Source organism: Myxocyprinus asiaticus, chromosome 40, assembly GCF_019703515.2.
Source record: "Myxocyprinus asiaticus isolate MX2 ecotype Aquarium Trade chromosome 40, UBuf_Myxa_2, whole genome shotgun sequence".
Classification (NCBI taxonomy): domain Eukaryota; kingdom Metazoa; phylum Chordata; class Actinopteri; order Cypriniformes; family Catostomidae; genus Myxocyprinus; species Myxocyprinus asiaticus.
This window is the reverse complement of record NC_059383.1, coordinates 13,664,422-13,728,981: the sequence shown is the minus strand read 5'-3', so window position 1 is coordinate 13,728,981 and position 64,560 is coordinate 13,664,422. Positions and strand designations below refer to the sequence as shown.

Sequence of the window (64,560 nt, the reverse complement as noted above, 5' to 3'; positions counted from 1 at the left end):
TTGGAATGGCCATGAAAACATTCTGAGAATTCAAAAGCCTCTGCCAATTGGTTTCTGTGGACAAACTAAATATTCCTGACCTTAGATCCGAGCAATCTATTTCCACATAATTTCTGGGAACTTAGTAATGACCTTTAAAATCCAGAAGAGATGATTTAATTTCGTTCAGAGGAATGTACTTTTGATCTCTCCACTACACACTTGCATTCTTGGTGTTAAAAATCTATTTCGTCCAACTTAATGGGATTTTGGTTTATAAAATATGCATTCCTCCACACTGTATTACAGCCTGTACGGCTTGAAACAACTTGCTTCACAACTCACTTTTTGCGCCCCTCTGTGGACCTGACACACTCATACATGCCCATGCGAACAACAACACTTACCGCTTTGGCCACTGGGGGCAGTGTTTTACATTTCAGAAAGCACAGACCAATTTTAGCTAAAGAAACGTCAACCTAATGTTTTCGATTTCACTGTGAGATCAGTCTGAACATTCTGCTAAACTTCTCTTGTGTTCCACAGAAGAAAGTCATATGGGATTGTAATACTGACAATCTGAATTGTCGGATGGGTTGTATTTTGCATTAAATCTCATTACATTGTTATTATTAAATGGATTGTATTTGCCATTCAATCACATTAATGACCGGAGTGTGAATCACTTTCTTTCTTTCAGGAATGCAGACTTCAGGAAAAAAATTGCTTTGTGCTTGGTGTGAATAGTTTTAGTGCAAAATTCGCTTCACTTTGTCATTTCGCTCCTGCTATGAATAGGGCTCATGGTCTTTTGCCTTACTGATGGGCTGCCAAGCCAAAGGGCACACCTTACTGTCCCTTCACACACAAAGACTACATTGAGTCTGAAGTGCTAGTCTCAGAGTCTTGACCTGTAGCCCTGAGATAAACCTTCAAAACAACAGCTGTGCTGGAGGAGGGGTGAGACCTGGGCCTGTGGCCAACGGTCACGCATGGAGGCCTGCTGTTCTTCAGTTGAGATGGCCAGATCTCTCCACTCTCCAGAGGGTACAGGCAGCGAGACTGTGCCCTCTGAGACTACCAGCACAGTCTCGAGCAAGCTCTATGTGATCTTGGATCAGGGAGGGAGACAAAATGGCTTTTGGTTGTGCATTTTTTTTAAAAAAAATGTTTTATCTCTGTGTGAATATTCGTTATCTATTTGAAAGTTTTACTCAAAGAGACGCAATACAGAATGTCTTTTAGTATAATAAATTGATAACTAGAATTTTCATATTTTCTTAAAAAAAAAAAACGGGAGTGGTTCTTGCCTGTGCAAAACTCGCCCACCACAATGTTGAGCCCATCTTCAAGTCTCAATGATATTCTGATCCGTAGATATAGATTGGGACCTCTTTCAGTATAATTCTATGGAATTTTTTCCAGACCATTTTATTGTCTAACAGGTAAAAATCATAAGTCTAATAGCTTACAAGCAGTATGATTTGAGGCATCATTCATGTCTGTAGCCCTAAAGCTGCAAGATAAGTTATATGCTTAAGTTATGTTTAAAAAAATAAAAAATCCTATATAGTTATAGACAGTTTCAGAAATTTGCTTTAATATTAAGGCGCAATATTTGATCTTCAGAGGCATGTTTTTAATGAGGAAATATTTTTTCCCAACCATTTAACACATAAGTCTCATCTGTTTATGTCAAATAATTAAATGTAATCGATTTATCAATAGAAATTCTTATCATTGAGAATTTATTATCTCTTACCCTAATAATTAAATCAGCATGAATGAATATTCTATGCTATATTATGAATAACTAGAATATTATTAACTATAGAATTATAGACTTAACTATAGAATATTAAGAACTATATCAGATGTTACAAATTAAAAACAGAAGAATTCATTACGAGGGCATTTTTTGCCCCCGCATTTTGAGTTTAGGGAGCATTTTTGGCACCACTTTTTCTCTAGCCCCTTAAATTTCTGACCCTGGTTACAGTAATAGTGAGTCTTTTCTTAGCAAGCCCATAAAAAAAATGAAAAATGTACTAGTTATTAACATTATTAACCCCAAATCAAATAAAAAGGATATTTTGCACTAAGAAAATTAAGCCTACATTTAAAACCATTAAGATGTTTTGCATTGTGACATTATTTCAGGTCACTTAAGCACATTTTACCCCCCAGTTCTCATTATCGCAGTGCTCATGGATGTTTTACTTTTACTATTTCCGTTGTTTTCAATGATGATTCTCATTACGGTAACACAGTTGGGTTTTTTTTTTTTTTTTTTGTGGACTGCAGTAAAAAAGATGCAGTTGTACAATGAAGTAATAATTTTTCTTTTCACGTTGCAGTAATGAGAATAACAAAAGGACCATCTTTTTTGTGTTGTGATAATGAGAATTGGTGTCTAAAATGTGCATAACTGTCATAAAAATTTTGCCACAGTGTAAATGCCCTATTTGTAATGCCCTAAAAATAGGCTTCATTTTGTGTATGCAAAATATAAATTCTTATTTGTTTCTTTTGATTTTGGATTAAAATAGGACCAGGACATTTCTTGACAGGTTTCGTGGGAATCACCCAATCACATTTTGCTGCTTTCAGAACATTCAAAATTCTGAGGTAAATGTTTTAATGCTGTCTATCTCTACGACCACACTCACTAATTCATACGCACACAGCTCCATTAGAAACTTAAAGATGTTTTCAGCTGTCATTGCTGGCAATATAAGTGGTTCTTTGTTCCGTGAGTGCTGTGAAAGGGCCAGTTTGAGTCACTGCTGGCCTCCCCACAGCTTCCCTCCACCCCGCAAATCTGTGACGTGAGGTCACCACTATGCCCTCTACCTGAATTGAGAGCTTTTGTCAAGCTGGACCCCATGAACACGGAGGGAGACCTGCAACTGGATCTCAGAGTTCCTCTGCCTCCACTTCCACCGCACTGTTTTCTCTGTCAACAAAGCACTTGAGAGAGTGAAGGGGCAAAGTACTTCTGGTGATATGGGAGTGCAAGGACAATTTAATCCTCCATGGTCTCTCGCCCTCAGACCTTTATGACTGGTGTGCTCCTTCGAGAAGCTAAATGAATGTTCAGACACACAGCTGCGAGAGGGCTTGAATGAAGCTCAGTTCGTAACTTTAAAAATCTACCCTTTGAGTATTATCTTTTATCTGAGCAAATACAGCGATCCAAACATAATTAAAACATATTTTTGTTTGTTTTCTGCAAAACAAATGTGACAAAAGAGCATGGTAAGTGGTTTTACTTGTTGTTTTCTCATCGACTTTGGCCAAGACTTTTCATGGCTCCTTTGATGTTGCAAAATATCAATGCATTTCTTTTCTTTAATTAAAGTAACAAATCATGAATAAGTGCTTGTTCCCCTCCACATTTCACAATACAGTTTTCCCCATTTAAAGATCAATCTTTAAACTGAACTTTAAAGATTTTCTTGTATGTTTCGAAAAGACCTCAAACATGATCAAATTATCCAAACTTTTTTTTTACGCTTTTAGACCTTGGGTCATTTTACCTTTACAGTCCAGAAACTGTTGCAATGTTTTTGGTCTCTGATGAGATCTATTTTATGTTTTTGATTGAAATGCCTTTTATATCGTTGATTTATTTACCATTTATTGTGGTCGATTGTCTAGTGTGGAATGCATAGTGTAAGTCCCATGCAACAAAACAGCTTTGAATCCACTGGAACATTGTGTTTTTAACGACAGAGGGAGACTTTACGGAGAATTTACGACTCTGGGGAAAGGCGCAACACAAGTGTACCAGTGAATCAAGAGGGACACTTTTAGTGCCAACATAAAAACAAACTCCTAACACCAACGCTGAGAACAGAGCAAAACACTGATTTATCTCTGACTGTAACATCCCTATAAGGACACACATAAGCCCACATTTTGAGGGTTGGACTTAACCTTGGTGAACCTCTTGGTGTTGGTTTGCATTAAGCTGCTTAGAACACTTTGTAGCTCTTAAAATTGTGCATACAGAAAAATACTGCAGAATATATGAGCCATTATAGATTAGTTTGATCCCTGGTTGTTATTAATTTTCTTTTTATTTAAAATTCTTTAATAATATATATATTTTTTTATTAGTATTATTTTTTTGTGCCTCACCCATTGGAAACAAAAAACACAAAGGAGATCTCTTTATTTCTCATTTGTGTCTCAGCACGGTTATTCCATTTCAAATCAACCAAATTTCAGAAAGTTCCTTGGCTGAAATTTTTAATTTTGTTCATACTTTTTCTGAAGAAAGATAAACATAAATGATGATAGCGGATCTGCAGATCAATATTTACTGAGTAATCCATTATTTTGTAGAGGGTTTTCAAAATGGCAATATTCGGCTATGATTTGGAACAAAACAACAGGTCGAAAAAATAACCTTAGAAAGGTGGCAGCATCATTTGATTATTTTTATACAGAGATAGGAAGGTCTATTACTAAAATCAGTTGACTTAAGCACCCGTTTTTGCATTAAATGCCAAAGGTGTGAGTCCACAAATGGGAAAGAAAGACTTTTCTTTTTCCAAATTTGGGGTGTCCAGAAGTATTAAAGTTACCTTAATATCCTTTTAGATTCTGATTCATAACAAACTTTCCTTTTCATATCTTCATTTTTCAGGCCCTATATGTTTAAGTCCCAGAGATACAGGGCCAGGGCCGGTCAACCCATTAGGCAACATAGGCGACCGCCTACGGCGCCATCGCCTTGGGGGCACCGATCTACCAAGCCAATTTCAGCATGTTTCCAATCTATGCTGAACAAAATGCGCCCTGTGCGTTCCGATAACGTGTTGTTGCACCTTCCACGGAACATATAGACTGTGTTCTGAATGCCTTACTACCATACTATTCTTACTGCTTCTGTTAAATCTGTGTTTGGCAAAAACTGTGAGAGAATTATGTGTAACTGGTGTTGTCTGCGTTGTGTTTTTGGTGGAATAATTAGACTCTGTGGAAGGGTCAACTCATACCAGTCTTTTAAACTGTGTGAGTTCGCCCTTTGTATTTCTCTCCCATACAGACACAATGCCAAAAGGGGAAGAGGAGAGAAGAAACATTCAAGCAATAAAATGATTTAACAAAGATTTAACAACGTGAATGACAAACAAGCAACAACATACCTGATGAAAGAAAAATAAAACCAGTCTTTGAAACTATGTGAGTTCACCCTTTGTATTTCTGTAAAATAAAATTGATGTGTAATGTGATCAGCATGTGTTTCATGTTCACTGAAGAGACAGAAAACAAAATATAACTTTAAACAAGTCAAAACATGAAAATAATCAAAAATATAGGGAAAATAACATGACATAAACATGAATTAAAAGAAAAATATATGTAAAACTGATTTTTAAAGTAAAGATGAAATTATATTAATTAGAGTTTAGTATAAACATACCACTCCCATACAAACACAATGCCAAAAGGGAAGAGGAGGAGCCAAGACAGGAAATTATTGAGATTGACACAATGCAGTCAGAAAATTAAGGGGAAGATGCACACATATACAGACAGGCACATCAGGAATACATTTGAACATTTTGTATAATTCTACATATGAAATGTGTGTATGATAAATATAATTTCCATACCTGTTACATATGGATAGTATGCCATTTTGAACATGGCCATAGACTTATAAGAGCAGGGCTCATGAATCGGAGCGATGACTGATGCGTAAAATAATCACTCTTTTGAGTCGGTTCTGCTCAATGAATTTGTCTAACGTGCGGGCTGAATCGTTTGAAGCTCTTTGTTACGCAGTAAAACAGTATCGGGATGCTTTAGAAGACAGAGGAAAAAAAAGCTGAATGAAGTGGATATTTACTTACAGTTTATTGAAACAAAATCTGCAGCTGCATTCAGTCATCATGTGCGAGTGCATGTGCAGTCTGTGAACGATTGTCTACTGCAGGTAAAGACATTTTCTATATAAATGTGTATCAAAATACTTAAATTACATGAAAGCACTTAAAAGTACTAAAAATTACCAAGCCAATACCATGTTTATTGGACAAGTTCCTTGGAGTAGCCTACCATATAAATACCATGATATATTATACAAATACCAAGGTTTTACCATATTGTACCATCAATGTACCATGATACTGCCACAGCATGCTTTTGAGAGAGGTAACTTTGATAAACTTCATCTTGTGCTGTGTAATGTGAATATTGCACAGCACAGGTGTCAATATGTTTTAGTCCAGTTTCATTAATACTACACAATAAATATAGGCTCCTAAAGAAAATGCTCAAATGATGCTCCTAAAATCACTAGAAATGAATGCTTTAGTGCTGTTTTTGCAAATAAATAAATAAATAAATAAATAAATAATAATAATAATTCCTTAAATGTATATAGCGCTTTTCTAGGCACTCAAAGTGCTTTACATAGTATAGGGGGACTCTCCTCAACCACCACCAGTGTGCAGCATCCACCTGGATGATGCGACGGCAGCCATAGTGCGCCAGTACGCTCACCACACACTAGCTATTGGTGGAGAGGAGAGAGTGGAGTGATACAGCCAATTAATGGATGGAGATTATTAGGAGGCCATGATTGAGAAGGGCCTATGGGGGAAATTTGGCAAGGACAAATACAAATCTCCTGGGGGAGCATGCCCCCAGACCCCCATAACATCATGGTACAATAGATTGTGTACTTGATGGGCCACAGACTCCCCAGTAATCATGAAACATACTGTAAAATGTGCATAGATCTTTAGGGCAGTGCGCCTTTGCTTTTTTTCCTCTCTCTCTCTCTATCTTTTTTTTTATTTTTTTTATTTTTATTTTTTTTTTTTACACATCTTAAACTAGGTTTACGTGCACTTTACATAAAGTTTATTTCTATATATGGTGATACCCATTTATGATGTCTACTTAAGAAGCCATAACATGCACTTGTGTGTGTGTGCCTAATGCCTATTGTATTTATTCAGCCTGACATGACAATGTTAGGTCTGCCAATGGCGTGAGTTTGGTGGCGGGAATATTTGTGTGAACAGCGAAAGATGGGAAAAGTGTTCAGGAAACCTATTTGAAAATAGTTTGGTGATACTAGTGGCACAGAAATTACACACTTTACCCTTAAATGAAACATAAAACAGAGCATACATGAGCAAAGCGCAATCTCTTTACTCTTGAGCAGGGTTTTGATTTGTATCTACAAATACCTCTTATATGTGATCCCACAAGTTCGCTCGTTTGCAAAGAATGACAAAGAAACTTGGCGAAGCAGAGCAGGAGAAAGACAGAATGCCCCAGGGACCGGCTGCTGGTAATGGCTTTTGACGCTCACTTCTTCCGCAATTTGCCGATTAATGGGTGACAGATGCGCATAATGCTTCTGTGCGTTTAGCTAGCCAGGAGAGGATAGAGCGGGAGTGCTCATGGGATGAGATAATGCCTATGAGAGGAAAAGAGTTTCTCCCATTGCTGCTGCCCTAGTGTGATTCCCAACAGATGTTCCACACAGCCCTCAGCACAGTGTCACACGCCAGTAAGGTTAGCACCTTGAGAAATCTCTGCCCCAATGCATCATCAGAATGTGAGGGATGTGTAGCTCAACTTGAAATCACCTGTTTGAGCTTTCCATTCAAGATAGTAGGTTCTTAAAGGGACAGTACACCAAAAAATGAAAAATTTTCATTATTTAATTCCAAACCTATATGCTTTTATTTCAAAGAATCTTCACAACTTTTCCATACAAAGAAACGTCATAGTGACAACGGGCTGTAAATAGGAGACTATTTTTTGGGGGTCTCCAAATAGGCCAAAAAGCACCATAAAAGAAGTCCAGATGACTTGTGCGTAATATTACAAGTCTTCTGAAGTCATATAATAACGTTGTGTGAGGAACCAAAATTTAAGTCATAATTCTGATAATTATTCAGAATGGATGATCTTCACCTCCGCTGCAGCTCTCAAGCCAAATAAACGTCTTTCAATTTGGTTGCAACACTCATTTGAGAACCAGTGAGGTTTTACAGTATGTTATTAACATCCAGGCTTCATCATAGGCTAAACAACCTAATAATTTTAATTTCGGTCTGTTCTTCACACAAAGCTATTGTATGGGGCCTGGGTAGCTCAGTGGTAAAATACGCTGGCTACCACCCCTGGAGTTCGCTAGTTTGCTAGTTCGAATCCCAGGGCGTGCTGAGTGACTCCAGCCAGGTCTCCTAAGCAACCAAATTGGCCCGGTTGCTAGGGAGGGTAGAGTCGCATGGGGTAACCTCCTTGTGGTCACTATAATGTGGTTTGTTCTTGGTGGGGCACATGGTGAATTGAGCGCGGATGCCGCGGTGGATGGCGTGAAGCCTCCATACGTGCTATGTCTCCGTGGCAACGCGCTCAACAAGCCATGTGATAAGATGCGTGGGTTGACTGTCTCAGACTGAGGCACGAGGACTTAGAGCACATTGGGAATTGGGCATTCCAAATTGGGAGAAAAAGGGGAAAAATCCAAAAAAAAAAAGAAAAAAAAAAAGCTATCGTATGGCTTCAGAAGACATGAATTATAGCACACAAGTGGTGCTTTTCTGTCCTTTATGTAGCTTGACATCATGTGGGCACTATGAACTTGTCGTTGTATGAAACAATCACTGTAAAGAATCTTTAAAAAATATATTTGTTTGCATTCCACAGAAAAAAAAGAGCATACAAGTTTCGTTAGGTCATTGGGTGAACTATTACTGTAAACTGACCTCAAGAGTCTCAAAGCTGAACAATTTTATTTATTTTTTTCCTCATATGAAAAAATGCATTCATGTTTTGCTTTCTCTTGCTAATCTCGTGTCAGGCACAAATACCTCAGATTTTTCCTTACTTGTTTCAAATGTATATCTTTACCTTAACATGTATCAACTGATACTGTGGCATTTTGTATTCCTGACAGAGTTAATTGGTAACTCATTTACCTGCCATATTTTTTTCTAGAAACACCTTCCTCACAAACCATGCTTCATGTGTAAATATGTATCATATCATTTATCAAAATAAAAAGATTAAAATGAAACTAGATAGATACAGTGGTGGCCAAAAATATTGGCACCCTTGGTAAATATGAGCAAAGCAAAAAAAACTGCATTGTTTATCCTTTTGATATTTCATTCAAAAAGTTTACCTTTAGTTGAAGTAAAACAATTGAAAGAGGAGAAATATCTCATTATTAAATAAATATTTTTCTCCAAAACACATTGGCCACAATTATTGGCACCCCTAGAAATTCTTATGAGTAAAATATATCTGAAGTATATTCCCATTCATTTTTTAATGCACCTGGGTGACTAGGAACATAAAAATTGTTCAGCCATGACTTCCTGTTTCACAGGGGTATAAATATGAGGTAACACACAAGCCAAATTCCCTTAATCATCAATCACAGTGGGTTAGACTAAAGAATATAGTTCTGATGTGTGGCAAAAGGTTGTTGAGCTTCTCAAAATGGGAAGTGGCTATAAGAAAATAGCCAAAGCATTGAAAATGCCCATTTCCACCATCAGGGCAATAATTAACAAGTTCCAATCAACTGGAGATCTTAAGAATTGGCCTGGAAAAGAATGTGCATCTATATTGTTTCCACACACAGTGAGGAGGATGGTTCAAGTGGCCAAAGAATCTACAAGGATCACAGCTGGAGAACTGCAGAAATGAGTTGGGTCTTGGGGTCAGAAAGTCTAAAAAGATATATCAGACACCTACATCACCACAAGTTGTTTGGGAGGGTTTCAAGATAAAAGCCCTTGCTCTTATTCAGTAGCAAACTCGAGCATCTTCAGTTTGCCAGACACTACTGGAACTTCAAATGCAACTGGGTTTTATGGTCAGATGAAACAAAAAAAGAGCTTTTTGGCAGCAAACACCAGAGATGGGTTTGACCTACACAGAGATGAAGTACCCAATGCCCGTGGTTAAATGTGGTGCTGGATCTTTAATGTTGTGGGGCTGTTTTTCTACCAGAGGTCCTGGACATCTTGTTCGGATACATGTAATCATGGACTCTTTCAAATACCAACAGATAAAAAATCAAAACCTGACTGCAACTGCCAGAAAGCTTACAATGGGCCCTGGTTGGATCTTCCAGCAGGACAATGATCCAAAACACATCAAAATCAACACAGAAATTCACTGACCACTAAATCAAGGTACTACCATGACCATCCCAGTCCCCTGACCTTAACTTCATAGACAATTTGTGGGGTGAACTGAAGAGGAGAGTCCACCAGCATGGACCTCTGAATTTGAAGGATCTGTAGAGATTCTGAATGGAGGAATGGTCTCAGATCTCTTGCCAGGTGTTCTCCAACCTCATTAGGCATTATAAGAGAAGACTCAGAGCTGTTATCTTGGCAAAGGGAGGTTGCACAAAGTATTGAATAAAAGGGTGCCAATAATTATGGCCAATGCTTTTGGAGAAAAATATTTATTTAATAATGAGATATTTCCCCTGTTTCAATTGTTTTACTTCAATTAAAGGTTAGATTTGTATGATTTTTTTTTTAATGAAAGATCAAAAGGATAAACAATGCAGATTTTTTTTCACAGCCTTCTTTGCTCATATTTACCAAGAGTGCCAATATTTTTGGCCACAACTGTAGATATATAGATAGATACAATCTGTACTTTTAAAATGTCATAAAATTTGATGAGAACTACAAATAAATGATAAAATATGGTCAAAATATACACTAAATATTCATATACACTTCAAACTTCAAACTGCGCTACGTAACTTTGTGCTCTCTAGCAACATCTGTGGTTGAATTGCAAGCAATTTGCGAAAGAATACATTACGTCAGTCGTGTTTCAGCACTGCTCTTCTGGCGGATGAATCTCCCAAATTGCCTGTGCGTGATCATGACTAGAGCCAGAGTCATAACATGCTAGTTTATATTATGTTATACGATTAAACATTTGAAATGGAAATATGACTTGCTTTGATGAAGATAAACAACACTCTTATATACATATTTGAATGAATTTTACACTTAAATCAATTTTCTGACGCTACACTCTAAGCACTTTTACATAAAGAACAGGGGACTTTCCTCAGCCACCACCAGTATATCTTAATATGATTATTCAAGTGTTTTATCTACTACATCAATTTAAGAGGTTAAACTTGTGATATGGCTGATATGAGTTCAATGAAAGACTGTATTATTTTTATACTATATTGTCCGGCCTCAGTTACTACAATAGCATGTCTATGCAATGCAAAATAACACCGTAAATTAAAACATAAAACGAGGATTCAATAATGATGGGGATAAATTATACTTTATTAAACATAAAAATTATATTCTTAAATATGCAATATAACAGTTACAAGAAGTCAGTTTCAGAAGTCATACATATTACACGTCACAGTAACTTCACTGGACAATGTAGATACATCGCGATCGGTTATCACACGAGTAATGTTTGATTCTTAAAAGCATGACAAGCAATATACCAGCATTATAGCAGGTAAACAACTTCACCAAATGGATAACAGATAAACATCCATCTAGACAGCAACGATGCTGTCCTGAACTGTGTGAGTGTTACTAAACTAAGCTGAACAGCGTTGTTAGTTTCTCCAGCCGGAACATGAGACAGCTGGTACTTCTTTCCTGTGTGTGCGGACATGACGTGATGACGCAAGGATGTACGTCATAAGCCAGCGATTTCGCGCCAAATCGAACCCGACAGCTAAAATACAAATCATTTTTATTGGCTCTCTAATGAATCGGGGTAAGGTAAGACCATTGTTTTGAATACTGATTGTTTATGTACTTGATCAGTAATGCCAATTTGTTCATTTTTAACAAAGAAATCTTACATAGTGCAACTTTAAGTCTGATGTTGAAAAAAGGATATGTTATTTGTCAACTACTAAATAAAGAAAAGTTCAAAAGGAGCTCCTAACTTATTTTATATTGACACAGCAATTTGAGTGTAAATGTATGAGCAAAATGAAATACCCACATGCTTTTCAAGCACTCTAATTGTATAACACTGTGTGTTTGTGTGCATATGTGTGTGTGTTGAATGCTGAGTAGATTTCCTGCAGTGGAGTTGCAGGGCTCCGGATCTGAGCGCAGCGCGCCCCCACTAATCCCCCCTTCCTGTTTTGTGTAAATGCAGCACTGCAGAGGAAGAGCAGGATTTATTTGATAATTAGGCAGATAATACCTTACAGCCAGTTACCTGAGATGGGTGGGTTAGGAGTGTGTTTGTAAGCATGCAGGAGTGGAAAGGGGTGGCAACGTCTGATTCACTGAGTTACTCCTCACTTGTTAGTGGACATCTGGACAAGATTGACCACTTTAGAACTATTTTTGAGTTCCAGCTTTTGCAAAAATGAAGGCCAGGGTTGGCAGTGCCTATCACTGTGTCTGAAAGCTAAGCATCTGATTTAATGCTGTCAAGCAAATGGGCGAGTGTTGGAATCTGGAAGAGTTTGTGGATTTGCAGTCGTGCCAATTTCAGCCTGTGCTCGCCCCCCTCTACATACATAAATATGGGCATGGATCAAACTCAATGTCTGGCCCACAAAATAGCATCAGTGTGGATATGCTTGTGTAATGTGGTTTACAAGCTACAGGCAAGAACTAGAGGGTACTTTTATAGAAAAAGAACCACTAGAATCATTTTGCAGTCAATGAGTTTTTGAGCCCTGTAATCAGATCAGTTTTCCTTAAAGCAGAAAAGGAATGTGGACTAGAGAAAAAGACAGATTCACACTCTGCTAAATTAGTCAGAGAAGGAAGTCCATTGTTTATTTTTAGCTGTAAATGGGATCTCCTGTCAGCACGACATTTGCCTTTGCCTTCACACTTCTGTTTATTGGTGTACATGGGCAAAGGATGCCTCACAAGCCCTCCATGCTCTGTAGAACATCCATATCAATCTTTTTTTTTTTTTTTTGCCTGCACATTTCCAGGAATAGTGGCCTCAAAAAATAATTTATGTATGAATGTCATTGCATTATATAGCAAATTGTCTAAACATGTAGCAATTATTTTAAAGACAGATAACATGTCAGGGTCAGAAAATGTAAAAATCCAAACCAAAATACTGGCTGCTGGAAATGCAAGCAAGGACAGGTACAAGAACAAACAGACCAAAGGGATAATCCACAAACTCTAGAAACCAAAGGGAAAATCCACATGAGTATTAACAAATGAAACTGACAAACACAATCGGGAACAGACAATATATATAAGGAGGAAAATCAGAAGAGCAAACAAGGAGAACTGGTGAAACAGATTAATCAATAATGAGACAAATGAGGGGGCGGGGTCCAGAAACCAGACCGAGCACACAGTGACAGGAAATAAAAAAAAGCCATGTACTAGACAGGAAAACCAAAACACAAAAACCGAAAAACAGGTGACGAGGTCCCGACACTGAATAAAAACTTGACTAGAGTGTCAGCAACCTGACATAGCAAGCACACATTCTAAGTTAAACATTTCACAAAAAGAGTTTATTTAGGTTTTATATGATGAAACAACAGATACAGTGCATTCATAAATTATTCAGACTCACATTTTGTTGTTGCAGCCTTATACTAAAATGCTTTAAATATTTTTTTCCCCACATCAGTCTACACTCCATACCCCATAATGACAAAGCAAAAAATAGATTTTTTATAACTTAGTTGAAGCACCTTTGGCAGCGATTACAGCCTCAAGTCTTTTTGGGTATGATGCAACAAGCTTTCCACATCTGGATTTGGGGATTTTCTGCCATTCGTCTCTACAGATCCTGTCAGGCTCTGTCAGGTTGGATGGGGACCATCTATGGATAGCCATTTTCAGGTCTCTCCAGAGATGTTCGATTGGGTTCAAATCCAGGCTTTGGCTGGGCCACTCAAGGACATTCACAGAGTTGTCTCTATGCCACTCTTGAGTTGTCTTGGCTGTGTGCTTAGGGTCATTGTCCTGTTGGAAGGTGAACCTTAGGCCCAGTCTGAGGCCCTGAGTGCTCTGGACCAGGTTTTCATTAATTATATCTCTGTATTTTGATAAACACTCCCACAGCATGATGCTACCACCACCATGCTTCACCGTTGGGATGGTATTGCGCAGGTGATGAGCGGTGCCTGGTTTCCTCCAGACATGATGCTTTGAATTGAGGCCAAACTGTTCAATCTTTGTTTCACCAGACCAGAGAATCTTGTTTCTCACAGTCTGCAAGTCCTTTAGGTGTTTTTGTGTGTGTGTCTTGCACTGAGGAGAGGCTTCCATCTGGCCACTCTGCCATGAAGCCCAGATCGGTGGAATTTTGCAGTGATGTTTGTCCTTCTGCAAGTTTCTCCCATCTCCACACATGATCTCTGAAGCTCAACCAGGCTGACCATCAGGTTCTTGGTCACCTCTCTTACCAAGGCCCTTCTCCCCCGATTTCTCAGTTTGGCCTGGCGGCCAGCTCTAGGAAGAGTCCTGGTTGTTCCAAACTTCTTCCATTTAAGAATTATGTAGGCCACTGTGCTTTTGGGAACCTTCAATGTAGCCGAATGTTTTTTTTTTTTTTTTGTAGACTTCCCCAGATCTGTGCCTCGACACAATCCTGTCTCTGAGCTCTGGAGGCAGTTCCTTTGACCTCATTGCTTGGTATTTGCTCTGATATGTATATTCAGCTGTAAGACCTTATATAGATAGGTGTGTGCCTTTCCAAATCATGTCCAATCAACTAAATTTGCCACAGGTGGGCTCCAGTCAAAGTGTAGAAACATCTCAAAGATGATCCAGAGAAATGGGATGTACCTGAGCTAAATTTCAAGTGTCATAGAAAAGGGTCTGAATACTTATGTCAATGTGATATTTCAGTTTTTTATTTTTAATAAATTTACAAAGTTATCAAAAATCTGGTTTTTGCTTTGACATTATGGGGTATGAAGTGTAGATTGATGCAATTTTTTTTAAAGCATTCTAGCATAAGGCTGCAACATAAACTGTGAAATAAATGAAGGGGTCTGAATATTTTATGAATGCATTGTATACTGTACAAAATAAGTCAAAAAGTATGTGGACACTTTCTGGTTGTCAAACTTATTGGAACATGTCTATAGTTAAAGGAAAATTCTGGGTTAAATACAAGTTAAGCTTAATCAACAGCATTTGTGGCATAATGATGATTAGCACAAAAATTAATTTTGACTCATCCCTCCTTTTCTAAAAAAAAAGCTAAAATTGAGGTGACAGTGAAGCACTTACAATGGAAGTGAATGGGGGCCAATCCGTAAACATTAAAATACTCACTGTTTCAAAAGTATGGTATAACGGAGCTAAAGGCACACCCTAAGGAAAATGTGCCTATATATATATATATATATATATATATATATATATATATATATATATATATATTTTATTGAATACTGATGGAGCAACATAATTTGAGTTAAAAAAATAACAACAGAAGGTTGTTTTGAATGCAACTGATTTTTTTTTTAAAAGGTGGTGGGGGAGCCTTTTTACCCCACACTTGGGGTAAAAGGCTCCATCACTTGGGATAATGTGATGGTGCTTGTCAGTATGTCAGCATAATGGGGCCGATGTCAGGGTAATGGAATGTTCAGAAGCAAAATGCCAACTTCTGCCAAGTTCCCTTGCTAGAGTAGTATAGAAATATAGTAAATGTAAAAAACTGTATGAGTTGGCTTTTACAAAAACTTACAACTTTTACTCCTAAAGAGAAAAACAAATGAACCAACAAACAATTTCAATGAATTTTTCCTAAGTTTAACCCCTAACCTAAACTTAAACCTATGTCTAACCCCTTACCTACACCCTAAACCTAAGAAAGATAATGTCATTGAACAAATTTGGTGACTCATTCCATATTTATTTATGCAATGCAAATGACTGATGAATGTCAGTAACGTGTAATATGCTTCTCCCGGCTTGTTCCAAACACCAATGTTTCTCTTTCTGCAGGGTTAAGGTTGGTTGTAAGAACATTCTTTCTTCAGTGGTACACAACCGTTATTTTCCTATTAAAATCATGGTTAAAGTAACGTGTTGGATAGGAGGCTGGCTGAAATTTGATTCCTGTGTTGTGTCGATTTGAAAATCTGCTTGTTGATTGGTTTCTATGGGAATAAAAGTCACACCTTGTAATATGAGCCAATTCGCACAATATCTTATGACTTTGTTATCTCGTACCTAATATTACGAGTTGGCATGAGACTATGTTGGACTGACTTGTTTCAAAGGGACTTTTATACTTCTGATGTAAACATACAGATGAGTTGAAATTCTAACTCTGTTGTCACTTCATTCATGTGTAGATATTTCCTTGAGTTTGGTCTTGACTGATATTTTCGCCCATAATTTCTGCTAAATCGTTCACAGTCCGTCATCAGTCTGGAAACTGGTTCTGTTACACTCTGATCCACTTAAATGGCAGCTGCCATTTTCCAAAGTGTTGTGCTGGATCCCAATCTGTTCTTCCGGCACGCATGCCCCTCCTTAGCTGAAGTGTTCGCGTGGAAGATCATATCGTGTTGGTTTAGCCATTCGACACTCAAAACATTTACTCACCCCTCCACCCTTTCTCATCACCCTCTGGCATGCAACTCCTGACCATTAAAAAAGTTTCACAATTTGGGCTGGTTTGAAGGATCAGTGTGGATAAGGCGCCGTCACATGTCTTGTTGTGGGAATGCTGATAAAGTGGCTTGGTTTGGAGTTTATGGCAGACTGTGAAGGGAAGTGAGGCGGTGAAGGCGCCCAGACTCCCCATTCCAATTGCAGCGACCCCTCCCTAACCCATGCTTGAAATCCAAGCCAAATCAGTTACACTCCCCCGGCACCTCTGAAATTATAGAGCAATAAATAATCCCCCAGAAAAATATGAAGTAGTTATGAGGGCCTGTGGACGGTGGTGAGGCCCAAGACTCCTTCATGGTTTCTTCTCCCCCACCCCTCCTTCCTTCCCTGTCTCTTTTTCTCCTTCTCTTCCTCTCTCTTTGACTGTAGATTAGGTCGCCTTGATTCACTCCGCATCTCTAGTTTCAGGAATCTCTGTTGTCCATGACCTTGAGTCCAGCCTCAGGATATGTGATCCACTATGTAGCAGGCGCCTGCTTCTCCTGTAGCAGACAGGGATTGTGGGACATTCATCTTCTTCCTCAATCGGACCTTTGGCTCATTGGAGCCCTAAATGGCCCGATTATCTTTGTGTGTGTGTGTGTTTGTGTGTGTGTGTGTGTGTGTGTGTGTGTGTATTTCTACATTTGCAAATCTATCAATCTAAAAATTATTAAAATAACTTAATGCATTTGATTTGTGTAGCATCTTTTATACATAAAATGGAGCTCAAAGTGTATCACAGGTCAGAAAAAAAAAAAAAAAAAGAAAATGAAGGCATAAAAACTATATAAATAACTGAAAAATAATTTAATAAATAAAATGTATACAAAAAGAACAGGAAATAAAAATAATATGAGTATTTTATAAATATTTAAAAATAAAAAAAATATAATAAAATGTTAAATATTTATATACTTAAAATATACTGTATTAATCAAAAGCTAACTTAAAAAATATTTCTTCATATACTTTTTGAAAATGTGAATGCTTCTCATTAAGCTTCAATTAATAAATGGTCAAATGTATTGTATATATATATTTTATTTTTTATTTTTTTTAAACAGTATTTAAATGTAGGGTTGTTATAGTATTTAAAAGCGGGATCGCACTTGGTTCTGGAATTGTTAATCTTGGCTTTTCATAGCAATTTTTTCTATTGAAACAACGGTCAGTTGATAAAAACTATAAAATGTTTTATGCAAAATCTACTTTAAAACTACTGTTTCCCCCCCCCCCACTTGAGTAAAGACTCTTTGTTGCAGTGGGGCCGTAATTCGTCCGGAGAGAGAGAAAGCGGTAAGGATGCACACACCTGAGCGCTATAATGTCTAACACCTGTTTCTGACTGCAGTAAGCACTGGGGAGAGCGATATAAGGTGGAACCACGCCAGCAACAGAGAGAGAGAGAGAGTTACAACATACAGCAGAGACTGTGAAGCTGTGTACACTGAAACTATGATTACTGAATGCTGAAAAGCATTTCCGGGACCGATGCCCAGTGACTCAAGTTGGCGCCGAGTATGGCTGCTGCGTTGCGAGCTCCGACACAACATAGCAATGTTTTGTTTGTTTTGTTCACAATTCTTATGTTTTTTGTCTTGGATGTTGTCTGCCTTATTGTCTACGACAGACAATCACATTTGGACATTGGTTCAGCGATCTCACACCGAAAACCGGACTTCACATTCCTCAATGCCGACCCGCTGTTTACAAATACGCAAGCAGAGCCCTTTGTCTGGGCAGCACGGCCGCGGAAATGCAGGAGGAAAAGGGGAAACAGAGCCGGCGTTCTCATCAGAGTAAGACGCCGCGCAAATCGACCCCCGCTACCCACTATTCTACTGCCAAATGTTCAGTCTCTGGATAACAAGCTCTGCGAGCTGAAAGCCCAGATCTCTTTCCAATGAGAGACGAGGGACTGCTGCATTATCTGCCTAACAGAAACTTGGATGTCTGCAGAGATTCCAGACTCAGCCATTGAACCCGCGGGGTTCTCCGTGCACCGAGCGGACAGAGCAAAAGACCTCTCAGGTAAAACTAGAGGAGGTGGTGTATGTTTTATGATCAACAAATCCTGGTGTGATCAGAGGAACGTACATTCTATCAAGTCTTTCTGCTCTCCTGATCTGGAATTTCTCATGCTTCTGTGTCGACCATTCTGGCTACCGAGGGAATTCACAGTGGTCATTATCACTGCTGTGTACATCCCCCCACAAGCCGACACAGACCGGGCACTCAAGGAACTGTATGGGAGAATAAGTGAGCAGGAAACCGCACACCCAGAGGCCGCGTTCATTGTGACCGGGGACTTTAATAAAGCCAGTTTAAAATCAGTCGCACCAAAATATCACCAGCACATTAGTTTCAACACACGAGGGGACCGGGTTTTGGACCATTGCTACTCTCCGTTCCGGGATGGCTACAAATCCCTCCCCCGCCCACCATTTGGCAAATCGGACCACTCTTCCATTCTGCTTCTGCCCGCTTACAGGCAGAAATTGAAACAGGAGGCACCCACCCTCAGAACGATCCAATGCTGGTCGGACCAATCAGACTCTACGCTACAGGACTGTTTTGATCACACGGACTGGGAGATGTTCCGGTCTGCCTCTGATGACGACATCGAGCTTTACGCTGATAGCGTAATGTGTTTCATCAGAACGTGCGTAGTGGAAGTGATTCCGACCAGGACAATACAGATCTATCCGAATCAGAAACCATGGATCAATAGCGGTGTTCGCGCGGCACTTAATGTGCGGACCTCCGCTTTTAATTCCGGGAACGCGGAGGAGCATAAACAAGCCAGTTATGCCCTCCGAAAAACCAGAAAAATCAGAACCGCAAAACGCCAGTACAGGAGCAAGACTGAAGGACAGTTTAACACCACCAACTCTAGAAGCATGTGGCAGGGAATTAACATCATCACGGACTTTAAAGGGAATAAAAACTCCGCCATAAACACCGCTGCCTCTCTACCGGATGGGCTAAATACTTTTTATGCTCGTTTCGAGGGAAATAACACCGCCCTCACGGAGAGAGCTCTCGCGGCTGAAGCTACAGAGGTTAGTTCACTCTCCGTCTCTGTAGCGGATGTAACCCGATCCTTCCGACGGGTGAATATCCGCAAAGCCACGGTCCCAGACGGCATTCCGGGCCGCGTCATCAGAGCGTGCATGAATCAGCTGGCTGGTGTTTTTACGGACATTTTCAACCTTTCCCTCTCTTTGTCTGTAGTCCCCACATGCTTTAAAACATCCACCATTGTGCCTGTACCAAAACAACCCAAAATAACTTGTTTAAATGACTGGCGTCCTGTTGCTCTGACCCCCATCATCAGCAAATGTTTTGAGAGACTAATCAGAGATTACATCTGCTCTGTATTGCCACTCAATCTTGACCCGCTGCAGTTTGCTTACCGCAACAACCGCTCCACTGATGATGCCATTGCATCTACATTACACACTGCTCTCTCCCACCTGGAAAAAAGAACACTTATGTGAGAATGCTGTTTGTAGACTACAGCTCAGCATTCAACACCATAGTGCCCTCCAAGCTAGATGAGAAACTCCGGGCTCTGGGCTTAAACAGCTTGCTGTGCAACTGGATCCTGGACTTCCTGTCAAGCAGACGCCAGGTGGTTAGAATAGGCAGCAACATCTCCTCATCACTAACCCTCAACACTGGAGCCCCGCGGGGCTGTGTTCTCAGCCCACTACTGTATTCCTTGTACACACATGACTGTGTGGCAACACATAGCTCCAATGCCATCATTAAGTTTGCTGATGACACGACGGTGGTAGGTCTGATCACTGACAATGATGAAACAGCCTACAGAGAGGAGGTGCACACTCTGACACACTGGTGTCAGGAGCACAACCTCTCCCTCAACGTCAGTAAGACAAAGGAGCTTGTGGTGGACTTCAGAAGAAAAGACAGAGAACACAGTCCTATCACCATCAATGGAGCACCAGTGGAGAGAGTCAGCAGCTTCAAGTTCCTGGGTGTCCACACTGAAGTCGTTGTGAAGAAGGCTCATCAGCGCCTCTTCTTCCTGAGACGGCTGAGGAAGTTTGGAATGAACCGCCACATCCTCACACGGTTCTACACCTGCACTGTGGAGAGCATCCTGACTGGCTGTATCTCCGCCTGGTACGGCAATAGCACTGCCCACAACCGCAAAGCACTGCAAAGGGTGGTGCGAACTGCCAGACACATCATCGGAGGTGAGCTTCCCTCCCTCCAGGAAATATATACAAGGCAGTGTGTGAAAAAAAGCTCGGAGGATCATCAGAGACTCCAGCCACCCGAGCCATGGGCTGTTCTCACTGCTACCATCAGGTAGGCGGTATCGCAGCATCAGGACCCGCACCAGCCAACTCCATGATAGCTTCTTCCCCCGAGCAATCAGACTTCTGAACTCTTGATCTCCCACGATCAAAATACATCAGCACTGCACTTTATTACCCTTACTCTTATATCTCACACCGGACTGTCATAAATTATATTATTATTATTATATTATGTTCTCTCTTAACAACTGACTATCAACCGACAGCCTGAATGTCAATACAGTACAATACTGTACATTCTATATATATATATATATATATATATATATATATATATATATATATATATATATATATATATATATATATACTTTTAATATATTTTTATTTTTATTTTTATTGAATAATGTGTATCTATATAGTAAAAAAAAACAAACAAAAAAACAGTGTATTGTATACTGTACAGTGTATGTTATTATTTGTATATTGTGTTTTGTGTAATTATGTGTATATTAGACTTTAAATTGTGTTGTGTTAATTTGATGTTATTGTAAATTGGTATATGTCTCATCACTGTCACGACTGCTATGTTGATCAGAACTGCACCCAAGAATTTCACACACCATTGCACTTGTGTATATGGCTGTGTGACAATAAAGTGATTTGATTTGATTTGATTTGATTTGATGGAGCTGGAAACTGTGGTCTGGGTCCCCGACATTCCACAGGCTGCCCTCCGATCGAGACAGAGCGTACAGAATACCGGTGAGTGTCAAGGGGAGGACACATCAAGCCTTGGTGGATATAGGCTGCAATCAGACCACTATACACCAATGTTTGTAAATGGGTGAGGGTGAGGTGTGTGCAAGGGGATATTCACAATTATCCTGTAGTGACACTCATTATTACATTTCGGGGACAAAAGCATAGAGTGGAGGCTACGGTTAGTTCCCGCATCACCGTCCACAAATTTTGGGAACTAATTGGCCAGATTTTATAACTTTATTAAAGGGAATATGTGTGGATGGGTCCTACGAGAAAGTTGTTAGATGTGAAATGTGCGATGCTTTGGCAGGGGAGGCAGAGCCAGGGCAGTCTTCGTCAGCTCCACGTCAGGATCACGTAAGGGAGGGGGAGGCTTCGGCCCCCCCATCATTAAAGGATTTCCCAAAGGGGATTTTCCTCTGGAGCAGTCGAGAGATGAAACCCTTTGGCATGCCTTCGACAAAGGGAAAGTTATTGATGGTCAGTGGCTCCAGCCAACCATCGCACTTCCATATCTGTATTTCGCTTTTATAAAAGAGCGGTTGTATCGAGTGACGCAGGATGCTCAGACAAAACAGGATACAACCCAACTGTTAATACAACAGAGCTGTCAGGAAATGTTATTCTAGATGGCTCATTATAATCCAATGGTGGGTCATTTAGGGCAGGAGAAGACACTGAACCGACTAATGGCCCGTTTCTATTGGCCGGGCATTCACGGGAATGTTCGCAGGTGGTGTGCAGCATGCTGTGAATGTCAGCTGGTGAATCCGCCGGCCACCCCAAGAGCACCGTTGTGCCCCCTTCCGTTAATCAAGGTCCCCTTCAAAGAATTGGAATGGACCTCTTCGGGCCAATACAACAGACAGCACACGGACATTGCTCTGTGTTGGTTCTGGTGGACTAAGCAACACAATATCGGAAGCAGTGCCTCTTCAGAATAATCTCCTGAGTGGGGATTCTGAAAGAAATCCTTACTGATCAAGGCACTACATTTAAGTCACAAAAACTATGTGAACTGTATGAATTACTAGGTATTAAATCGATTCGCACCAGTGTTTAACACCCACAAAAAGATGGGTTGGTGGAACGATTTAATAAAACCCTGAAAAATATGATTTGTAAGTTCATGAGGATGCTAGAAATTGGGATAAATGGCTCAAACCCCTGTTGTTTGCAGTTCGAGAGGTCCCACAAGCCTACACAGGGTTTTCTCCATTCAAGCTGCTGAATGAGCGGCGGCCTTGCGGCGTGCTCGAACATCATACGGGAAGCCTGGGAGGAGGGACCTTCAAACAGCAAAAATGAAATTCAGTAAGTTCTTGATCTTAGGGCAAAAGTGGAGGTATGGTATCTGAGGTTCCACTTGGGTCATGTGGTGGAGGGGGAGGAATGCCCGGTGCTGTACATTGCTGTACATGCTGCAAACTCTCACTGAGAGAAAGACTAAGTACAGCATCATTGAAAAAGTGTGTCTTGCCATCAAGTGGGCCTTCCTCACTCTTCGGTACTACCTGTTGGGGCGTGCCTTCACTCTCTGTTCAGATCACGCCCCACTCCAATGGCTCCACCACATGAAAGATGCCAATGTGCAGATCACCCACTGGTATCTGGCTCTTCAGCCGTTTAGGTTGGAGGTGGTCCACAGACCGGGGGTGCAGATGGCTGTCACAGGCTTCCTTTCTAGAAATGGGGGTTGGGGGATATGGTGCACACACCTGAGCGCTATAATGTCTAACACCTGTTTCTGTTTGCAGTAAGCACTGGGGAGAGCGATATAAGGAGGAACCACACCAGTGACAGAGAGAGAGAGAGAGTTACCACATACAACAGAGACTGTGAAGCTGTATACACTGAAAAGCGTGATTATTGAATGCTGAAAAGCTATTTTGAGTTTGTCTAATTAAAGACCTACCTTTTGAGTTAAAGTCCCAAGTTTCCGGTTTCCTCCTCTCCCACCCAACGAACCCCTTCACACTCTAATTTCTCACTTTGCATTTACATTTATTTAACAGATGCTTTTAACCAAATGATTTACAAGAGGGTGGTGCAACACAAGTAATTAATAAGGAAACAATAGTATCATAAATGCTGCAATATAAAATTCCAAAGTTGGCCAGAAGGAACAAGCTGAGAATTGAATATTTTATTATTTTTATTTTATGTATTTTTTATTTAATTTAATGTAATTGTTTTTAAACATTAATTTGTTTATTGATTTTCATTTTTGAGGTACACGTTTAGGAGGAAGTGATGAAAGTTTCTAAATGAAGATGGCTGTGAATCACGTATTGAAGTGCTTACAAAAACACAGATGAGCGTGTAAAGTTTAACTAGGTGGAATGTCAAACTCCACTAAATAATCCAACAGCAATAGATCTTCACCATAAACTCTGATGTTTACCAGACCAGTTCTGACAGTCCACTGCAATGAAGTCCAAACCTGAGTGTGAGTGCAAGAGCCAAAATAAAATGGTGCCATTTACAGGGGGATGTTTACCCTTCACACTTCCTGGCCTCACACACTCCACAGCAGCTCTGTGTATAGACAAGTGTTCAAATACTTCCCCTGATCAGCAGATAGAGAGAAAGAGAAAACACACACAGATAAGCCATTGTGCTCTCGTCCGGAGAGCTGGGCCGAAGGCTAAGCGGTTGAACATTAACTGTAAGCTGCTGAGCGGTTGGCATGACTCAACTACAGCCACAGAGAGTGTGTGTGTGTGTGTGGGGGGGGGGGGGTGTGTGAAATGGTGTCGTAATCAGACGAGGTTTTTAAGGTGAATATTAGATGGAGGTTTTAATGAGTAAAACGTACCTCCCTAACCTAATACTTTAACATAAAACCAAGTGTCCGAAAAGCAAATGAGAGATGAACAAAACAGAAAAATAAGTGTTTATAAAGTCAGAATCAGCCGTTGTAGTCATGATTTGTGTGAAAGTGAATAAAATAACAGTTGTTGTAGTGTTAATATCATCAAGAAATTGAGATGAAACATAAAATTCAGCACATTAAAGTCAGTTTGCAAAAACGTTGTTATATTAACGTTCAATCTATGAGACTAGGTTGTAAATACTCACGGCACAGTGCTATTTCAGTGCATTTAGCATCTGGTTAAACTGGATTGCAGGTGGTCAGTAAACAGGATTTTGTGCTGAATAACCACCTGTAACAAAGCAGGTTACAAACATTTTTTGAATTAGCTTAATGGTCGTGAGTCATGGGTGATGTTTTTCCTTCACTAAGAAGAAAGTGTGTAACCATAGTTGGAACAGGATACAGTAAGGCAAACAGTTGATGCAATATTCTTAAGGAAAGGCTACATAATTAATCTGGCTGGCCTTACGACACTACACACTAGTTTTTATTTATTTATTTATTTTTTAGATAAAACTGACAGTGATAAAGTGCCCACTGTAAGAAGAACATGAACAAATTTCCATTGGCATAGACTCTGTTATTACTTAGCTCTTTTGCAATATCAGCCCTCAAGAGGTAAAGTTTTGATAATAAGACTGACAAGTTAAGGCACACTGTGTCAGTTGTTTCTTGTAAGTATAAATTTTTCAGGCTGCATTTTCACAGGGGACAGAAAGATACTTTAATGCAAATAGAATTTATGTAAAAATTATCATTTTTCAGCTGAAATATGAAAATGTGCACTAGGCATACAATAAAATAAAATCTTATTTTCCTGCTTCACTCACTTACAAAAAGTACAGTGACAGTACCATGGTGCAATAATCAGTGACCGACAGTATTAGAAATAATAATGAGGCATGTGGATATACAGTATTCCACAGGACTGAATTATCACCATTTTCATATCCCATGTTTTATAAATTGTACAACAGGAATACCATTTTAAAAAATACCATTGTATTACCATAGTACGTCCAAAAAAAACAAACAAAAAAAAACAACAAAAAAAATGGTACCATCCCAAAAACTATAATACCATTTTTAGCACTTGCTGCCAATCTGGCCATTTGTTTATTAAACTTTACTGTATTGACAAAGCCAACATACTATTCTACAGATCTGGGTTAGGTTTTTATTTATTTATTTACGATCAAAGAACATATTTCAAATCAGCAATAAAATCTGACAATACTGGTATCATAAATTATGATTCTTTACCTCATATTACGCATAAAACTGCAATTTTCCCGGCTTGTGTAGCTAATTGTTAATAATAGAGTTGATTGACAGATGACGTCTGTATCTAAAAGGTGATTGACTCTTTTATCTGTAAGGTGGGACTTGGTTGTAAACCCTTCAAAATTTGTTCCCATTCACTTCCATTGTAAGTGCCTTTCTAGAACCAAGATTTTTGTTTTTTTAAAGAAAAGGAGGGACGTGTCAAAATGAATTTTTGTGGTAATCAACACTATGACACAAATGTTGTCGATTAAGCTTAACTTGTATTGAACCCATAATATTCCTTTGCTGTTAATGAAATTCTCTTTTAGTCTAGATGAAGATCCAGCTACAAGCCATATGAATCACTCAGTCAAAAGCAGTCCAAACTCCCCTCATCCACTGCTTGTCTGGCTATAGCAGAACCGTACTGGATAATATAGTAAATGGTCCAGTCTGCCTCATTGAAAAAACGCCACTGACCTGCAGAATATACACATATAGAGTCAAATGACCTCAACAGTTTGCTTTCAAACAAAAATAAACAAAACAAAATCAGAATAGTGGCTGAATAAATTATAGTTTGTAAGAGGTTGACCAAATGTCTCGAAGATGGTTGGCAGCTTAAAAAAATGCTTGCTTGGATGACTTAAAACAACTAGGCTAGTTCCAAACTGCTATTTGGAACTAACTCACGAGATTCTGGTCTTTATTCGGAAAACGACATTTACATGCTCAAAAGCTATTAGAATATTCCTGTATACATGTAATCAGTGGTAGTGTTGGGTGTGTTTAAAAAAGTGATTAATTATCGTAGTCTAACATTACATTTACATAACAACACATTACATTTCAGATTCTTGCAATCAGATTACAGTTACCGACTGTCAATTAAGTTAATTGCTTTTAATTACTTTACTTAGGTAACACGTTTCTAAAATAACATTATAAATGTAGAATATATTTAAAAACATATATTACATTAGTACTGTATGTACAACTGTTTGCGTTTAGTGACAGCTAAAGGGTGTGCGTGCCCTAACATATCTTAACAAGGATGAAATTTAGACAGTATTTTCAATATGTTTAGAAATTAAGTGAATTTAAGAAATTAAATCACCTTTCTGATTAAGTGATCAGTAAAGTCAGTAAACTGATTAAAATTTTTAGAGCATTAATTACTTTTTTTTTTTTAAAGAACTCTATTAGTGAATCTAATCGTATTCAGTGTATTCTGAATAAACTAAGATATGTACATGTACAAAAACTGGATATACTCAGTCTTGCCATTTATTTTACTGCGTTTAAGCTATCTTGGACAATAATTTAATCAACTAATTAATTCTCATTTGTGTCCTTTATAATAACACACAAGAGTGTGATGAATTGTATAGGTTATTAGGCACTTATACATATGGACCATGACATTTCTTTAATGTTTAAAGTCTTCTCCTTGCTTCATATATGTGTTCCCACAAAAAACGTATTTTTTAAACTGTCAGAATCTAAGAATGTAATATAACCCAGAATTACCTTTGTTTGGACAAGCACAGATATAAATGAATGTTCAATTATGGGGAATATTCCGAATAAGGTGTTTACATGACCCTAAATTCTGATTAGTACAGGTATATCCCAGGAGTGGGAATCAGAATTTTGGGAACCAGAATTGGTTAAAAAGAATCAGGCAATTTATATTTTTTTATCATTGGCGATTAGATGGCGCATCAGCAAACTGAATATTGACATATTAGGATGGAAAGAGGAATGTTGATGTACATGTAAATGTAGACATTGGCTGCATCAAACTGCTTTTGAGAGACAAACCAGAATCTCAACAATATCACATGAAAACTGTATGCAGAGTGCCATTTGATAAGCTACTTTGGGCCTTTGCCCTTTGGCTAAACATGCAGGCCATGCATGAGACTAGAGTCCCCCAATCCATGGTGGAAAAACTCTTATCTGTCCATGACCAGCTGACTGAGATTGTCTCCACAGAGAGACAGGCATTTTTTGGGCTGTAGTGATAGTTGTCCCGCTCGTCTCCATATTAATGATTTTGTTACACATGAGAGATAAGTCAGTGATGCAGTAGACAGATGTCTAGACAGACATATTGGCTTTAGAAGGTGACATTAAAGTGTGATCTGTAATTCAGGACTAACTATCTCTTAATTAAAACACAGACAAAACACAAACAGTAACAGTTCAATTGGTGTGAACATTGCATGAAGCTGATTAGTTTTTTATGTGTGGGTGTTGTGTGAACAGAAAAGACTGAGTGGATCCAATATGTTCGCAAAACAAATAATGGCCAATTTTAAGGGATAGTTCACCAAAAAATGAAGATTCTGTCATCATTTACTCACCTCTCATGTTGTTTCAAACCTGTATGACTTTCTGTTCTCTGTGGAGCACATAAAGAGATGTTTAGTCACCATTCACTTTTACTGAAACTTTTTTCCATACAATGAAAGTGAATGGTGACTCAAGCTCAACTTCTGCCTACCATCTCCTTTTGTGTTGCACAGAAGAAAGAAAGCCATACAGTTTGGAACAACAATGATGGTGAGTAAATTTATTTAATTTTTGAAGTGAACTATCCCTTTAAAAATCTGATTTAAAGAGAAAATAACAAATTTTCTTGGCATATTATTACAAACAAGCCACACCATTAAGTCTGTATTTTAAATGATACTTTATTTAATATAAAACGAAACATAAACAAATAAATTAGATATTTCTAAAATAATTCTCTTGAGGGGAAGATTTATAATAACATTGTTTGATTGTTACAATGGGAAATACACAAATGGAATGTCATGTGATGTACAACTTTTCTTCCTCACACACAAAGAATGTGCTCTTAGAGTTCTAGAGGGGCCATTGGAGGTCATACACTGCATACAAGAGATTGGCTCTCATTTGGAGGTCCAACATTGGTGTGTAGCTGCCTGAAAAGATTTTAAATCTCTATATGCCTCTGAACAATTTAACAATTTCACTTGTGCTTCCATTGGAGAAATCCCGCTTACTCATTTTGAATGTGCACCAATTGTCCCAAATGTTCCCAAAGGGATCTGTAGGAGCATCCCTGGCTGAGAATGCAAAGTATTGGGTAAATTAACTTGAAAAAAGCCCTTGGCTTCGTATCAGATTTGCATTCCCTGAAGGACATTGCTTAGTTTATTTAGAAAGGCCAGCATTAGCATTTGTATATTAAAAGATAGTGCAGGATAAAGATGGGCAGCTGGAACATTAGCATAATAAGGGGCTTTCTCATTTGCACACAGGCCTTACACAAGCCCCCAATCACCCCAGCCAATAGTCACACACATTACAGCTGCATGAGACCATTGTCCACCTTGGCCTACGCCTGGACCTCACAAACAAACCAGGATGGTTAAAAGGTTACAGCCGGACAATGGAGGATTCGCCATTTTAAATAAATCAATATCAAGGCATTTCTCATTCATTTGAATCCTTTTCTTCTGTACAGTATACTGACAATGGAAGCGTTGCTGGTCCTCGCAATGTCTCAGGTTGAATGGGGTGAATTGTCTGGGAGAAGACCACAACAAACCATGCTTACCAAGCGGTGAGGCATGAAATGAATGGAACAACAGGAAGTTGAGTTCTCAGAGGTTTAGCCTTGACAGTGTACAATGGTATGAGCAGCGAACAATGGCTACTGTACTCAATGTGTTGGAAAAAGGAAAAATCGTTCAGGGAGATTCAAAACAGATTTACATAATTTCTTCACCTAAGTAACATCTTCACTTTATATCATTTAGAATAATTTATAAAATGTAATTGTCTTCTGTAGTGATATGTACATAAATTACTTTAAGATATTCACAGGAAATCAAAAAAGTCAGGCACTTTGCTGCCACACTACAGCAATTTTAACATGCAAGATCCTGAGACTTAAGACAGTTCTTTAAATAAAAATTTTTGAATAATCTTATATATAGAGAGATTTATATTTATCAATGCTATCCACTTTTTATATCAAAATAAATGTTCTCTTTAAAAAAAAATATCTGGTCCAAAATGCTCCTGTATATCGCTCTTGTAACTTTGTACGTACAGCAGCAGCCATTTTCTTCAATAGAAACTCCAAACAAAAAATCTCATTGACCAGTCCTGTTTCTGTATAAATCTGATGATATGAAAGAGTAATTATTTATCACCAAGTTTCATAGTGCCAAGCATTATTATAATGTTCTGAGGCAGAGCAACAAAGGCAGAAGTCCTTGTACAGCTATCAATGCAAGTGTTTCCGAAGTCTACAAGCTCGTGCCCTCTGCCAAAAAGGACTATCGAATTGACGTCTTCAGGTCCATCCGAGAGCGCACATCATGGTAACCAAGTAGGCATGGGTTGGTAGACAAAGCATCATGGGTAAACACTGAATCATTATCAGAAGAGCAAGAGCTGGAGGTGTCCTCGCAAGATGGGGAGTACTGTTCAAAAGGGGTGGACAGGTCCAGGTACTGAAAATATAAAAACAAAAACAAACGATTTAATCAAAAGCTTTGGTTTAATCTCAGAGCATCTTGGTTCTCATACTGCTGCAGAAATAGATGTATACCTCATCTGAAATGGACACCAGCACCCTATCAAGCTCCTCCACAAGCTGTTTGAATGTTGGTCTTTGTGTTGGTACTGCATGCCAGCATTCTCTCATCTTCATGTAGCTATAAAAGCAATTTAAACATGGCAATAAATTTATATGAACTGACATGGGACACTCACAATGCCTCCGCAGTTTTTTGAGACAAAAGATTGGTATTTACAGTTCATGGGTGCAGTTGGAAGGTTTGTCCATTCGATGACCTTCCTTCAACAGTTTAAAAAGCTCCTCGACTGGTATTCCTGGGTACGGTGATCCCCCCAATGTGAAAATCTCCCACATTAGAACTCCAAAAGACCACCTGCAGAAGCAAGAGAGCAAAAAATGTCTGCACAACGTTAAAGATAATCAGCTTAGTCCATGCTAATTCAATCCTCTTGTCGAGAAAATTTTTCATTCTTTTAGTCATTAAAAACGTCAACCAACAAATCAGGACTAGACTACGCTGGTGCTTTCCTGAGCCATTCTGGTTAATCTGAACGGACCGCGGGGATCCCTGCTCAGCTGATTCTTTGGCATAGCTGCAATGATTAGCCAGACTTACACGTCACTCTGGTGTGTGTAGACTCTGTCGAACAAGGCTTCTGGTGCCATCCATTTCACTGGCAGACGTCCCTGAAATCGGAAACAACAATAGGGTTTTGAGCGGGACGGTTAGCAGCCACACAGGCAGAGCCAAAGCACTTCCTTTTGATCAACAAAAATATGACTGCCCACTCCTTTGCCAATCCCCACCCCAGTTGCCCTAATTATCTTCTATTAAGCTGTCTGCCAATCAGCACGGACACATTAAACATCTGTCTTTAAAAGCATTAAAGATCTAACTACAGATCTAAGGGAAAATACTATAAAGTCCAGTACAGAATTGTTACTTACATTAGTGGTCTTCTTGTAGTAATCAATCTGATGCACTCCTCTAGCAAGGCCAAAATCTGCAATTTTCATGACATTGTCCTCGGTGACAAGAATGTTTCTTGCTGCTAAATCTCTGTGAATGCACTGTTGAGAGAGAGAGAGAGAGAGAGAGAGAGAGAGAGATTTTAATTTAGTTAAAATGGCTTGTTTTGTTGACTTAAGTAAATAAACATGATTTTGAATGAAAACATTAAAGATTCAAATGAGATAATTTTTCTTCAAATTAAAGCCTTTATTTTGTCAAATTACTTACATTATGCAGGCAATCCCTTATTTTATGCAGGTAATTGGGCAAAATAATTTTGCATTAAAATTTTAAAAGTATGTTCAATGTTTGGGAAGAAAGGTACATTTTTACGTAAATCTCTTTTGTTTTTAATCTCTGTATGTAAGTGTAATGTCAGTAAAACAAGAAGAAGTAGAGAAACTTGTTCACAGTTAGACTAATGTTTTGTACCCACAAGTCAAATGAGACCTGGACAAAAATGACAATTTCTATATGAGAACAGCTGTCTGAGGAAACTTTTGCAAAAGTTTAAAACAAGCCCAGCTTTAAATAGACATCATAGAAAAACAACGCAGAGCTACTTTCTGATCTAAATGCATGTCATTAAGTTTAGTTTGGTTTTCGTTTTAAATAGAAGTGGTATTTGAAGATTGAAAAAGAAGAAAAAAAAGGCCCCTGGTTTGTGGACCTTAATAGAGGGGTTTCAGACAACTGCATTCTTAGCAGGCCACAAAAAGCTAGTAATCTGATCCCGTGCACAGGCAGGTCTGAGCGGCTGCTTACTAACAGATTTATGGCGGTGCTAAAAAGGACAAAGCCCACAGAGACAGGATGGACACAGCAGTAAACACAACACACCACCACTCCACTAAGGAATGCTTGGCATCACGTGTCACGCAAAGGGATGTGTTGATAAGTTGGGGGGTTTTCTAAGCTAATTGAGCCCTCCAAGCAACTTACTCTTTTGGAGGCCAGGTACTCCATGCCTCTTGCCACTTGGTAGGCGCAGGAAACCAGATCTTTGAAGGTGAGCTGCTCCTCAGGAACCTTGGTCACATCAAAGGTGTAGTCCATGCCAGGAGGCCGACGTGCCCGAAGGTATTCCCGTAGGCTGCCCTTAGATGCATATTCAACCAGCACATAGAGTGGACCTGTATCAGAATTATTTAAAATTGAATTCAATTTAAAGGGCCAAATAAGCCAAATAGTAGTCCAAACATGAGGTGCCAAAATGTGCAACTTACCATCCCGTGTACAAACACCAAGAAGATTTATGATGTTCTTGTGCTTGTCCATCAACTTCATTAGCTCCATCTCAGAGATAAGGTCAGCCAGATCTTTTTCAGCTGCATCATCTGAATAAAACAAGACCAAAAACTCTTCCTTTAGCCGTGCAAAATTTAAAGATGCTAGACACATTAATGTGATGCCTGAATGCACAAACCTACCTTTTAGCATTTTAACAGCTACAGTCGTCAATTGATCTTGATTCTCTTTATTTATCCCATAAGCCTCGGCTCTCACCACTTGACCAAAGCATCCCTCACCAAGTGGTTTCCCTAAAGTCAAACTGGCAAAAGAGAATCCAAATAATTAATCAGTTCAGCATCATATTAGAGGACTGCAACATGTTTAACCACAGTTGCTGGTACTACTTACTTCTCTCTTGGGAACTCCCAATCAGGGTCATAAGGCAGTTCAAACTCCATAACTCCAGCCAGCATTGGGGAACAACTTGAGGAAAGACGAGCCACCCTCATCAGCGAGGCACTTGACTTTCCAGAAGAATTGGACTCCAATGAATACTGCGACAGGTCCAAAACATGCAGAATTAGAATCCAGAATGCTCTGCTAAATATCATGTTTACTGTTTTTAAAAATATCCTAAGATTTGTTGGTGTCATCTTACCTGACGGCGTAGAGGAAATTTTGAGAGTTTCTGCACAGGGAGTGTGTCGAAGGGCTCCCGACTGGGATGAACTTGCATGCGGCAGAGGACCACAATAACAATGGCCATAACCAATGCCAGGAAGCCAGACGCATAGATGATGATGTCAGTGTACTTGGCCTCCATGAGGTCAACCACCTTGACCACGTCTTCCTCTGTAGAATAGACAAGATTTCAAATAAATCCTCTGCATACATCAGTCTTTAAAGAAATTTTTATGATTTGTTTCTTCAATGTGTCTATCCAAACTGACCTGATAGGACAGTAAGCCAAGCAGATTGATGGGAGAAACCAATGGAGTTTCCTGCCAAGCAAGTATATTCTCCAGCATCCTCCAATGTGATATTGGTAAGATATAAGACTTCAACTTCCGACATGTTCAAGCTTCCTGTCTGAAAAGATGGAAAAAAACAATCAACACTGTAAACCTCATACATCTCACAATATAACTTGATTATCAAAAATTACTTCACTAACTAAGGCAGTATAGAAAATGGTAAAGATGACTTTCTATAAGTACCTTCAAAATCTTGACATAGGGAATTCCATCAGGCCCATAACGACTGCTATTCATCTCAATGTGCTTCAGCCACTGAATGTGAGGCTGGGCATCACTGTAGACCTTACAAAGGAACTGGGCATCACCACCCACAATTGCTGTAGTGTTTTTGGGTAGACCAGCTTGCAGAATGGGCCTGTGTGGAGAGCGTTCTGAAAAGAAGACATAGGAAAATTCAATACTTCAACCATATCTGCTTGGTCATAAATGCATGTATTATCAGATCCACAAGGCTCTCATTCTGCCTAACATCTCCAATTGTGTTCCACAAAAGAAAGAAAGTCATATGAGTTTGGAATATATGAGCATGAGTAAATGATGACAAAATTGCCATTTTTTGGAGAAGTTTAATGTGATAAGGTGCTCAATAGCACAGGCATAGACAAGCGGCACTTTCCAAAGCTGACCAATGCTCACAAATTGGTTCAATTAAGGTTTTTTTTGAGTCAGGTCCGTGTGTTGTGATGCTTTGAAGTCGATGGGCCCTTTATTCCCCCTTGCGCCCTTTTCCCCCTGTCTGCTGGGACACAGCGGTTGACCCCATGCCAGACTCTTAACAAACAGGTCTGTCACAGGTCAGGTAGAAAATTGGTCTGGACACCTCAACCCACAGAACTTCCAGGCACGTACCATACAGACCAATGCCAGCCCCCACCATGCCCTCCCCTACTGAGATGATATTTATTGCCCTCTTCCAGAGTGGATCTTAGATATCTGTGTAGACATCCAGAGCCTGAAGTGAACCCTGGTGCCTGTGGTGCAACCGTGTGCCCCGTGGCTCTCTCTGAGATGCATTTGGTGCCTGTCTCACTATGTGACGCCACTGAGCAGCTCGTACAGGATCTCACTGATTTGATGCTTATTGCCTCTGACATGTGCTGAGCATGGCAGGCTTGCATTGGCTCCTCGTGGAGCCAGGCAACTGACTAGAACCCCTCTTACCCAACACATCCAAGAGGTAGGTGTGAGCGATAGACCCATATTTGTTCTCCACCAAACAACTGTAGTTCCCACGATCTGATGGAACAACACTCTCCATGACCAGGCTCCAGTGCTGATGTCGCAGCTACAAAACAAAAAATGGCATAGTGTAATTATAAGGGGCTAACTCTTCTTTTCAGAATTTCAAGTTCAAGTTACTGCTAAATAATCAAAGGTCTCTAATGACCAGCAGAAACGTTTTAATACTAAACATTTTTTTGTATTCTGGTAGAATTTTGTATGCTGTAAATTGTATGATGTAAATGTTATGTGAATTTGTATAAAAAATGTTTACATCAACTTGCAATTATTGTTTAAAAGTAACATAGCAGCATTTTTTGAGAAGGCAGCTGACCTCAAGGCAAATGCTCCTATCATTTCAATATTATTTTCATGAGTTATACAAGGTGTAAAATTAAGAATTAAAAATAATATTTTGAAGAAAACATGAAAAATGTGTTGGAAAATAGCAAATAATAATTTTTCGGAGGTATCTTTATGTTCTTGCACTTGTTAGGATTCATTTTAACTTGCATAACAATTTTTCACCTTAATGCCTCCGATCCTGTGCTCTCCCCGAAATTCCCTGCCATTCTTTAGCCAGCGAATGGTGGGAAGTGGATTCCCTGTGGCAGGGCAACAGAATTTGACAGTGTTTCCAGCTGGGACAGCATATAGCTTCTTTTCCATTCGTTGAGTATGAGTCCAGTAAGGTGCTAAAAAGATAAAATAAGAATTGAAACAAATGGTATGTTTAGTGCAAGTTATTACACTAGACTGAAACACAAGTTAGTAGCTGTAACACTAAATAAACTGAATTTGTAGTTAAAACGAACACTAACCTCTGGAAATATAGACCTGGTCATTTTCTGTCTCTGGTTCAGAATCATCAAGACCATTGTCCTCCTCATCATCTCCTGATCCGACAGCATCTGCAAAGGAGCATTATGCTTTCAAATTATTGCATGTATAGTCAAAAGAAGCATTATTCATAAAGACTAAGAATCTTCTTCATGGTCACCATGTTTCAGAATCTACCTGCCACTGTTATAGTGAAGTTACGCAGAGCCTCTTTGGTGCCGCGAAGCATACACACATACACTCCTGAGTCTTCATAGGTCACATCCGCAATTTCCATAACCGCGGCCCTTATCTGGATACGAGCACTGTGTTGGACCCGTGTGCCACCCTTGAACCACTGGACAGCTCCAGGACGATTTGTGTCACAACGCAGTTTTAGCACATCTCCAAGCTCTAGAAGTAGATGCTCTGATGTTTCTTCAACCGGCTCCTCAGAAACATCTTGGACAAAACATAAAAGCAATGTTACTAATGACTCCGCTATTGAGCTCAAATTAAGCCTACAACTACACTGTAAAAAGTGGTAACCTGCAATTTTTACATTAAAGATTTATTTCTACCTCATCTAACCCTTACAATTTGTTTTGTTGGTGTATGTATTCATTTTGATTCGCTGATGTTAAATAGTGTTTTTTACTTGAATAAAACCAGTTAAATTAGATGTTTCCACATGAAGCACATTTTAAGGTTAACACTTTTTTCTGTCTACAGCAATGACCTTCTAGCTCCAGTGGTCAGTATTGTCCACATGAAGCACATTTTAAGGTTAACACTTTTTTCAGTCTACAGCAATGTCCTTCTAGCTCCAGCGGTCAGTTTTGTCCACATGAAGCACATTTTAAGGTTAACACTTTTTTCAGTCTACAGCAATGACCTTCTAGCTCCAGCGGTCAGTATTGTCCTCCCAAACACACAAAAAGTTGTCATGGCAATGCAACACCCTCCCTCTTTAGCAAGTGGCAAAGAATTGGACCAAAAGTCTGGCCCCAAACTGAAACTAAAGAAAAAATCCAACCAAGCTAATTAACCTGTCAGAGAATGATGAAAGAGCAGTCCTGTCTTGGTTGAATGAAGAGTAAAGTTAAAGACTAGTAAAAACCCTAACGTATAAAATGCATCATGACTGATGTGTACGCTGTTGTAATTGTTCCAAAACTTCTGATTTTTTTTTTATGTTTCAGTGTCTATGCAAATGTACAACATTTTAAGTGTGATAGAACCACACTTTACATACGAATACTCATGAGATCACATTGGCTTACCAGTAGTGGGAAAACATCCGATAGTATAGCCTACCTGATAGGACTTCCACCCAGGCGGAGCGAGCAGACTGGCCTGCTGAGTTTTCTGCCTTGCATATGTATTCTCCTGCATCTTCCAAGGAAACATTCACTAGAGGAAGAACGTTGACTTTGGAGATGTTCTCTAGAAGAGGCTATGGAGGAAAACAAATCAAATATTACTCCCTCTCTCCAGAAGACAGAAATATGCATAACGGAGGATCTTTAAATCACTTTCTCACTGTAAGCGCTGTAAGAAGTGGTGATCCATCAGGCCCCAAGCGATTGCTGTCCCTCTTGAACCACTGGAGACGTGTCAAGGCTGGCTGGTGGAGTTTGCAAACCAGCTTCATATGTCCTCCAACCAACACAGTGGCATTCTCAGGAAAGCCAGGCAAGAGAGCGGGTCGAGAAACTAGGATATCTGGCCAAACAGAGACAAGGAGTTCTTTTATAGTCTATCACACTTGTTTTTGATAAGCTGATTACATTTGCAATAGTTAGGCAGGAACATAAATCCCATATCTAATTAACATAACTTTGTGCTAATTGCAAACTAGAGCCTTTCTCACAGAAATCACTGCTGTTTTGGAGCAAATCAGGCAAACAGAGCCACAAACAAAAGAGAGGATAGAAACACAATTCTCAGCTGAGAATGACCTTACTTTGACTTCACAGCAGTTTTTCTTGTGGCCGAGAGGTGAATGTGATACGCATTTGAGTGAAGAACGCCCCCTAACCTAGCAAAGTCACCTCCAGCACTGAAGCATAACATTCTTCCACCAATACACTAATGAAGTTCACTGAATAAAACTAGGGCCTGGCCGCTATCTGACCCTAGAGAGGGTGTGAATGGTCAGCAGGAAAATAAAGGACAAGCTAACAAAACACAAACACATGCGCTCACCAAAAATAGGCTAAATGGCTGAACTGGCAAACTGTTGATGAAATACAAAAAGTACTGAAACTTTTGCAGCTTGTACATATTTGGTAGGGATACATATTATTTTTAGAGCTTTGCAAGCCCTGCAGTTCACCCATGTTCATGTTTTCTGAGTTGAAATGAGATGTCAAATCTAAATTACTACTACAAAATCCTCTGATTTGCATTTAATAGAAACAATTCCATTCAAGCAAGTTCATTTATACCTGCTTTTGTTCTTTTTGCCCTCCACTTCTCACTATCAATGCTTTTCTGGGTGGCTCTGGCTATTAAAGCCTTACAGTTGTCAAATTACTTTAATTTCCCCTGGCAGGAACATAGTAGGGCATTGTTGAGCTGCGCAACAGGGTTTTTCAATCTTTATTGCCTTGCTGTTGGATGTAGCTCACAAGGGTTCAGATAAAGATGCTTTTAACAAACACTTTGCCCCACTCTTTACCAGGACCTACATGTGTTCCCTTCATTCTCAATAACTCAAAAGTGTACACTCTGTGCTTCAGCAAAGCATATCAACTGTGATAATCATAAACACAGCCCAATATGAAGTGCCACATAAAGCTTGTCACTAAAAGAGTCAAAATCCTCTGTCTTATATGTATGAGGGCCTTTCCCAAAAAAAGCTCAGGGAGCAAGGTCTGTGAAAGTCTTAATAGCGCTTGAAGACAATCAGACACCCTGCTGGCAGGTACAAAATCTAGACAACCCTGCGTTTCTATAATATCAATAGGAGACACCCCCCCCCCCCCCCAGCATCCCACAGTCCCATGTTATTGGCATTGGGCCAGACAGATTTACACTTCCGAGCCTCAGGGCTTTGGCAGGATCAGGTAGCACTGTTTACAGCTCAAGAAAATACTGGGATTCTTTTACTCTCTAAACGATTACATCCTCTCCAACCTCCCCTGGACTTAAGTTCTTCATGATCAGCTTCACTTCACTTATGAATGATGCTTTCTTTAGAACACATTTATTATGAATGCAAAACAAATATAGCAATCCATATAATTAAGTACTTTTACTGAAAACATTAACTGAAGACTTTGGCTCACTTTCTGGAATATTGAACAATCTTATATGAGCTTCAATTATGAAAACTTAAAAGATTAGTTCACCCAAAAATGAAAATTATCTCATCATTCACTCACCCTCATGCCATCTCAGATGTGTATGACTTTCTTTTTTCTGCAGAACACAAATAAAGATTTTTAGAATAATATCTCAGCTCTGCAGGTCCATACAATGCAAGTGAATGGTGACCAAATCTTTTGAATCTCCAAAAAGCACATAAAGGCAGCATAAAATAATCCATTCCACTCCAGTTGTTTAATCCATGTCTTCTTAAGAGAGAACAGACCAAAATGTAACTCCTTTTTCACTATAAACCATTGCAGTCTCTAGGCACCATCATGATTTCAAGCTCAATTACATATAATCGTCCTTGAAATCATGATCGGCTAGGAGACTGCAGATGTCAAGATTTATAATAAAAAAGGAGTTAAATTTTTGATCTGTTCTCACATAAAAAATAATTTGATCACTTCAGAAGATATTAATTTAACCACTGGAGCTTCAAAGATTTGGTCACCATTCACTTGCATTGTATGGATCATTTGTATTCTGCTGAACAATGACAGTCATACACATCTGGGACAGCATGAGAGTGGGTAAATGATGAGAGAATTTTCATTTTTGGGTGAACTACTTTAAGTTTTGAGGAAAAATAAATAAATAAATATTAAAAGTTTTATCAAAAGGATTTGATAAAAAAAAAAAATTTGTAAGTTAAAATGAAATTGTTAAGGCCTACTTAAATCCTTACCTTTTGCCCATACTTCCCCTGAGGTTAGGCTTCTTGCAAACACCAGTTCCGTGAAGCAGATGGTAATGAAAACTTTAAAGACGAACCTCAACATCTTGCTGAGGCAATGTATGTGTGTGCGTGCGTGCGTGCGTGCGTGTGTGTGGAAGACAGCTGGTCAGATTCAAATGCTGACTTCAGGCATTGGCAACCTCAGTATAGTCCCGAACCTGAGAGGAAAACACAGCTGATTTACAATTCACACACGTCAAAAACATAAAATGACACAAATGCATAATGCATTGCACATCCCAACCCATTCCCCACAAAACCACATTTGAAAATGAAAGCCCTATTGTACACCTACATCATTGTTGGACATTATCCACCTCCCTCCTCGACATGAATAACTCTCAGGTACGAATACGCAGCAGTTAAGTTCAGTTGTTTATGAATGGAACCTGTACAACGTGCTTTTTATGGGTCATTTCTGTAAAAACACTCCGGAAGACCAATATCTGAGGAATAACTAATTGCCCAAATAAGGTAAACCAAGCAGATATATTATTTTTAAGTATTTAGGGACCTAATTTAAAGATTTAAATATATCTTTGGACGCAATTCCCGTACACAAAAATAAATAAAAATGAAAAAAAAAAAAAAAAAAAAAGTTTCCCCCTCATTTACTTATTACAGCTGTATTACAAAAAAAAAAAAAACAATTATTTTGCTCAGCATGAAAAGTAAATAAGAGCAAACGTCAAGCTCTCTAGGTACGAGGAGCCACATGTGTAATAAAAACATACGAGAATTTCGCACCAGAGTGAGAGTTTGGTTAAGTTAAATAAATCCATTTACAAGTGTGAAACCACTTAGTTGCCTTAATTAGACTCATTCAGAACGCGAGTAACCCAAAACCAAGCCAAAAAGAGAAAAACCGCTGGAGATATAAAGAATAAATGGAAACCTCTGAGGAAAGATGGATTTGCGATTCAGTGCAATTTAATGGTCTTTTGTACTAAATGTAGTACCAGAACAGAATTTAAGTAAACAAGACATGGTCAAATAAAATATAATATGTTTGATTTAAAATTTAGTTTCAAAATGTAAGCCTACAAAATTAGTAGGACTTGTAAACATTCATTTTCAGTTTAACAGCACATTACTATTAAAATACAGATAAATACTCATGTAAATAATATTTATTTCACAATTTTGACACAAAGCAAATGTAAATGCAAATGCAAATGCAAATGCAAAAAAAATAAAAAATAAAAAATAAAAATAAATAAATAAATAAAATCCTACCTATTTTCTTGTGACCTTTGCCCCGTAATCGGTCGGTATTGTAAGGCTACAGCAGTACTCAGTTCTCTTGGGTTGCCCTCGAGACACTCGTGTGTCCCTTTTTGCTCACTCTCTCAGAATTATGTATCCTTGGAAATCCAATGAGCAACTTTTGGAAAGTCCGAGTTACTCTTGTATATCCATCCAAACCAAAAACAACATCATTTGTGGACTGAAATAGCACATGGGTAAGGGCAGTCTTCTTTGTCAGATTCAAAGTCCAATTCTGCTTCACTTTGATGAGGTTCTCGGTGTCTCGCGCTGCGCTCGTGCAGAAGGGCAACAGAGCTCCAAAAACCGCTATATATCCACAGCAAATAAAAACACGGGGGATTTAGACCAGACAGTGTCTCATTTTCTTCTTAAAATGTAAGAAAAAGAATCCAGCTTTAAACTGTGCAAAGGAAACCATCCGATATGAGTCGCAAACACATTGTTGCGTCCTCAGTGTTATTTCACATCAACAATGTGATTAGAGCGCAGTGACAGCGGAGCACATGAGATTTCTTAACGCTCTACGCAAACTTCTACTCGCTCTCGTGAGCTCCTCCTGAATGAATTGCTCCACGCGCACCTTAGATTAGTTTAAAACTGAAGAGCCGAAGAGTCTCTATTTGGCAACTCTCTGCTTACACACTCTGAAGCAGCGCAAGCGTCTCACTGGCAGTGGGAGACAACACCACTCTGAGGGGAAGGTTCACAACAATGGACTAAAACCAGGGGGAGAGAGAGGGGGGTAAGGGGGGTGTTGAAACCCCCACCCACAAAAACAAATCCCCAAAGGCAGAACCTTGCAGAGATAGATAGATAGATAGATAGATAGATAGATAGATAGATAGATAGATAGATAGATAGATATTTTACATTATTTTGTTATATATGCTCTATTTTAACTAATAAATCCCACTAAATATGGTAAATGGAGTGACTAAATAACTCCTAAATTACTCAACACTAAAGATTTATTGCATTGTAAATTCGCAGGAAAAAAAACAAATAAGGCATGAAGTCCCTCTGAAAACTTTTCGCGTTTTGTATTCAACAACTGTAAATTACACATTTTCTTTATTACATCATTGTGCTATGATCTTTCCCGCTAATCCTTTTAGTCTTGACGTCACAATGCGCGGGTTGATTTATTAGTCGCTGATGTCAGAAGGGTCTTTTTTGAGACTTCGCGCATTTTTTATTTATTTTTTATTTGTTTTCTTTTCTGAGGTAAGGATGAATGAGCCTACGTTTATTCAAAATAGCACATTGTCATCGTGGAAAGTAATAACGTGTTGCAACACACAGAGCCGTAGCAAGGTATTCTGGGCCCCCTGACTGTATATTGGTCAGTTCCTCTTTCCTATTAGAAAAATACAGTTTAGAATTTGTTGTGGGCCCCCCCGGACCTGTGGGCCCCTAGACTCATTACCACCTTTCAGCCCACTAGCTACGGCCCTGGCAACACATATTTTATATGGAGACCAATGTATATATATTGCACATAAAATATGTGTTGCACCTGTGGTGGAGACAAAAAATTGATGGACAAGTTGCCGGGACAATGCAGGTGTAGTAATGAATTGAAGCCTGAGGGGGAGAGAATGGGGCTAGTGCTTACAATTCTGAGGTGAAGACTTTGTTTAAAATGATTAATTTTGATATCATTTCTACAACATTCCTAACTTCATGACAAAAATATCACTTATATCACTTACAGTAAAACACCTGTCCAAATAGTAGGCTATATGATTATCTGTTTTTTTTTTAACTTTCCAAAAATTGTTATTGTCATTATTAACAAAAAAAATAAAATAACAAGCACAATAATAAGCTAATGTAAATATATTTTAACATGCTGTAGAAACCATTTAAAGACTGAGGCAGTCATTTTATTTTGTAGAAACACTGCCAGACACATGCTGGCCAAGAGCAAGTGTGCTGCTGCCATCCTCAGTTCCACTGCCACCCTCCAGCTCTTTATGTACAAGTGCAATGTGGCACGGTGGGCAACGTGGCTGCCTTTCTGCAACTTTCAGGTGCTTTGGAGGGATAAAAGAGAGATCCTGCATACTAAAAACCTCACAGTCCCCTCAGTGTTCTTTGTCTCTCATTCCTTCTCACTGTCCATTCCGCTGTTTATCTATCACTCTGTCTAACCTGGTCCTTTGGCCTCCTCAAATACTGCTGACATTCCGCTCAACAAAGCCATGTTTTCCCCCACCATCGTCCTCAGCTTATGTCTCCAAGGCCACTGGGACAACAATCGAGCCCTCTCCCAAATCCCACTGCCTGGTCTTTGTTGTAGCCTGCTGAATGTGAATGCCCCATTAAAGCCTATTATCTGGAGCTCCTCTGTTGCACTGCAGATCCACTTCTAACCATCTCCTCAAAAGAACTCTCTCCCCAAAGCTTTGCTTGACCAGGCTAATCAGGTTCACAAATTATTTCACTATATTAATTATTCACTAGTATAGACATATAGTATACAGTATACTACAAGTTCTTCCTTTTGTCATTGATTTATTATATTTTTGAGTACAAAACTGCAGTACAGTATATGTATACACTAATATATATATATATATATATACACACACACACACACACACCAATCAGACACAACATTAAAACCACCTGCCTAATATTGTGTAGGTCCCCCTCGTGCCGCCAAAACAGTGCCAACCCGCATCTCAGAATAGCATTCTGAGATTATATTCTTCTCACCACAATTGTACAGAGCGGTTATCTGAGTTACCGTAGACTCTGTCAGTTCGAACCAGTCTGGCCATTCTCTGTTAACCTCTCTCATCAACAAGACCTTTCCATCTGCAGAACTGATGCTCACTGAATGTTTTTTGTTTTTGGCACGAGTCGGAGTAAATTCTAGAGACTGTTGTGTGTGAAAATCCCAGGAGGTCAGCAGTTACAGAAATACTCAAACCAGCCCGTCTGGCACCAACAATCATCCATGCAGTTATCTAATCAGCCAATCGTGTGGCAGCAGTGCATAAAATCAGCAGATACAGGTCAGGAGCTTCAGTTAATGTTCACATCAACCATCAGAATGGGGAAAAAATGTGATCTCAGTGATTTGGACCATGTCATGAATGTTGGTGCCAGATGGGCTGGTTTGAGTATTTCTGTAGCTGCTGATCTCCTGGGATTTTCACGCACAACAGTCTCTAGAATTCACTCTGAATGGTGCCAAAAACTAAAAACATCCAGTGAGTGGTAGTTCTGTGGACGGAAACGCCTTGTTAATGAGAGAGGTCAACAGAGAATGGCAAGACTGGTTCGAACTGACAAAGTCGACGGTAACTCAGATAACCACTCTGTACAATTGTGGTGAGAAGAATATCATCTCAGAATGCTATTCTGAGATGCTGGTTGGTGCTGTTTTGGCGGCACGAGGGGGACCTACACAATATTAAACAGGTGGTTTTAATGTTGTGGCTGATTGGTGTATATATATATATATATATATATATATATATATATATATATATATATATATATAGGGGAATTGTTGATGTCAAGTTGTCGATTGGGGGGTGGAGGGCAGTTGTGGCAATGTATTTCACTGTCCCCTTCAGCATATCTCGGCCCCTTTCGGCATATCGCAGGCCCCCTTCATCATATCGCTGCCCACTTTGGCATATTGCGGCCCCGTTACGCGCCTCTGCTTTTGGACCTCCATCTCTCCCTGGGCCCCAGTGCGGCTACACACACTGCACTGCCTGTAGTTAAGCCACTGCATACAGTGTATATATATATATATATATATACAGTTTTGTACACAGAAATATAATAATGTGAATAGGAAGAACTTTTAATGTCTTTAGAGCTATCACATGTCTTAACCCACTTGATAGATCACTGCAAACTCACAGCCAAGAGGGAAGCACGCAGGGAAGAACACCAAAGACCTCAGCCATTAATAATTTTACATCACCATCAACTATGTGAGGAATCCACAGCTTGAAAACACAGCATCTTTACAGCTCGATATTGAGCATCTTGTGCGCAGTGTGCATGGTGCAAATTAATCAGCTAAGTACACAGATACTGTTTTCAGGGTTGGGGAGTAATGCAATACATGTAACGGGATTACATATTTAAAATACAAAATATAAGTAACTGTATTCCACTACAGTTACAATTTAAATCATTGGTAATTAGAATACAGTTACATTCAAAAAGTATTTTGAATTTAATATTTAGTCCTTTCAGATGGAAAACATTTATAAATATAAATGATGCGATCCAAAGTGCATTTGAACAGCGGTGAAACACTTTCTTATGATGTGTTACATTCATACGAGCAGACAGAGAAGTTAGTTTGAAGTAAGTTTGGAGCAGAAGAAATAGAAATAAACCTTGTGTAAATTGTCAGCTTTACGCTAAGCTAAAATGCTATTTCTAGCCATTTTACATCCACGTTACCAGGCACGATCATATTTTTTTATCAAAACAATTCACGTTGGATCATAATTTCTTTTTTTCTAGTAAGATCTTTGATATTAGGGCAAAAACCATATTCTTAATAATAATTTTTTATTGTTTTCCTGTAAAAATATCTAAAAATCCTTAAAACAAGATCAATTAGATTAATCTTGTTTTAGAAACAACACTGCATAAGATATTTAGGTTTTTCAGAGAATGTATTTTTAACGTGTATTTTGTCTTACTGTACTTGCAGAGTTTTTATAGTCAAAACAAGTGAAAAAATCTACCAGTGCTGAAGAAGTAATCCAAAGTATTTAGAATACGTTACTGACCTTGAGTAATCTAACGAAATACGTTACAAATTACATTTTACAGCATGTATTCTGTAATCTGTAGTGGAATACATTTCAAAAGTAACCCTCCCAACCCTGACTGTTTTTCTAGACATACAGACAGCCCGTGAGTGTTTTCGTCATGTGCATATGCACCTGCACCTGCCGTTGACCGTACAAAAAGAGTATTACAAAGTATTCGCAGAGCTCATGTCTCGAACATATCTGTATGGGCTCGCGGTCAAAAGAGTATGCTTTGAAAAGCTGAGCGCAAAAAACGAAGTACCCTAACCTTTACATTTCAAAATGACAGTCTCATAACACCACTGCACACACATTTAAAATACTTGTTTAGTACTTATTTTGTGCACAATTTGGAAAACATAAGCTACTGTATGAAATTACACTGGTTTGATTGTCCTTACACTGGATATAAAATACATTAAATCAAAGTATCAATGGCCAGATTTCCAGAATCTGAAGTGAGCTTGCTGGCAACAAATCAACAGCAACATTCTCCTTGTCCTCCCCACCTCCTTATCTGATTACATTAGTGATATGCAGGATGATTCCTTGCGCCTCAGCCAGCTGGAGGGCCTTTGGAAGAGTTTAGAAATATTGATACTTGCATAACTATGCTAATGAGTGAGCCCAGATATACCTGTGATAGGCAAGACAGTGGTGTAAATAATTAGCCAAGGTAGCAGCCAGTGAGTGGCCTAGCAACGGAGCATGTGAATGCAAGGTGGGGCTGGTCGCTCATTAACTGCACCACTTGTTGGTCTTGCGCTATTGTCTCCTGTTTGTGTTAATTATTAGCCAGACTGGGCAAGACAATGGTGTGACAGAGAGGTCTAATTAGTAATGCAATTTGACTTGTGCTGCAAAAACATATTCTGTGAGGGTCCCACACCCAGCTGTTTTTACAGAGATGGATGTCTCAGCAGTCACTGTTTTCCCTGGGTTCATCTGCTGTTCTTCTTTGGTTTACTTTTCCCTTCCCTGTGCATTAGAGAAGAGAGCACACTAGATGAACCTTCCCTGAACTTATTACTTTTGATGAATCTGACAGAATGTGTGAATGATTTCTTAAAGCAGATTTAAAGCATTTGTTAATTGATTAGTGTCAAATGTTTTCAGGCAATTCATCCGCAGTCTTTGCTGTAATTAAAATGTTTGCAAGGTGAGCAATCCATTGAAATTCCCTCTCTTTTTATTCTTCTAAAACTAACATACTATTATTCAACAGACCTGAAAAGTTGTGTTTTTATTTTTATCCCTAAACCAAGATAAAAATTAGCAATTGTAACTTCTACAGATTTCAAGTTACATCCACCAAACTTGGCACATACCTTCAGACTGTTCTGACTAAGTGCTATAACTTTTCTTACTGATCAGACTTACAGTAGATCATTCCCATCCATCCATCCATCTGTCTGACTCACTTGATGGTTTGTCTATCTAGCATAGCTGGCTGTTTGTCTCACTGTAATTTCTGCATAACCAGAAAACTCTTAAAACCAGTTTAAACATTCAGTCTTTGTCAAGCCAACATCAATGTCTGTCTTGACAAACTTTACACATCTAGTTTTAAATGTCATATATTATACTAAATTTAAGATTTAAGTTTGAAAATTTCCCATTGATTTAAATGGTTGGACTTTGCCACAAGTTAAAAATCGAAATGGCAGCAAAGACATTGTTGTAATATTTGAATACAGAATTCTTGTTGTCTATCTTTCTTGTATTTATTACTGTAACATACTGAATTGTGATTGGTCTTTTGTACATCTACAAAAGCCACACAGAAGCTGTGTTATGTGTCTGTTTTCGTGAACAGCCGACAGAAATCAATACACATACCGAGTGTCATGACAATGGCAAAGTGGCTAAAACTTAAATTCACCTAAAACCTCAACACTGTTTTTATTTTCCTTTTGGAAATGCCAATCTAATTTCTTTTATTATATCACTTCTCATTGGTGCCATTGAGGGCAACAGTTAAAACGCTCTTTGAAAAGTTTTAAAATTGTGCAAATCCTTAGACCATTTATTCCTTTGTGGTAAATTCATTAGTCACTGATAGAAAAATGGATATTTATGAGGATTTTAATACTATGTCCTCCAACAACAACCCTTTGGAGAGAAGTTCACATCTGATTTATTTATGTGGATGTGTCAGGGGTAGGGGCTAGGTTAGTTAATGATTACTTAAAACTCCCAATTCTGAAAGAGTGAATTAGGTGAATGCATCATTGTCTCATTAAAACAACAATCCATTGTGTGAGTGTAACAGTTCACGTCATGAGGCAATTCACACTCTCACTCCAGACACAAGTCTTTATGACACAAGGGGAGAAATCTAAAGAGACATAACCATGACAGGTACTTACATACACTTTATTGTATCCTATGTGCATTTACAGAAGAATGTAGTGAATTTCGGTACATGTTTTCGTGCATGTCTGATTTATTCCATGGAATTACTCTTCCAAGCAATGCCTCAGCAAGATAGTCCTTTTATAAACTTTGCACATATGAAAGAATCAAGAGATTACGTTCCAAAAATGCAAGTTGAGCTGCAATGGTCTCGGGAGGTCCTGTGTGTATTTTGATTCACCCTTACCAGCTTTTCATCTGGTTGCCTTTCTTTTGAGGATTATGTCCAATTTTGATTGCAATTGCAGATGTTATCTCCATGAAAACAAAACCATATTTGGTAGAGTATTGATTACAACTGAAAAACAGAAACAGAGCACCCAGGCAGTAACCCTGAGGTTGTTGTTTATGTTCATAAAGCTCGCACTAAAGGGATAAAGGCATGCGCAAGGAGAAATAACATGGAATTAGATGTAACTAGATCTTCCCGGATCTCAGAGAAACTGCTCTTTTTGGGCTATCTATGGTGGAACGCATGTTTGCCATGTTTTACAAATCCCATATTGTACGATTCCAAAATTTTTGAGACATCCAACATTCATGACTGAATTTGTTTTCTTGGGTAGAATTAAATGTGAAATCACAGCTGAAGCTGAAAGTTCAAGCCAGATAAAAAAAAAAAAAACATCCAAACTGACTATTTTAATTACTCAACACAAGCTGCCTAATATTAGCTCCATGATTTGCTTTGGAAGAGGGCAAAAATCAATTGATTCCAACTGCTTCTGACAGATTCCTAAGATTTCTTTTCATTAAGAAGGTGTCTTATGAAGACATTAAGCCTCTGTTTGACATTGTCATACCATCCTTTGTTAAGTCCACCACCCCTTTTGTGGACCGGCATTGTGGGGTTCAAAGGGTCGACATCCCCAGTTTAAATTAAAGAGAATCCAGGGTTCTTCTCCAGGGCTCCCTGCTGTGGACTATCTTCAGAGGTAATCCTGGGGGATCGGCTCATAGTTCTCTGCAGCTTATTAGATCAGACCACTGAAGAAGGCAGGAGCTGGAGCTCGCATTGTTTGGTCTAATTAAGAGCTTCTCTTAGTTTCTGAGGATTCTGGGGGAGCGCTGAGCCAGCCTCTTAGCTCTCAGCTTTTCCCTTGTCTCTCATGTGACACATTGTTGCGGGATAAAGTGAAGGGTTTCTTTTAAAGGTGGCTCACGTGTTCATAATAGGATGTGTTGAGATTAGACTTTAGTTTGGCAGTTTTTCCCTTGAATGAAGATTTTGCTACTCCAAGCAGTGTGACACAAGTTGTCACAGTTAATACAAGTAATGCCTTCAGTGTTGCTAATGCGTGAATTAATTTCTACCCATTTGGATGACATTTTTTTTATTAACAATGGAGAACAAATAGAAAAAAGTGTGCACATCAAACCCAAGTTAGGCATAGGTACCAGACCAACGACTGGTCTCATGAAAAGTCGTAATAATACTACGAGATGGTGAAATCTTAAGAAACTGTACAAGTTGGCTTGTACAAAAGCTCTCAACAAACAATATTATTATGATTTTTAACCACTAACCCAAACCCCAAATGTAAACCTTAACCTAACCATAAGGTCCCAAACCTGGTCCCAAATGATTTTAATAGAAAAAATAAAATTTGTGTTCCACAGAAGAAAGAAAACATCAGGGTTTGGAACGAGATGAGGGAAGCGTATTACAGGTTACTGACATAGATCAGTCATTTGTCATGAATAAATATGGAATGAGTAACTAAATTTGTTCACAGACATGTCCTTTCTTAAAATAAAGTTTTGGATAGAAGGCTGGCTAAAATGTTATGCCTGTATTGTATCAAATTGAAATTCTGTTTGATGATTAGTTGGTCGTGCGAATCTTACTATATCTTACGATTACGGCATCTTTTGCAAATTATTTTGAGTTATAATGAGACTATGTTGGCCAGACACAATGCAGCAAACAAAAACAAAACAAATTAACTGTCCACACACTGATATTGTTGCTCCAAACATTTTATTATTAAACTTATGACGTTTTGATTCATGAAGACCTTGTGGTTCAAAATGTCGCAAGTGTTATAATAAAGTAATAAAGCGGAGCAACAATATCAGTCTGTGGATATTTTTTCTGTGCTTTTATTACTCATCTCTCTGGAATACTTGATTATGATTGATTCTGTGATCAAACATGTTGAAAAATTTGTGTAATTGACTGTTGTACCTAGTAACCAATTTCCTACCTAGTTGTGCTAGTTTGTCTCTCATATCACTCTTTCTTCTCACATGATAGAAAATTTCAACTCAAAACATTATTTTATGTACATTTTCTTATTTACTTGTTATTTATTTTTTGCATTCAAAAAAGTATACTTGGAGCACTCGACCGTGCGCGACAAGTTTCGGCAAGAAAAAACGAAGTATATCCTAGCCTTTACACTATCCGTTGTTTACTAAATGAACTAAGTTCATATCTACGCTGTGATCTTGGATTATAGGGGAGGTGGTTATGGTTGCTTGATGTCCATAAAACTTCTTAGCAGTTCATCTAAATCAACAGGCCTCCAGTGTTTTGACCGGCAGGCAACAGGTGTGCCTGCTGTGTTAGTGTATGGATCAGAGCACCACAATCATCTTCCTTATAAAAGCCCTCCCACCCCTGATCTACACCTGGCCCCAGGAAGCCACGGGTGGGTGCCGAGAAGAAGACCCTCTTCAGCGGAGTTGTTAAAACCTTTGGGAGATTCCATATCTCGCTTTCAGGACCGTAAAGTTCAGTGGTGCATCGCTCTTGAACTCATCTCCACAAGAGAGAGGCAGACTGCTTTCACATTCTCTTGAGACAAAAGACAGATATAAAGAGGGATGGTTCCTGGGGGGATGAAGGTTTTGGTATGTTTGGATTTTGAGATTTCAGACACGGTTTGAGAAACCTACACTCCAAACAGAGACAGGAGGGACCAGGTGCCACCTGGAGTGCTGCATCAGGGCCCTGCTCGACAGCGCCAGTGTGAGACTAGACAGGCAAGGACATTACTGTCCTCACCAAATGCGTTTAATATGTTGGGAAGAATGTTTGTTTGAAGTATGTTTTTGCTTTAACTAGAATTATGACATTATGGCATTCATTTTATTGACTGTTAATTAATAATTGTATTAATTATTTTGTATCCATCCATATAAGGGATACTGAGGCTTGTCACACTTTTTACACCATTTAATATTTCTTGTGGTACTTTTTTTTAAGCAAATTTCTTTTTAGGCACATACATTAAAGTCTTGCCTCTAATAAAGTTATTGAACATTTAAAAAGTTACAGTTCATTGAAAACACATTGACCCTTTGTGAAAACATACCCTAATAGCTGGGCATGTTGTCATATTATATGGGGATAGTCACAATTTCAGGCCTTTTCAAAAAGTAAAAAAGTAATGTAACACAATTCATGAAATTAATAAAAACTGGAAAAGATAACGTACAAAAATACCAAACCATTATTTTGGCCAAATATTACAATTAACAAATATAAATAAAAATTTATAACATCAAAGTTTTACCAAGAGCAACTCAAAAACACGATGATATTAAAATTTTAGTTTAAAAAATGATTGAAATTTAAAGGAATCGTTCACCCAAAAATGATAATTCTCTAATTATTTACTAGTCCTTTTGCCGTCTCTAACTCGTATGATTTTCATTCTTCTGTGGAACACAAATGAAGATATTTTGATGGAGATATGAGGTGTTTTTGTCCATAAAGTACAAGTCAATGGGGCCCAACACTTTGTAGCTCCAAAAAAAGACATAAAAGCAGCATAAAGGTTATCCATACTGAAGTGGTTTAATCCATGTCTTCTAAAGCGATCCAATCGGTTTTGGTTGAGAAAAGGAACAAAATGGCAACCCCTTTTTCTAATATACTGTAAATCTTGACATCTACAGTTTTCTTGGCCCAATCATGATTTGAAGCTCGATCACACTTCCTTGTGCTCGACACAGGTGCACATTTGTGTACATTTGTGACAGCTAGCCCCAATATCCCCTACTGTTGTTTTACCCTTGACTTGGTATAATTTTATTTAGCTACAAAAGGCCTGATTTTTTATCTGAAAAATATTTTTTATCCTTTTATAATGCCAATGACATGTATAAACAAGCATTACATTAAAGAAAAACAAATCAACATTCTCTCTGTATATGTGTGTTAGGCCTCAACTGGAGATTTCCCGCAGTTTTGGGTGTCCACATCTGTGCCTGATTAGCACAACAAAGGAAGCACAGCGCCTCTTGCATTAATGAGTGCTCCTCTGAGCCATGGCTGAGGACCTCAGTACAATACACACTACAAATTACCACAGGCTTCTGGAGAAGACGCATTCACGTCAATGGAAGCTCCTGTTCTACAGTTTACCAAACTGAAATTACAGTTCAAAAACTCTTAAATAAACCTCAGCCCTAAGAAATTATTCATGAAATCATAATATTACTTTCTCCCTCTTTTGTTTCCTGGGAAAGATGTAGGAATATATATGGTAATTAGAATACAGTTACATTCAAAAAGTATTTTGATTACTGAAGAGATTACTTTGCATTTTATTGTCATTTGTTTCATTTAATATTTAGTCCTTTCAGATGGAAAACATTTATACATATAAATGATGCGATCCAAAGTGCATTTGAACAGCGGTGAAACACTTTCTTATGAAGTGTTACATTCATACGAGCAGACAGAGAAGAAAGTTTGAAGTAAGTTTGGAGCAGAAGAAATAGAAATAAACCTTGTGTAAATTGTCAGCTTTACGCTAAGCTAAAATGCTATTTCTAGCCATTTTACATGCACATGTTACCAGGCACGATCATATTTTTTTATCAAGAAAATTCACGTTGGATCATAATTTCTTTTTTTCTAGTAAGATCTTTGATATTAGGGCAAAAATCATATTCTTAATAATAATTTTTGTATTGTTTTCCTGTAAAAATATCTAAAAATCCTTAAAACAAGATCAATTAGATTAATCTTGTTTTAGAAACAACACTGCATAAGATATTTAGGTTTTTCAGAGAATGTATTTTTAACATGTGTATTTTGTCTTACTGTACTGGCAGAGTTTTTATAGTCAAAACAAGTGAAAAAATCTACCAGTGCTGAAGAAGTAATCCAAAGTATTTAGAATACGTTACTGACCTTGAGTAATCTAATGAAATACTTTACAAATTACATTTTACAGCATATTCTGTCATCTGTAGTGGAAAACATTTCAAAAGTAACCCTCCCAACATATATATATATATATATATATATGGAATGAGTTATACCACAGGTCCACTGGTGATGTCTGCAGCATTGCTTTCAGTATTTGACTTGGCTGCTCAAGGCAGAGCAAACATGGATGACATTTGAGCTGAGCAAACCAAAACAGGTGAGGAATTGCGGAGTGAAATTTTCGAAGGAAAAATCAGGTGATTAATACATTTTTAATATAGGTTTCTGGGAGGTACTGTAAGTCTATGGAATGTTAGTTTGAACCAGGGTCATAACCACTATAGACATTGAGTATGTTAACATGAACAGCAGTACGCTCATAACTATCAAAAACCAGCTTATTAAAAAAATTCAAGAACACAAGAAAACCGTGATTACGTGAGACATGAAATCATTGGATTATTCTCTGCTTTTGACATCAAAACATGCACACGAAATTGAGATAATGGGCAAAAATCTAGGTGTGCCATTCAGCTTATGCTTAAACTGTTTATGACCTTACGCCAAATAAAAAAGAAAAGTGTTTAAAGTCTTTACATGACCTTACACGTTGTTGGTTTATTAAGCGTGATCAGTATAAGATTATGCATGTACACAGAGGTTTAACTGGGGCAGAACAGTCAGGAATGGCATTCCAGTACCTTCAATTCCTAAACAAAAAAATTAAAGTCCAGACTGTGTCACGTCGGAACCTGTTCTGCTATATTCACCTACTGGAGAGTGACACTGTTTTAGGGCGCCTACAGACTAAAGTTTACACTGTGTCAAAGATAGCTGTAAATGCATTGATCTCAATGGGGATGGTGCATCGGAAGGGTTAGAGGGAAAACGCAAGTGTTTCTGATAGTGATGCTCCATCATGTGACCAAAAGTTGAGAACATTTACCTAACCCTAACCCAAACCCTAACCTAATCCTATTTTGTCAAAAAAAAATATATATTTTAAATGGCCTTTTCTATCCGTGACTGCCTCTTCCCCCTGTAGTACTCCGAACGGACATTTTGCATTCCCATGCATCAAATGCTCCATTGGAGCTTCCCCTAGCCTATAAGCGCCTTTTAAAGATTTTTTAAATATATCTTTTTGAAAATGTACTAGTAAAAATGTAAACTTTTCTCCAGGCTCTCTCTCCACAATTACCATCTTTTTAGCCTGACAGAGAAAGATAGCAGAGGACAGGGAATTAATACACTGCATGCATGAGTTTTTGTCTGCCATGTTTTTTCGATTTCACAACGCAACTTATCCCGCCTCTTCGAGATTCCCATTGGTCAATGGATACCTACATCAGAGTGCGTTGCAGCAAAAGTTGAAATGCTCTGAACTTTTGGTCGCATGATGGAGCTTCACCATTGGAAACCTTTGCGTTTTCCCTCTCCTTTCTTCTGATGCACCATCCCCATTAAGATCAATGCATTCACAGTGTTCTCTGATGCAGCATAAACTCTAGTGTGTAGGCTTCCTTAAGCAGTTCAACCAGTGGGAAGAAAAGTGTAACACCCCCCCCCCACCCCCAACCCACCGTTCGTATGGTTCTGCCACCTTGCAAATCCCAATTTCCCAATTTAACCCCTGTGTACACTAATACGCTGATAATTACCTTTCTCCAAAAATCTGACAATGCAAAAAAAAAAACACGTTTACTGCTTTTAACATCAAAACGTAAACATGCACCAATACTCGTGCACATTGGATAAAGGAGCGGTCACACTAGGTTTTAAGCATGCATATTTTTTTCACACAACAGACCAGGATATGATGCCACGCGAGAGTTTCTGGTTTCATAAAATAACACTTCACAAATAACAAATAATATAATAATAACACACAGCTTTGAAATATGTATCCCTTGAATTGAGCCAATAGGTCAGTATGTGACATTTCGATCTTATATTGGTCACGTGTCCTCTTGTCATCCAGATTCGAAATTCAGAGTTCACCATACTTAAACTTGTTGCGCAGCATTGCATTTCTGGTCTCCCGCATCCGGATATGTTTGAAAGAGAGTGAATGGAGGGCAAAGTATAGTGTGACCGCCCCTTATGCCGGTAAGAACTTACTTATATAGTTGTCTCTGCACATTAAGCTTGGATAGGAAAATTATTTTAACTTAGAAAAAAGCTTTATGCTTTTATATTTGGTCTTCCACCCAATCTTGAATATTTGGTTACATCCCTGGTTTGAGCAGTTACTGAATGTTTAAGGTCTATTTCTTCACAGTAAACAGCAGAAAATGTTATATTTCACCTGAAATTCATGTAAATAACCAAAGAACTTCTATAGAGGCCAAATCATTGAAGGTACATCCTGAATATATGACAGTGTTTTTGCTTTCACACACAACCGATGTGGTATCTTTTATATTCCCTAAATAACAAAGTACATGACACAAGACCAGTAAGTGTAAATATCTAGAGCAGGTGTCGAGTCCTGAATTGCAATTAGAAACACAAACTAACATCAGAACAAGGTGCTAATGTTCTCCAACAACAAAACAATGATTCACAGCCTGTCCACATGAATGGTCAATTAATGCCCTAAGTAGCCAGTGTTTATTGCCCTGCCTAAATGAATCGGGGCTTCCCCAGAGACTCCCTCTCCTCCCCCAACTACTAGCGAAATGAAAAACAGTGAAGGCGCTTTTGCTGATTTGCCATATGCGTTCTGTGTGGTCTGAGATAGAGGGGGAGAAACGCCTGACTTTACGGGCCTCAGTAATCGTCAGGCGTTAAACTGAACAATTAGGCGCTGGCTATATGTTCACCTGGTTTATGGCTATGCTCTGGCTGCCTTTAGATTGCACAATATGGCTGTGTTCAGTCACTCCTCCCAGCTACTGCCTCCTTTGGTAGCGAGATGCAGAGACACCTCCGAGCTGAGAGGACAGGAAATTACAGGTATATGTGCTAAGCAGCTTAATGCACCATGACAAGCTAAGCATGGTTAATGAGACATGTGAGTGCCCTGAGGCTGGAAGGATGGAACATCTCATTAGTAGCAGAGCTGATATCTTTCTGGGCAATATGGAGAACAGATTAAAGTGGCAGACCTCGGAGAGAGTGATACCGGTCTCAAATGGCCTGAATCAGGGCAGGTGGGAATGCGGCTAAATCTGATAGGTCTGATCTTGGTTGGACACCAGTTCCTGCATGTCTTGTGACCAAAAGTCATGCCGTTTGATGCAAACTATTCCTTTCAGTAGGGAAAGGACAGAGTGTTTTAACATAAAAAGTTGCAAATATCACCTTCAATTAATTCTGTTGTGTTTTCAATTACAGACCTAAAGGTTTAATTGTCCCAGTTACCACCTTCCATGACATGGAATGTTTTTCTTTCAATTCTACTGTATAATCTTTTAAGATTGTATGGATATTAAATATACATTATATTTCTCCATAAATGTTCCCTTCCTTGTCCTCTTTTTTTACTCTGTGGCCCCAGACTGACAGAAGGTGAGAGTGTATGTGTTATCTTGTCGACAGATCCGACAGGGCCACAGCTGCGGGCTGACCCCTAGGTCTCCTGGAAGGTGTTTGTAGCCGGATGTAGACTCTCTCCATCATGCTGAAAAGTGTGTAAAAATGTGTGTTTTGTGGAAGACAAACGTGAGCCATATTCACCATAGAGGACAGTATTTGTCTCTGCTTTGAGACTGAGACAGACATTAATTTAAAAGCAAGTAAATTACATCAGCAAGACAAATTATAAATAAATTTATTAGATAAATTTAGTAACTAATTTAATGAGTTTGGATGTCCCACAACCTTTTAACATGGTGAAGAGGAGGACGCTTTCGGTAGTGAACAGTAGGTAATTATACATTTTTTGAAATACATTGTTGTGCATTGCATATTTCTTTTTAAATGGAAAAAAGAGGAAGTATTGGAAAAAAATTCATTATCATCTTTCATGTTTCCATGTCTGCCAGACCACAAAGCACTTGAACGACTAGTAATTATGACTTCAGAAGTGGGAAATAAGAACTTATGAAAAGCACGGCAAAAGAAGTTGCAAATGCAGAAATAAAACTATCAAGACGTTTTCATGTCCAGTTGAGTCGTTCGCCCCGTGCCATCTTAAAAATAGCTTGCTCTGCACTTGTGGCTTGCGATGGCCTGACTGATTGCACTCTGTGATCTCAGATGAGCAGAAAACCATTCGTTTCCATGTGCCACATGTTCTCTCCCATGTTGTTTTATATGCGCACGGCTGTAAGTGATTCCAGGCGTTTGTGATGCACTGTGACGCAGATTTAGAAATATAAGTCAGGGTACAGTGCGCAAGAACCCTTCAATTCCCCCTCCAATTACATTAATTATCTCAAATTATGTCTATTAATTATCTGTGAAATAGCTTAAAATGCTCAAATGGCACCATAGGTCGATTTGTTAAATACAGGACGTTTTGTTTGGAAGGTTGTAGAACTGAGTTTTTCCCTGGTCAAATATACCATTGGGGAAAAGTGCAGGTTTTGCTGTCTAAGTGATGGCAGCTGCTTTATTTTGCATGGCAAATCTCAGCTTCCTAGTGATTGGTTGGATGATGTGTTAATGCTCCCATGTGATGACAGCATATAAACAAAAAAGGTGACTGGACAGGGAAATGCAAGAGTGGTGGAGTTGTCGATTAAGTCTCTAAAACATGAATTTTTGGCATGCACAGATATTACTCAAATGCTGTGACATTTTATGCAAGTTTGGTTTCACACTACTCATATTAAATGATTAAAGTCAATATGAAATGTATGTAACATATTTCCCCATGAATCAGGACATTCAATTAGAAGACATGTAGGGTGTTCTTAAATTTAACCATCTGTATATGATTGGATAATGAAAAGTGAGCATTACGTACCAGAATACAGCACAGCAGTGCCCATCCACTTTTTCTGCCATCTTGGTTCCTGAAACCTTTTTTCCATACAAAATCCTTCATAAAAGAGTTCTAAGCCATGAACCAAACCAACCAGCTCCGAGGTGAATCACAACATTACGAACTTTGATTTGAAGAAAAAAAAAAGCATTTGAAAATTGGACAGTAAGACATAATAGGTACAAGATGAGGGGATGAACTACAATCACATGAAGCATTGCGAATCATTTAATCAAATTAAAAACTATGGAAAAATATGAAACTATTGATTTAAAATGGTTGATTATAAGTATAAAAAAACCTTTATTTTAAGTTAATTGCAAAATATCGAAAATATCAAAATATTATATACAAATATGTAAGTCTTTTATAGGGAGAGTGACTTGGTTGCGTCATTCACAGTGCATCATGTGAGTGGGCGGTCGCTGCAGAGCTATTTTGGTGCGCTTTGCTTCAATTCTCTGATTGGTGGATCTTAATTTTCAATATCATGAATACTGTAGTTGTTAAAAACTAAACTGAAATAACATGAACTGAATGAATCAACAGAAGTATATACCATTGGTTAACAACCTCAGAGCTCATGGTAGCTCTGTCTTTGAAAGACTTTTAAGTTAACGTTAAAAATCAATTCCCCAATGAAGAAAATAAATTGGATTTTTACTTCCGGAACCAGATTGTTGCGCTCCATGGAGCCTGGTGGTTTGAGAGGAGAGGTTGAAAAGAATGAGGGATTTGTGACAAAAATGAAAGTCGTTTCAGAGGTGAAGTAAGTTATGAAAGTTTTTACATACAAGTTAACAAAGACATCTTTTTGTATTTAGAAAAACATACTATGATGAATTCTGCACAACAAGACCACAGACATGCACTGAAGAAGGATACATTTTGATTAGTATCATGTTGACTTTAAATTCATATAAAATGTGAAAATGAGTAATAAATTGTGATGTTCCAAAGATTCTTCCCCTTGAGAAATCTGAGATACCTATATGTTGATGCCATTGAAATAACACCTCAAGATGGTTCACAAATTCCATAGTACTACCGTAGTACCTTAGATGGATGGTGTGGTGTAGTAGTTTAACCTCAAGACTCATAACCAGAATGTAGCTGGTCTAGGGTGGGAAGACACGACCAGAATGCTTTAGAGACTGCAACGTGAGTTGGAGATGAGTGCCTTTAAAAGCTAAACTCAACTTTGAGCTCAATTTCTCGATTTCTGCTCGATTTCCATTGGGTGGTAATCGTATCACTTCAGGTTTGAGTCGTGGAGCATCATACACTATGAGATTTTCTTTGTAGTCGGGTATATTTTGCTCCAAAATTTCAAACATGTTTGATATTTTCCAATGTTACAAGGTTAAAATGGGCAAGGAGGAGGCGGGAACCGGCTGAACAGTCAAAGTAATATTTAATTTAAACAAAAAGACACAACCACAAATACACACACAGCAGCTAGCTGCGTGTGGCTCTCTCTCACCCGAACTGCCGCATCCGGCTGCATTTATCCCTCTCCTCGGCTGATTAGCCCGATTGGGGGTCGGGCGTGCATAGTCATGGCCCGGCCCGGCCCTCTTCCTCGTCACACTCCTCCCTCATTTGCCTAAGACTTTTGCCTCATGACTTACATGACTTCTTCTCTGTGTTTCCCTCTCAGCGGTGTGGACGGCAGGAGTGTATCCTGCACTGCATTTCATTCTGCTCCTCTACTCTTCCTTCATTCAATGTGCTTTTTGTTCCTACTTACACACTTTTAATACACATAGAGTACACAGAGAAGAGGGACAGAGGCTATCATTTATTATGTCTAACAGAAATGTTCGTCGCTTAAAGTGGTAGTTTACCCAAATATGAAATCCTGTCATAATTTATTCATTTATGTTGGAATGACGTTATGTTGTTCCAAACCTGTATTACTTCCTTTCATCAAAAACAGACAGGTTTGGAAAGACAAGAGGGTGAGTAAACAATGTCAGAATTTGTGACTTATACCACGTTATTGCAGTTTTATTGTAATAACAATAACTTTCGTAACTATAGTAATTTATTTTGGCGGAAACTATGTGTAACAGTTCAAGGTCGGGCAAGGAGGAGGCGGGAACCAGCTGAACAGTAAACATAAAGTTTTAATGCAAAACTCAACTTAAACAAACATAAACAAACACAGACACACACAATGAGGCCACGTGTGTCTCTCTCTCTCTCTCGAACTGGCGTCCCCGGCTCCCCTTTATCTTGCGCTCCCGCTGATCAGCTGATTCAGCGCTGGCCGTGTACACACACGGCCCGGCCATGCCCTCCTTCTCGTCACACTATGGTTACCATATTCATTTCTGTAAGGGTGTTCAGTTCACTGCACCTCAATGCTTGTTCAATACTTGCCAAATACTTTCCCCCAAAAAATTTTTCCTGAAATATAACCCCATTGCTCAACAACAGTAACATCTGGAGTGGTGTAGATTCCAGAGCATAACACATAACAACATCCGTCCACAATTTATCAGCTTCACTTCCAGTTACTTCCTGCTTTTCATCAAAATCAAGAAAACCCTTATTTACGAATCAGTGTACGTTAAGTCTTTAGTTGCCTTTTTTGCACAAAAAGTGTACCCTGCATCCTGTTGTATAGGCCCCTTGTATCTATTAACATTTAGGTCTAGGCCCCTCCATCCCAGCGACATAGACTGAGAGGCACCATAAGTATCCACTTAAATTTATTGGACTCCCTTAAAACCACAAACTCAGTGTCGAGCTGCCGGTTGTCTGAGGCCCCTCTCTCAACACCCGCGCAGTGAAAGTCCTGTCTAATAACAGGATAGACGTGGGCTGCAGCGACGTCAGCAGTCGCCGTCAAATGGTGTCAGATCCGGCTGATCCGTTACAATGGTGCTCCTGTCACTGACTTACCCTTCATTTCGGAGGGAAGTGTTTGAATATGAAGGCCAGGCTTGGTGCTGTTCACCCAGGCAGAGAGCGGCCCCCAGGGATTACGCATGCAGGGGACAGACAAGTTGACTGCAGCATCATGCCGCCGTCCACTTTTGAGGAAATGACCCCATGCTAAGTGTTGCCTGACATATTAGAGAGGCTGGTGATAAAGTAATTGTTGAACTTAGAGACTAATCTGACTGTTGAGCATTTACAGGCTGATCTAGAGTTCTGATAACCACAACCTAGATGGCTTACCTTGTTATCTTAATGTTTTGCATCTAGCTAAAAGACTTAAAACAAAGTTCTGGCAGGTAGTAATTAGAACTGCTGAATATTTTGTAACAAGAGGAAATACAGGCTCTGTCCCAAAAACCTAGTAAGCCACATATGGAGGCAGCATTTTAAAGGGATAATTCACCCAAATATGTCCATGTGAATGGTCATTTTGTCATCATTTACTCCCCCTTATGCTGTTTCAAACCTGTATGATTATTTGAGATACGTTCCTTGGGCTGTTCACACAGAGCAAATTTTTATCCCCGTAGACTGCCATTGTTGTCTTAAAGAGCACCTATTATGGTTTTTCAAATATTACCTTTCATGTAGTGTGTTATATAGCTGTTTGTGAGTGTAAAAAAGTCTGCAAAGTTATGCAGACGATGAAATATGGAGTTATTGACACCCAAAAGAAAGAACCGATTCTGAACACTTGAAACGAGTCGTTAGTAATTCCAGATTTACTTCCTGTACTAACCTACGTAATTTGGTAACAAAAAACCTGTCTCTGGTCTGTTTACATGTACAGCCAGTGCAGGCTGTTAGCCTGTTAGCTGTTAGCCTCTGATAACCAGCTAACTCATGTTATTGTCAAACTACATATAAACTTACCACAGAGAAACGTCTTGTTCTCGTCGTGCTTGCGATGGTGGTTCGTGTTGATCTTCCGATGTATCACTATTGGCTCAAATTGGTAAGGTAAAACAGAAATTTTTTCAGACGGAGCTGAAACTCGGATATGGTAGTGGGCATTTCCTTTCCGACACGCGCTGTAAGCGGTAGACCAATCACAACAGACTGGGACATCTGACCAATCAGAGCAGAGTAGGCTCCCTGAAAGGAGGAGTTTAGAATGAATCCTTTAGAACGAATCACTGAAGGAGTCATTTTTGACACTGGGAAAAAACAAGTAATGCTGCAATTTAAATTATGAGCAAATTAAAGTGTTTTTTGATTTTGGATGCATGTAAATCTATTGTATGAGACCTTTAAAACAAAATTAGGCACATTTAAAAATCATAATAGGTGCACTTTAAGTCACACAAAATTAATCACAAAACAAAATATGCTTAAAGATCATAATTTTTATCACCAGTGGTTCCCTAAAAACACGGTCAAGAAGAAAAAAAATCTCTATGCTTTAGGGTTAAAGACATTGTGATGGTCTCAGTGAAAAATAAATCCAAATGTGAGAGAAATGTTGATTTAAAAAAACTTAGTAATGAGAACCATCAATAAAAACAGTTCAGTGTAATTAAAAGGGTTAATTTTACTCAAAATTTGTGTGTGTTATGTATTTTTATGCTTTTTAAAGTATCACAGTGTTAGCTTGGCAATATGCTAATATCAAAGTCCACTTAAAGTCTCCCATGCAGATTTCGTATTAAAGGGATTGTTGAAGTTACAAAAGCTTATGACAAACCCTGATCAACACATTTAACAAATTAAAATAACCATGCGAACTGGCACTATGTGTATTGAATGAGACACACTTTTTAACATATTCACATAAGGACAGTCAGGCTTTTTTTTGGTCTAGGATATTTCACTTGGGAACTAGACTGCGGATTAGAGAAGTGTGAAAGAGTGCTTTTACCTCATTTTCATTCTAGCTAAGAAAACAAACAAGGAATCAGAAGGGAAAGTGAGAATTGTAAACGTACTGCTCTCCTCTTTTTCCGGAATCTTCTTAATTGCACATGAGAACTGTGAGGGCAGCTTCAATTAATCTTTACACGTGTTCAGCAGAGATGATAGTGCGGCAGTACGCTCACATATTCAATGCTTGTATTCTTTTGACGCTTGTATTCATCTTGATAAAGAGGGGTAATAAAAACAGCCTTGCATTTCTGCAGACAACCAAATTAAAGCCTTATTTGCTGCTCTTTGAACAGGTCTTTATTTTTTATATATTGACCAAACAAAGTGACTAGGGACTCTTTGCTCCATGCAGACCAACCACATAGTGCCCCACACATTCATTTAGTAGCTATGTGTTTGAAAGAAAATGAGTTTCAAGAAACAAGATATTCTGAAATTAAACCACATTGGAAAGGTGCCACTCTGTAGAGCGCAACAGTCTGGTTCCAGAAGTAAATATTTTTTATTAATTTCCTCCATAGATGAATTGATTTTCAACTCTAATTTATAAACCTTTAAATATTACCTACCTTGAGCTACGAGGTTGTTCAACGATTGTATACAGTATGCTTCCATTGAAGCCACCAGTCTGAGTTATTTCAGATTCATTGTCTTAAAATTTAGTTTAATATCAGAATTCCTGGTGAACAACTACATTACCCATGATCCTGGAGAGAAAGGGTCACCAATCAGCGAACCATGTCCAACAAAGCCCGCAAAATAAGCCCAGAAACGAATCCCACTCCCATGACACCCTCTGAATGACGCAAACGAGTCGGTCTTCCTGCATTCTCAAACTACTTATATAGTTGTGTATATCTGAATATTTTGCAATAAATGAAAGCTAATTAACAACCTAAAATCAATAGTTTTATATATTTCCATAGTTTTATATTCGATTACGTCATCCACAATGCTTCATGGGATTGTAGTTTGTGCCCTCATGCAAGATGGTAAGTACACAGACTTGTACCTTTGCCTTTTTGTCAGATTTTAAAATACTTATTTTCCTTAAAACAAAGTCTGTAATGTTGTGATTCACCTCAGAGCTGGTTGGTTTGGTTCATGATTTACAACTCTTTAATGAAGGATTTTATGAAAAGCCTATGGAAGGAATGTATTAGAAAAATACTTCCGGAACCAAGACGGCTGAAAAAGTGGGCGGGCACTGTGGCACTCTGTTTGCTTGCAGGTTTGCGTCAACATCAGTTATAGCAAAAGGGACACCAACAATTATAGAACTGCCCAAGAAATTACATAAACTGTCATTGAAATATGCAATTTAATAAAAAAATAGGATAGTATTATCGTCTTACTACTA

The 64,560-nt window shown here is 38.7% G+C and overlaps 1 protein-coding gene across 2 annotated transcripts; it reads right to left on the bottom strand.

The window, feature by feature from the left end:
• Positions 1 to 28,486: 28,486 nt before the first annotated feature.
• Positions 28,487 to 41,747, bottom strand: LOC127431019 (fibroblast growth factor receptor 4). 2 transcript variants are annotated; one of them, XM_051681203.1, is made up of 20 exons: positions 41,042 to 41,747; positions 39,755 to 39,963; positions 37,235 to 37,416; positions 37,009 to 37,147; positions 35,890 to 36,153; positions 35,694 to 35,783; positions 35,401 to 35,567; positions 34,813 to 34,936; positions 33,832 to 34,022; positions 33,565 to 33,703; positions 33,273 to 33,466; positions 33,023 to 33,168; positions 32,812 to 32,933; positions 32,608 to 32,718; positions 32,324 to 32,514; positions 31,318 to 31,440; positions 30,986 to 31,056; positions 30,605 to 30,742; positions 30,400 to 30,505; positions 28,487 to 30,301 (listed from the first exon to the last, which is right to left on the bottom strand). In XM_051681203.1, the coding sequence occupies exons 2-20, from the start codon at positions 39,846 to 39,848 to the stop codon at positions 30,125 to 30,127; spliced, it is 2,769 nt and encodes a 922-aa protein (XP_051537163.1). In that variant the 5' UTR covers positions 39,849 to 39,963; positions 41,042 to 41,747; the 3' UTR covers positions 28,487 to 30,124. The 2 variants fall into 2 exon arrangements, with proteins under 2 accessions (XP_051537163.1, XP_051537164.1); XM_051681204.1 differs by lacking the exon at positions 41,042 to 41,747 and adding an exon at positions 39,081 to 39,117 and having other exon boundaries at positions 39,755 to 39,851.
• Positions 41,748 to 64,560: the final 22,813 nt, after the last annotated feature.

Coding starts and splice junctions, on each gene's coding strand:
- LOC127431019 (XM_051681203.1), bottom strand. CDS start 39,848: ATGTTGAGGTTCGTCTTTAAAGTTTTCATTACCATCTGCTTCACGGAA. Junction 37,148..37,234: donor CACTTCTTACAGCGCTTACA/GTGAGAAAGTGA, acceptor TTTCCTCCATAG/CCTCTTCTAGAGAACATCTC. Junction 36,154..37,008: donor CTGGGTGGAAGTCCTATCAG/GTAGGCTATACT, acceptor GTTTTGTCCAAG/ATGTTTCTGAGGAGCCGGTT.